Consider the following 72089-nt stretch of genomic DNA (forward strand, 5'->3'; position numbering starts at 1 on the left):
GAGAGTTTTACAGGACCGCACAGAAATGATCTGACAAATAGATTGCGCAGCAATATGAGAGTATTTGCTGATGATGCTGTAGTCTACGGGAAGGTTTCGTCCTTATATGACTGTGGGAAGAACTACACAAAATTTCTAGTTGATGTGATGAATAGCAGCTGTCTATAAATATAAAAAAATTTTAAAAAATGTAAGTTAATGCAGATGAATAGTAAAAACGATCCTGTAACTTTCTAAAACTGTATTAGTGGTGTGATTCTTGCCACAGTAACGTCTATTCAATATCTAGGCGTGACTTTTCAAAGCGATATGAAATGGTACGAGCTCGTAAGCAGAGTAGTAGCTAAGGGGAATGGTCGACTTTGGCCTGCTCATCTACGTCTACATCTACATGGATAATCTGCGAATCACATTTAAGTGCCTGGCACCTTCACAATAATTCTCTATTCCAGTCTCTAACAGAGCGCGGAGACAAACAAACACCCATATTTCCGGGCGAGCTCTGCAGCTTTACAGCATGCAAGAAGACTTGCTGCATCTACCATATACAAATCTGTAGATAACATTAACATTAACGCCAAGCCATATGGTTCACTAAATGTTCTATCTGGTTCATCTGTGTTTTTTGGTGCTGTTTTAAATTTTAGTACAGCAAATACTGATATCAGAACTCAGGTCAATGGTTGGCTTTCTGTTGCGTTAATTGGTGCCGTAGACATTAAGTTAATTGCGGGTCTGTCGGGAGAGATTTAGGAAAATGCAGCTCATCTACGAAGGAGGCCTCGTATAGTACTCTAGTGTGACCCAACGTGCTCGAGTGTTTAGGATCCCTATCATGTCAGATTAAAGGAGGACATCGAAGGAACTCAGAAGCGTGCTGGAATATTTGTTACGGGTAGGTTCGATAAACGCATTAGTGTTACGGAGATGCTTCTTGAACTGAAATAGGAATCTCTGGAGAGAAAATCACGTTGTTTTCGGGAAACTATATTGAAAAAGTTTACAAAACAGGCATTCGCAGCTGACTGCAGAACAATTCTACGCACTTTTTGCAAAATAACGCGAAGAAAAGGTAAGAGAAATTACGGCTTGTATGGAGCCACATAGACAGTCGTTTTCCTCTCGCTTCACTTCCGAGTGGAATAGGAAAGTAGACGCAGGGTCAAGTGCTACTGTGAGCCGTAGAGAAAAAATTGGGACGGGCCACAAAAACCAGTCAACGTGAGATGGAGTACAAAATTTTTTCAAGCTATTGTAACATCCACGAGATAAATGCTAGCTACAGTGTGTCGAAAGGAAATTATGCCTCTAACAGCTATAAACATTATCTATCTGACATATGAAAAAACAATGATATAAAACGATGATGAATATTAATTACTATATAGCATTTTATGATGTAATTGGACATATCGATGTGTATCATTCAAAGAAAATGATAATTGTAAAGTTCTTTTATGATCTGCGTTTGTCTTCCTTTGTTTTTACCCTTTGTTGGTTGGCTTTTGTAGGTTGCGGACGCTAGACGCATATCAGACTGATGTCTGTTAAGAGATTGTGGTTCTTTGTTAATTATTACTTGAGAAAAGAGTTCATTATTATTATAAATTTGAGTGAATAATTATTTGTAACTTTAATGCCTCTCTCAATAAGCATTATCTGTGTTAATTATTTCTTTCCGCTGCAAGGAGTGCAGCCATTGATGATGGCGATTTGAATCGCGTTTTTATGTGTGTTTCTTACGAAAGTATCAAAGGTTTGCTTAATGAAAATTAGTCTAAGTAGTGCACAATATGAAAGCAAAATTTAATAAGCATTTCAAATACTTATCCTGCTAAAAGGAAATTTGCTCTAACAATAGAAAATCTCTATCAATTGTCTGCCACCCTCTTAACATTTATCTCAGCGGCAAATTCAAATTACGCAACTCTGCAGACATAAATGCCGAAGGTAATAAAAATGTGTAAAAATAAATGTGCACCTTCGGTCCAGAACTCATTTTAATGAAAATAATTCGAATCATATTGGTTCTTTATAAACAGTGCTCATAGCACGGTCCACATAGCATACTTTTCTTGCTGGTGTATGGAGCCGAAGTTAATGACGCACGAGTTGCGAAGAATGTTGTTTCAAGTGACATACGTCAGTGTTGTGCGAGGCTGATATTCGGTGGTTTTAATGATCATTTTGCTGAACATAACTGTTTCCATCATAATCAATAGTTGTATAGAATCTGTTGTATGAACTGTGATTTAGTGACACTTACGCAACTTACAGACAACACTTTAACACAACGTTAACTTGGAGTTCTTTAGCAACTCACTGTAGTAAAATAACATTATCATTTTCATTTAAAAATTAGTTACATACCAAACCACTGAATAACACAGCGAACGCCACACTATTCACATCTTAGATTAGTAGTTTAGCCTCTTTTCTCACTGGGTTTCATGATGACATAAAAACTTACAAACAAAGACGTACGTGTAGTCGCTGGGTTTCCCCTTCGTCTCCTGCACTCTGTCGCCTCGCCGATACCAACTCCCACCTCCCTGGCCGCCCTCCCCCCGTCTCCAATAAACAGAAACATATATCGTAGATGATACTCTGGTTCTTGAGCAAAGACATAAAATAAGTAATGAAAGCTAAAATACAGCCAATTTTTTAAAGTATTTATTGAAGTGAAACACAATCTTAACATTCATTTTATTTGCCAATAAAACGAATAGCTATTCATCGTTGCATGATTTTCAGATGCGAAATAGAGTGCATTAGCTAATGATCGCTTAATTAAATGAAAAACCAAACTGTTTCGCAGAATAATCTATATTTAAATAGTTATCGCCTTACATTCGGCATAAAAACATTACAAATAAATTAAACACGTAAAAAAAAATATAGTATTGTAAGACTAAACCGGAAAGAAAAGGTATGCCTTTTACGAAACCATACAGTGAAGTCTGTCGCTGTTACATGCGCAGATGAAGCGTGACGGGAATGACTAACTGGACGTTTCTGTGCGAGATGTTGTTTCCCTGACATCATGTGCGCGATCACTCTGGGATGGATAAGCATGTGGCTAAGAATGTTAGCAGTTCCTGCTCTGAAAGACGGGGCTTGGAATTTTCCGAGCGCGTTATTGCTGGATGTAGGGCGTGTTGTTCCGAGTTCTGCCATTTACTGATATTCAAAAGTTTTCGTACACCCTCGCCAGTCAAACTATACAAACATACTTTCTTCTGTTCACAGTATTTCCAAATCAGATAACCGTTCCTGATTCAGAGTATAATGTACATACACATTAAAAACAGGCTATTCAGAAAAAAAGTGTCGAGTACTTTATGAGTTGGTAGTACTCATCGAAACAAGAAAAATAAGTCCAGTAAACATGGTCTCGGAAATGCATACTTCCTCCGATAAACACACGTTTACAGGAGGTGTTCAATGCGGCGTCCATTCAGGACAATGCACCTCTCTAGCCTCCGGCGTAAGGAATGACGAACCCTTTGAAGTATACGCTGTTGTTGTTGAACCCGCTGGCAAACTTTGAAGAGGGAACCCTGCAGTGTCTGCACATAGTTGATTTACGTGACGTAGACCAATTCCTTCAAGTAACCAAAAGTCTAGTGAATTGATGTGTCATACGTTGATTGAGAATCTGTGTCGATGTCCACTTTCCTGATTTCCTTGTGGATTTACATCTACCCATGCACGCTGGTTATGGAAATTCACAATATCTCTTTTGAACCCTGCCTTATCGGTAAATAAAATCTTGGATGTAAACACTGGATCTGCGGCATACTTCTGCAACAGCCATTGATAGAACCGCCGTCTGCCTTGACAAGGCTGTGGCCTTAGGGACTGAACGTGCAGTAGATGATACGAGTAATGACACGAGTAAAGCAGTTGCTCATGAATTACCCCGCACCACCATATAAGAGATTGAGACATACCTTCTGCTGTTGTTAATCGTCACACACTAGTCCCAGGGTTTCTTCCAACGACGGAAGCACACGCTCTTCCATGTCAGATGTGCGGCCTATGCGCGGACTTCCATTGTCAGTCTTCCGAAGTGCAAGGGCAACTGTGTCCCTCAGACGCTGTAAAAGTCTACCGAACGGCTTATGAGAGGGCACTTTGCGCTTCAGATAGAAGGCATGGGCTTGCAGACTGTGTTCATTTGCTAAACCACACAGAATATCATACCCGCCATTTCACTTGTCGAGTAGTAGGCTTCCATTGCTAATAAGTGGTGAAAGAGAGAAAATGTAAATGTACTACACCATTTGTCCGTACAAAAATCGCCATAACAGCAAGCACATAAGTACATCCGCGTTTGGGAGAAGGTAAAATACCATGGTACGTAGCCACAGTTGACAGTGCTGTACAATGAGACACACGACGAAAACTAACGTCGCCAGCAACACGACTCGAACCACACTAACGACTACAACCTGCCTAATGGCGGGCAGAGTACTGTCATTAAGACACCATAATACTCTGCCCTCACATTTGACGTAGCGCCAGTGCACGACTGTGCTAATATCCGCAACCAAGAGTAGCCCAGCCCTTCCTATAGACATGTTTTTTATTTCGGAAAGTATTCGTTTCCGGACCCATGTTTACTGGATTTAATTTTCTTTTTTCCATCAGTACTACCACCTCTCAAAGTATTCGACACTGTTTCTTAACACCCTGTATTTTTAGCGTAAGAACAGATTGCTCGGCGTTTGCAACAGCCACAATTTCTACAAGATACATAAGCAACGTTGTGCATATTACGGGAAACACGTTATTTGCTCTGATATGACTTGTACAGCAACAGTTTCGATGATGTTGTTACCAACACTACCTCACCATACACGGCTTTAAATTATTTTCTTACTTAATACGAAGTAATAAGTTGCATGTGAGTGTTGTCCATGTTTGGATAGATCAAGTGCAGTTCAATATTTTGTTATGGGCTATGTCAACCTAATGTATTGTTAATATTTGTTTGTGACAAAATTTAATCTTATGGCTTCGTCTTTCACAGGTGTTAAAAGTGTGATCTAACAGTTTATTGACTCTTGCTGACAGCGCTGTTCCTAAAAGGTAAAATGCACGTTTAATGTTCATACAATTGTCAAGGCCTCAGGTACTATGTTAATTTTTTCCACTTCTTTGCAATGAATAACAAATTTGGGGTTCAGTTGTGTTTCTAAGACCTACTGCTACACGTTGTATGAGAAAATGGTTCAAATGGCTGTGAGCACTATGGGACTTAACTTCTGAGGTCATCAGTCCCTTAGAACTTAGAACTACCTAAACCTAACTAACCTAAGGACATGACACACATCCATGCCCAAGGCACGATTCGAACTTGCGAACGTAGCGGTCGCGCGGTTCCAGACTGTAGCGCCTAGAATCGCTCGGCCACTCTGGCCGGCACACGTTGTAAGAATTAAATCAATCAGAATCACGTAATTGTTACATGAGGTCACGTAGGAAGAATGAAACCATACCGCAAATCAATGTGAGAGCTACAAAACTACCGAACTGGTCGCCAAATGAAATGCCACTAGTTGAAACCAATGACTGTATTTGACGTGATTCCGGAGATACCCCGCATCAGATACTCTGGAAACCAAAATACAAATGACAGAAAATATACTAAGATATACATGGAAGCGCCGAAAAAACTGGTATACGCATGCGTATTCAAATCCAGGGACATGTTCTAACATGTGTGAGACTGTCTTCCTTCCATAATTTCGCAAGGACGCTATGTGAGTGTATTAGGAATTTGGTGTTGAACCTACTGCCTGCAGGGTAAGAAGATACCATCTCACGCATGCAAAGTTCAGAAGAGTGCAGACTGGAGCAATTTTTGGTCATGTTATTAATGTTAAGCAGTTATCCAGCTTGAAGCACATATGCCTTCTGGTAATCAAAAATCGGAAGGCGCAGCCCCAATCTTCAATAGTGATCTGGATCTGATTATTATTGAGGGAATAAATTCTCAGACAATGATCTCAGTGTCCGTACCACTACACTCCCTGTAAAGGAAACGTTATTCCTAACAGAAATTAGTGTACGGATTCGTACGTAACAATATGTTACCGAAATTATAAAGCTTAGATTGTCATTATTAAGATTTTATTTTTATTCTGACTTCATGACATAGCAATGTTACCAAAGTTACGTACAGGATGGTGAAATACTGATATTGGGTGTTCACAACAGTGAAGAGCAAGTCCTTACTATTGCAAAGTTCTTTAGCGGTAAGTTGGTTGATGACCATGTCTGCGGGTCGATAAAAATACGAACAAATTAAATATAGTTTGGGCTAGAGACACAAATTACGCTAAAATTGTCAATGACAATGCCCGAAATTGAATGGGGGTTCTAAAGAGCAACCAAAAGAAGTACACCGTTAAAACAATTTAATAACTTCAGGGTGTAAATCACTCTATAGGGCCTGATGAATCCTTTTCATTAGTTGGACATCTCGTCTTTCTTCTTCAGTTAAGACCGACAGTTGCGAATATTTTTAACTATATGTCATGGTTGAATATACAAAAAGATAGCAGAGACGGAGACGACCGCAGTTCTGAGTGTCAATTGAATATCATTTGCTGGTATAGCGTGATCTCGTGTGTTTACCTTATACCAGCGGCGGCAGTGTCTGCTGTTCTACGTCTTCGACGATGCTGAGAATCCTTGTTATTCCCTAGCTAGGTTAATTGGGTGGTACACTCTATTTGGCTGGAATAGTGAGCACGCCTTTGCCCTCAAATACCTGGCAAGCGTTGACTGTCAGTTCTTCCTGCGATTCGCTGTACTAGCAGACTTTGCACTTTAACACCTTAAGAGTTAAGACAAGCCTGTGGACAAGTGTTTATATGTTGCCTCTTACAATCGTTTTATTGAGGCACCAGTCGCCTTGCTCAAACACTCTACGACTTTTTTTGCAACAGAAGTAGCGTATTACTCTGCCTGCAATTTGCCTATATCAAAGCTGGTGGCCACACATTTTCTCTCTGGCCAACCAGAGCAATCATACTTGGTATAACTCCACCCATTTCAGTTTTTATATCGTATCACAGGCACCGTTTAATTTGTAGGGCAGAGTTTAACGTCTGCTACATGATTCTGAGACAAACAGCCTTTTCTTTCATGTGAGTTTTAACTCAGGTGGCTACAGCGAGACCAATTTTTTGAGTTGGGCTTCTCCAGACGTTTATCTTCCATCTCCGGCCACGTTCCTGTAGAAAGGTTTCCTGAAGGGTCATCGTTAAAAGCAGTGGCATGTGATGCTTTTTCCGGTGGCCTGCGCAAAGACTCCAGCGTCTCATTTTGTCCACTAGGTATCCCGCTGTGAGGTTTCAGCAGCGCGGAACGGGCCTAGCGCCATAAAATTCTCCTTCCCTCAGAACTGCGTCTCGTAGCTTGGGTCGAGAAAGTACTTGTGTGCCATTACTAGTATGAGTATTTGTGGTTTATATCCATAAAATGATGGTTTATTTAAGAGATTTGCATATCAATAAAATCTGTGCAATTTCACGTGAATATGTCGTGTAACGTATTTAGCCGAAATTGTTCCAGGAATTCAACCTGTTGTTTGTTGTAGTCTTCAGTCCTGAGACTGGTTTGATGCAGCTCTCCATGCTACTCTATCCTGTGCAAGCTTCTTCATCTCCCAGTACCTACTGGAACCTACATCCTTCTGAATCTGCTTAGTGTATTCATATTTTGGTCTCCCTCTACGATTTTGACCCTCCACGCTGCCCTCCAATACTAAATTGGTGATCCCTTGATGTCTCAGAACATGTCCTACCGACCGATCCCTTCTTCTAGGCAAGTTGAGCCACAAACTCCTCTTCTCCCCAATTCTATGCAATACCTCCTCATTAGTTATGTCATCTACCCATCTAATCTTCAGCATCCTTCTGTAGCACTACATTTCGAAAGCTTCTTTTCTCTTCTTGTCCAAACTATTTATCGTCTATGTTTCACTTCCATGCATGGCTACACTCCATACAAATACTTTCAGAAACGACTTCCTGACACTTAAATCTATACTCGATGTTAACAAATCTCTCTTATTCAGAAACGTTTACCTTGCCATTGCCAGTCTACATTTTATATCCTCTCTACTTCGACCATCATCAGTTATTTTGCTCCATAATAACAAAACTCCTTTACTACTTTAAGTGTCTCATTTCCTAATCTCATTCCCTCATCATCACCCAACTTAATTCGACTACATTCCATTATCCTAGTTTCTCTTTTGTTGATGTTCATCTTATATCCTCATTTCAAGACATTGTGCATTCCGTTCAACTGCTCTTCCAAATCCTTTGCTGTATCTGACATAATTACAATGTCATTGGGGAACCTCAAAGTTTTTATTTCTTCTCCATGGATTTTAATTCCTACTCCGAATTTTTCTTTTGTTTCCTTTACTGACTGCTCAATATACAGATTGAATAACATCGGGCAGGGGCTACAACAGTGTCTCACTCCCTTCAAACCACAGCTTACCTTTCATGTCCCTCGACGCATATAACTGCCATCTGGTTTCTGTACAAATTGTAAATAGCCTTTCGCTCCCTTTATTTTACCCCTGCCACCTTCAGAATTTGAAAGAGGGGATTCCAGTCAACATTGTCAAAAGCTTCCTCTAAGTCTGCAAATGCTAGTAACGTAGGTTTGCCTTTCCTTAATCTATCTTCTAAGGTAAGTCGTAGGGTCAGTATTGCCTCACGTGTTCCAATATTTCTACGGAATCCAAACTGATCTTCCCCGAGGTCGGCTTCTACCAGTTTTTCCGTTCGTCTGTAAAGAATTTGTGTTAGTATTTTGCATCCGTGGCTTATTAAACTGATAGTTCGGTAATTTTCACATCTGTCAACACCTGCTTTCTTTGAGATTGGAATTATTACAGTTCTTCTTGAAGTCTGAGGTTATTTAGCCTGTCTCATACATCCTGCTCACCAGATGGTAGAGTTTTGCTAGGACTGGCTCTCCCGAGGCCATCAGTAGTTTCAATGGATTGTTGTCAACTCCTGGGGCCTTGTTTCGACTCAGGACATTCAATTTTATGTCAAACTCTTTACGCAGTATCATATATCCCATATCATCTTCATCTACATCCTCTCCCATTTCCATATTATTGTCCTCAAGTACATCAGCCTTGTATAAATCCTCTATATACTCCTTCCACCTTTTTGCTTCCCCTTCTTTGCTTAGAACTTGGTTTCCATCTGAGTTCTTCATATTCATACAAGTGATTCTCTTTCATCGAAAGGTCTCTTTAATTTTCCTATAGGCAGTATCTATCTTACCCCTAGTTAGATAAGCCTCTACATCCTTACATTTGCCCTCCAGCCATCCCTGCTTAGCCATTCGGCACTTCCTGTCGATCTCATTTTTGAGGCGTTTGTATTCCTTTTTGCCTGCTTCATTTAGTGCATATATATATATATATATATATATATATATATATATATATATATTCTCCTTTCATAAATTAAATTCAATATTTCTTCTGTTACCCAAGGATCTCTACTAGACCTCGTATTCAATATAAGGTGTGTTATTTGTGTGACACCTTACAATGTAAACAGGCAGAGTATGTCGCTGCAGACGGCAACACCTATATAAGACAAAAAGTGTTGTCGCTGTTGTCACATTGGTTACTGCTGCTACACTGGCAGGCTATCAAGATTTAAGTGAGTTTGAACGAGGTGTTATAGCTTGTGTACAAGCGACGGGACACAGCATCTCCGAGGTAACGATGAAGTGCGGATTTTCCTGTACGACCATTTCACGAGTGTACCATGAATATCAGGAATCTGGCAAAACATCAAACCTCCAACATCATTGCGGCAGGGGAGAAAGATGCTGCAAGAATGCGACCAACGACAACTGAAGAAATCGCTCAACGTGATAGAAGTGCAACCCTTCCGCAAATTGCTGCTGATTTCAGTGCTGGGCGATCAACAAGTGCAAGCGTGCGAAACATTCAACGGAACATCATCGATGTGGTCTTTCGGAGTCGAAGCCCCACTCATGTACCCTTGATGACTACAAGACACAAAAATTTATGCCTGCCTGAGCTCGTCAAAACCGACTTTGGACTGTTGATAACTGGAAACATGTTGCCCGGTCAGATGAGTCTTGTTTCAAATTGTATCGAGCAGATGGACGTGTACGGGCATGGAAACAACCTTGCGAATCCATGGACCCTGCATGTCAGTAGGGGACTGTTCAAGCTGGTGGAGGCTCTGTAATGGTGTGGAGTGTGTGCAGTTGGAGTGGTATTGGACCCCTGATAAGTCTAGATATGCCTCTGACAGATGACACGTATGTAACCATCTTCTGTGATCACCTGCTTCCATTCATGTCCATTGTGCATTCCGACGGACTTGGGCAATTTCAGCAGGACAGTGAGACACACCACATGTGCAGAATCGCTACGGAGTATCTCCTGGAACTCTCTTCTGAGATTAAACACTTCCGCTGGCCACCAAACTCCCTAGACATAAATATGCAATTTGCTGTTCAGTGAGATCTCTACCCCTTCGTACTCTTACGGAATTCATGGTGTCAATTTGATCCAGCATTACTTCAGACGTTAGTTGAGTCCAATCCACGTCGTGTTGCGGCACTTCTGCTTGCTGGCGGCGGCCCTACACGATATTAACCAGGTGTTCCAGTTTCTTTGGCTTTACATTGTGTATCATCAAAGTGATCAGCTAGCGATGGGATGCAGCTTACCAGGTATTCTGGCTGAAATCTTTATTAATGTCTTGGAGAATACCCTCTTCAAAAATAATTCCTCAATTAAAGATAAAATTGTGATTTATTATAGATACTTGGATGATATTGTGATTCTGTACCGTGGTAACAAGCAAGATGTGTTGAACTTCCTACAGACTATGAAGCACTTACATATGAAAATCTGCTTCCCTGTTGAATTAGAGAATAATAACTGTAAGTGGGCTGTTTAGTTTTTTTTACAACAATGCAAACCAGCCACAGACTGCACACTGCACAGCCAGTGATTCTCACACAGAGGTGGCGTTACCAATAAAAAAAACTAAACAGCCTACTTACATAACCATCTCAGCTTTCTTGGTCTTATGTTGACAAGAGAGCGAACGTATGTCACCTTAGGTATTCATCGTAAGACAACAGCCATTTACATTATTATCAGTCGTGATTCTGCCCATCCACTTGCACATTAACGTGCATTCTTTCGATAAATGTACACGAGATTATTCAAGTTTGAGCTCCTCACTGAATGTTTGAATAAAGAGATGGATATTCTTATGCAAATAGGTCGTGAAAGTTGACACTCGGATTCACTCATGTATACTATCGAGAAAAAAGTATTTCATAAAAGTCATCTCATTTGTGATGCAGCCTCTGAAAAACTTTATGTGTGTATATTTTACACAGGGCCACATTGTGAAACTATGGCGCGTGGAAAGCGAAAGTGTTGATCAGCTTTCGCACGCGGAAAAAATTAGGTTTGTTGTTGAGGAATTCTGTTGACGATAAATCTGATAAACTCAACTGCTCAGCCGACTACTAAACTAAACGTGATCCCTATGAACCAATCTACATAGGTCAAACTAGAAGAAGTTTGCTACTAGATTTCGTGAACGTATTTATGAAAATAATTCCGCACTTGGGTGCAATTTAGCACATGAGGAACACCTTATGCTTCCCATAGAGGACTTAACGTGCTCCATGTTGCGCCAAAATGGCGTGAGTTAGATGTTTTGGAAGAGTTTGAAATTCTTGTACACTAATCCCATAACCCATCTTCATTGTTGAATGAATAGCTGTCTTGAAGACGCGAGTGCTTCATGAAAATATTTGAGGAAACACTACACCTGTAATTTGATGTATTTCCCACCTGCCCTACCCTATTCCACAAATGTACTCGTGTAAGCCGTTGATTGTTACAACTTTTACTTTGATCGTATTTTATTGATTAAAATAAGTACAGAAATATTTTTTCTTGTGTTTGCATCACTTTCCCCCATTCTGCCCAAGTTCTGTACTATTCTTTTCGCTCTATGGTATTTTAGACAGATGTATTGTTCCAGCGCACAGTTTTCGATAAATAAAGAAATATTTTCGCGTCTGCTTGCTCCACTTTCCTCCATTCTGCCTAGGTTCTGTACTAATCTTTTTGCTCTATATTATTTTGCTCCAGTGCTCAATTTTCGATATGTATTTTTCTTCAGGGTTTGTAGTCTCTTACAGCTTCGACATTCAAAGGTATTTTGTATTTCATTTGCTAATTAATGAGTTGTTATTTCACTTATCACTTACTTTAACTTTCTTACGTGCACGATCTCTCTCGTCCTGTCCCGTGAGAGCGGGAGTTGCTGCTCGAAGTGTATGCGTGTCACTGTTTATGTTTCGTTATGCGGAAGTAGGCTTTCCGTACATATTCGACGGTTTTCCGGAGGATTTGAGACACAATCTTCCGTTAAACGTAAAACTGTTTTGCTTATTTATTACAATACATTTTTCTGTTAATTATGAAGCTTTTCCAAAGCATTATTACGCACTCCATACTGCTTTGCATTCCTGGGGTTTTGCTACTTTATTTTATGTATTTCACCTTCCTCTTGGTTTATTTTACTACCTTTCAGAGGTACTAGTTCCATTACCTGATCCTGTGAGTGCCTGTATTCGTTTTGTGTGCCAAGACATTTTTATTTGTTTACATTGGAATTTCATACATTTATTTGCATATCACTTTTTGTCAATGCGTCATTTGAGTGTAACTTGTACATAATTCCATAATTTTGATTTCATAGAATAGGTTTGTAAACCTTGTGTCCACTCTATTGATGGCATCTATACCACGATAAAATTTGTTTGCAGTTGGTTGATTAACTTTCTTGTTTTGTATTCCTTTCTCTAAGTTATGTTTTATATTAAACAATTCTAAGTAAATAAATTAAAATGTATCATTCTGTGTTCACCGTTATGCGGAACCACCTACAGTATGTGATCAAAAGTATCTGGACACCTGGCTGAAAATGACTTCGTTCGTGGCGCCCTCCACTGGTAATGCTGGAATTCAGTATGGTGTTGGCACACCATTAGCCTTGATGACAGCTTCCACCCTGGCGGGCATACGTTCAGTCAGGTGCTGGAAGGTTTCTTGGGGGATGGAAGCCCATTCTTCACGGGGTGCTGCACTAAGGAGCGGTATCGGTGTCGGTCGGTGAGGCCCGGCACGAAGTCGGCGTTCCAAAACATCCAAAAAGTGTTCTATAGGATTCAGGTCAAGACTCTGAGCAAGCCATTCCCTGACAGAGATGTATTTGTCGTGTAACCACTCCGCCACAGACCGTACATTATGAACAGGTGCTCGATCGGTCTGAAAAATGCAATCGCCATCCCCGAATTGTTCTACAACAGTGGAAAGCAAGAAGGTGCTTAAAACATCAGTGTAGGCCCGTGCTGTGATAGTGCCACACAAAACAACAAGAGGTGCAAGCTCACTCCATGAAAAACACGCCCACACTGTAACACCACCGCCTCCGAATTTTACTGTTGGCACTACACACGCTGGCAGATGACGTTCATCGGGCATTCGCCATACCCATACTCTGCCATCGGATCGCCACGTTGTGTCCCATGACTCGTCACTCCATACAACGTTTTCCACTATGCAATCTGCCAATGTTTACGCTCCTTACACCAAGCGAGGCGTGATGTGTGCCTTATGAGCAGCCGCTCGACCATGAAATGCAAGTTTTCTCACCTCCCTCCCAACTGTCGTAGCACTTGCAGCAGTGGAACCTGATGCAGTTTGGAAATCCTGTGTGATGGTCTGGATAGATATCTGCCTATTACACATTAGGACCCTCTTTAACTGTCAGCGGTCTCGGTCAGTCAGCCGACCAGTGTGGCCGAGCGGTTCTATGTGCTTCAGTCTGCAACCACGCGACCGCTACGGTTGCAGGTTCGAATCCTGCCTCGGACATGGATGTGTGTGATGTCCTTAGGCTAGTTAGGTTTAAGTAGTTCTAAGTTCTAGGGGACTAATGACCTCACTGTTGAGTTCCATAGTGCTCAGAGCCATTTGAACAATTTTTTCTGTCAGTCAACAGGCGAGGTCGGACTGTATACTTTTGTGCCGAACATGTCCCTCCACGTTTCCACTTCAATATCACATTGGGAACAGTGGACCTAGGGTTGTTTAGCAGTGGGAAAATCTCCCGTGCAGACATATGGCACAAGTGGCACCCAATCGCCTGACCACGTTCAAAGTCCGTGAGGTCTGGAGGGCGCCCCATTCTGCTCTCTCATGGTGTCTAATGACTACTGAGGTCGCTGATATGGAGTACCTGGCAGTGGATGGTAGCACAATGCACCTAATATGAAAAACGTATGTTTTTTTTTGGGGGGGGGGGGTGTCGGGATACTTTTGTATGTATGCTTCTTCCCACTGATGCGGAAATTGTCTACCTGGAAGGCATGATGCAATTTTGAAATTAGTCTGCCTTGACAGTTGTAACTGTTACAATGTGCCTTTACACATCTGAATATCTCGACAATCATGGTGTTATGTCAGCTCTCATAACAGCGGATATTTGTAATGGTGGTACTCTTGTCGTGTTGCTGTCTATATCTTTGTGTATTTTCTGTGATTTATACTTTGATTTCAAGACTGTCTGATGAGGGGTATTCTCGAAACGTGTCAAGCAATGTTATTGGTTTTCTTAACTAGAAACATTTCATTTAGCGATTAATTGAGCAATTTTGCATCACTCACATGAGTCAATATCTCTTTCAGTGGATAGACGGCAACGTACAGGGTGAAAAGTATTTAAACCGACAACTCTGGGAGGTTGTAGGGGACATCAAAACAAATAATTTTCCCTAACGTCATTTTTTCCTATGAGGATTATTTAAACTGGCGGAGGCTGTATTACGCTCTTCAGTTTTTAGAGGCCGTATTACGATCTTCAGTTGTTATAGGGCATATTACGCTCTTCAGTTGCAGGCAATGTAGTAGTGCATTGTCTCTGTTTACTAGTGGAGCGATACACCTGGAGAGAGTACACTGATATGGTTGGTGTGTACTACGTAGCGCACCGCAACGGACGAGCTGCAGAGCAGGTTTATCAACAACAATATCCTAATCACCGTATCCCACATCATACGTCCTTTGCTTCTGTGTACCAACGTCTGCGTGAGACTGGGTCTTTTAGAAGATTATCTGAACAGGGACACCGTCGCACGGTAAGTACGCTGCAATTTGAGGAAGCTGTCATGTAGCATGTGGAGCGGGATCCTTCAATCAACACTCGTGCAATTGCACGTAACATGGGGACTAATCAGACGAATGGAAGAACAGTCCTTCGAAAGCAACTATTACGTCCATTTTACAGCGTGTCCTCAACCTGGAACCAGTTGTTTATCCACCCAGAGCACAGTTTTCGCAGTGGTACCTGGAACAGTGTGAAATGCATCCTACATTTCCATCCTCTGTGTTGTTTGCCGATGAAGCAACGTTCAGGGGTGATGGAGTCTTCAACATGCACAATTCGCATGTTTGGAGTGAGGATAACTCATATTCCACAGTTAGTAGCGCTCATCAAATGAGGATATTCGTTAATGTGTGGGTCGGTGTTGTTGGGGAGTGTTTAATTTGGCCATATCTGCTACCTAGGCCATTGAATGGCAGGCACTCTTACAATTTTCTCGCCAGAGCATTGCCAGAATTTCTGGAAAACGTCCCGCTCCCTACAATACAACGCATGTGGTTCCAACATGACGGGGCGCCGGCACATTTCAGTCGTCGTGTGCGTAGATTCCTGGACCGACGGTTCCCAGATACGTGGATTGGCAGAGGTGGTCCTGTGACCATGGCCTGCTCGATCCCCAGATATGTCCCCTCTGGACTTTTTCGTTGGTTTAATTAATTTGCCGCCAGAGAAAGCTTCCTCTACCCGTTTAAATACTCCTCATAGGAAAAAATGACATTAGGGGAAAATATTTGTTTTGATGTCCCCTACAACCTCCCAGATTTTGTCTGTTTAAATACTTTTCACCCTGTATATGTCAGCCCAACACTTTGAGTTTTGTGTCTAGCGTTATCTTCGAACTAATTGCGGAAAAAGTTTTAAATCTTCAACCGTGGCATTGTGAGATCAAAACATTTGTTAAATTCACCTATTCCGATATAGAGGGCTGTCTCATGAGTAGCCTCTTCAGCACATTTAATTGAGCCATGGTCGGCCCGCGCTAATGCTGTTTTTCCTTTTGGGCTTTTGGTCACCATCCGGTGGCGTCTTATTCCTCCCTCAGTTACTACCTGAACGAGTTGCTCACTTGCCTCGGTCAGCGGCACCAGCAGCGTTTATCAATAGTAGTACTGCCGTAACTTCTCTGGTGTGGCAGTTATATTTCTGTGTCATGGTGTGGCTGTGGCAGTCGGTCGGTTGCGGCGCAGCAGCGAGGAAGACTCTGCGGTGTGTGATGAGACCGGCGCCTCTGGCGGCGTGCACGTGCGGTCGGAGTTGTGTGGCGCTAGCTGCGAGGAGTGCAAAGTTCGTCGCCCACCGCACCTGCATACTAGAGTTGAGTAATCAGTGAACCTATCATGAAAGCACAACCGTTGTGACGCCTCTTCGTTTATTGCTGGTTGTTGCATCCTGGGCTGCCCCCGCAAGCAGCAACGTGATGGTGTGTTGGAGTCAACAAAATTTTGCAGCCGTCTCCCTGTGTGGTGTTTAACCTTTGAAATCACTTTTAAGTGCCTGTCAGAGGGTTCACTGAACCACCTTCAGAATTCTCTATTATTCCAATCTCGAATAGCAAGCAGAAAGAACGAACACCTGTATCTTTCCGTACGAGCTCTTATTTTCCTTATTTTATCATGGTGACAATTTCCCCCTATGTAGGTCGGTGTCAACAAAACATTTCCGCATTCGGAGAAGTTGGTGATTGGTACATCGTGAGAAGATTCTGTCACAACGAAAAACGCCTTTCATTTAATGATGTCCAGCCCAAATCCTGTATCATTTCTGAGACACTCTCTCCCATATTTCCAGATAATAAAGAAAGTGCTACCCTTCTTTGAACTTTTTCGATGTACTCCGTCAGTCAGATCTGGCAAGGATCCCACACCGCGCCACAGTATTCCAAAAGCGGATGGACAAGCGTAGTGTAGGCAGTCCCCTTAGTAGATCTGTTACGTTTTCTAAGAGTCCTGCCAATAAAACGCAGTCTTTGGTTAGCCTTCCCCACAACGTTTTCTTTGTCTTCCTTCCAATTTAAGTTGTTCGTAATGGTAATATCTAGGTATTTAGTAGAATTTACGGCTTTTAGCTTAGACTAATTTATCGTGTGACTGAAGTTTAACGAATTTCTTTTAGCACTTACGGGGGTGACAACCTTTTTGTTAATTAGGGTCAACTGCCAATTTTCGCACCACTTAGACATCTTTTCTAAATAGTTTTGCAATTTGTTATGATCTTCAGATGACTTTATTAGTCGATAAACGACAGCGTCACCTGCTAACAATCTAAGACGGGTGCTCCGATTGACTCCCAAATCGTTTATATACATAAGGAACAGCAAAGGGCCTGTAACACTACCTTGGGGAATACCAAAAATTACTTCTGTTTTACTCGAAGGCTTTCCGTGAATTACTACGAACTGTGAGCGCTCTGACAGGAAATCACAAATCCAGTCACGTAACAGAGACGATATCACATAAGCACGCAATTTCACGACGAGTTGCTTGTGTGGTACAGTGTCAAAAGCATTCTGTAAATCCAAAAATACGGAATCGATCTGAAATACCTTGTCAATAGCACTCAATACTTCATGTGAATAAAGAGATAGTTGCGTTTCACAGGAACGATGTTTTCTAAACCCATGTTGACTGTGTGTCAATAGACAGTTTTCTTCGAAGTAAGTCACAATGTTAGAACACAATATATGTTCCAAAATCTTGCTGCATATCGACATTAATGATATGGGCTTGTAATTTAGTGGATTACTCCTACTACCTTTCTTGAATATTGGTGTGACCTGTGCAACTTTTCAGTCTTTGGGTACAGTTCTTTCGTCGAGCGAGCGGTTGTATATGATTGTTAAGTATGGAGCTAACGCATCAGCGTACTCCGAAACGAACCTAACTGGTATACAGTCTGGACTAGAAGACTTTTATTAAGCGATTTAAGTTGCTTCACTACTCTGAGGATACTTACTTCTACATTACTCATGTTGGTAGCTGTTCTCGATTCGAATTCTGGAATATTTACTTCGTCTTCTTTTGTGAAGGCATTTCGGAATACTGAGATTAGTAACTCTGCTTTTGCAGTGCCGTCTTAGATAGTGTCTCCATAGCTATGTCCGCCATGATAGCTGAGTGGTCAGCGTGACGGATTGTCGTCCTATGGGCCCGGTTTCGACTCCAAGTTGGGTCGGGCATTTTCTCCGCTCACGGACTGGGTGATGTGCCGTCTTCATAATCATTTCTTCCCCATCCGACGCTCATGTCGCCCAGTGTGACGTAGAATGTAATAAGACCTGTACGAAGGCGACCAGACCTGCCCTGCAGCCGGAGGCGGTGGCCGTGCGGTTCTAGGCGCTTCAGTCCGGAACCGCGTGACTGCTACGGTCGCAGGTTCGAATCCTGCCTCGGGCATGAATGTGTGTGGTGTCCCCAGGTAGTTAGGTTTAAGTAGTTCTAAGTTCTAGGAGACTGATGACCTCAGATGCTGAGTCCCATAGTGCTCAGAGCCATTTGAACCATTTTGAACCTGCCCTGCAAGGGGCCTCCCAGCCAATGACGCCAAACGCTCATTTTCATTTCCATTGCTATCGCGCAGAGAAGGCCTTGATTGTATCTTGCCGCTAAAATACATCGCATACAACGAGAATCTATTAGGATTTTCTGCCAGGTATCGAGAGAAAGTTTCGTTGTGGAAAGTGTTGTATGCATCTGGCATTGAAGTCTGCGCTAAATTTCGAGCTTCTGTAAATTATCGCTAATCTGGGGAATTTTGCGTCTGTTTAAATTTGGCATGTTTGTTTCGTTGTTTCTGCGACAATGTTCTAATCGTTTTGTGTACCAAGGAGGATCAGCTCAGTCGTTTGTTAATTTATTTGCTATAAATCTCTCAATTGGTGCCGATACCATTTCTTTTAATTCAAGCCACATCTGGTCTACACTTACTATTTTGGAATGAGTGAACACTGTCGCCGCGCAGGATTAACCGAGCGGTCTAAGGCGCTGCAGTCATGGACTGTGCGGCTGGTCCCGGCGGAGGTTCGAGTCCTCCCTCGGGCATGGGTGTGTGTGTGTTTGTCCTTAGGATAATTTAGGTTAAGTAGTGTGTAAGCTTAGGGACTGATGACCTTAGCAGTTAAGTTCCGTAAGATTTCACACACGTTTGAACATTTTATTTGAACATTGTCTCTCAGGAAGGCACCAGCGGTGTCTTCTACCTTGTGGCCGTTAACGTTCCGCTTACAGGCCCTTGTCGTTAGCTTAGTTTTGCGGCAGTGTGTTTTCCTCACCGTGTTGATACTGTCCGGCATGGTGTGTAGTTCGACAGCTTGATGTTGTTCTCTTTCTCTCTTTGAGTGTTTATTGTGCCTTGACTGTGTTTATACGCCAGTTATTAAGACATAATCCTGCTGCGATCCTCGTCTTCGCTGATACTTTCTTTGTCGTGCTGTTGGTCGGGTAGAAGGGAATTGATTAGGCGGTTGGTTGATTCGTCAGCCTTCCGTAGATCTGGCTGCAACCCTTTGTTTAGTGTTACGCTTGGCTGTCTGTCTCACCTAAACTGTGGTTAGAGTTTCCTACCCAGGACGAACCTTGGAACACATCTGAGCAGCACTGATTGTTGTCTGTGATTGTCATTTTATTGTTCGCAGATAGCGTGCCAGGCCTTCAGCCGTGTATTTATATTGTGTGCCTTCAGCCGAACTTCGTAGCAACCTTAAGATTAGGCCTTCAGCCGAGTTTCATTTAAAATTCTTGTTACTCTGTTTTTAGGCCTTCAGCCGCGTTTGTTTCTGAATCTGTGGCTTTAATATGTAAATCCTTGTCTGTTAGGTTTCTCTTTAATTATCTTTAATTCTTGAAACGGCCTTCAGCCGTGTTCAGCCTGCCGCTGTGGCTGAGCGGTTTTGGCGCTTCAGTCCGGAACTGCGCTGCTGCTACGGTCGCAGGTTAGAATCCTCCAACAGGGATGTATGTATGTGATGTCCTTAGGTTAGTTAGGTTTAAGTAGTTCTATGTCTAGGGTACTGATGACCTCAGAAGTTAAGTCCCATAGTGCTTAGAGCCATTTGAACCATTCATCTGTGTTCTGTAAATGTTTACCTAAAGGTTGTCAATAATTATTTTTGAGTGATTGTTTGGGGCTTCAGCCGACAAACACTGTTTTCTGAGCATGTTTTTGTGTTGTACTGTGTAAAGGCTTATCTTTAAATCCTTTCTTTTATAATGTAAAGAACAATTTTTTTTAATGGGCCTTCAGCCGAAGAATTAACTTGTATTTTCCTTAATATGGGCTTTAGCCGGAATTCGTAAATTCTCGGCTTTTAATGAATTTCCTTAGCTGATCAGAAATATTATTTCGGCCTTTAGCCGAGAAGATATTGTAATTTTGCTTAAATAAGGCCTTCATCCGTTACTTTAAAGCCTGGGGTTTTAGAAGCCATCATTTAAACTTATTCGGGAGACGTAATTTGGGCCCTCTGCCGTGAACTGATCTTTGTTGTTTTAAAGAGAAAACTGTGCATTTGTCTGACGAATAAAGTTGTGAGTGTTCTTGTATAACTAACAGAAATTGACCTTTGTCGCTTTCCACAACCTGATCCGCTCTGTTCTGCGAAACCAGATTTCAGATAATTACATTTAAATTGTCAGCCTCACTCTTTTTTGCACATAACTGTATACGCCACTGAAGATTTATCCACCCCCCCCTTCCCCCACAGCTTTGGCTGCAACATTTGACCACATCTTGACCCTTTCGCGCTGTAGGTTCAGTTAACTGACATAAGAGTTCTACTGCAGATTTATCTTTGATCTGGACGACGATAGAAACCTATGCGCGTATCTTCACCTCTGAGGAAAATCCTGAAAAATCTTTGATTACGTTAACGTGGTGAAATTGTTGACCGGACTGATTTTCCTCTTTTCCTCTCCGTTTTAATGTTTCCTTTCTTCTCGTTGTTCTCTTTTTCCTCGGGATCCCGGGGCTTTGCCTTAGCTTCTCGAGCCGGGTTATACTTCGCTATTATTGCCGCAAATAAAAGGGAACTTCCTGACAAACTACTAATGATTTGGAGAGAATGTTAATCTAAAACTGTAGGCGTCATTTAAGAAGATATCTTTGGAAATTCCACTCCTAATGGGATAAAATATGGAATGAAAAGTTTTTTGAGAGTATGTCGCTTGTAAGGAAATTTATGACCTAGAAATATGTAAACTGGTATTTGCCTTCGTGGTCAGAATGAAATAAATACGAGTTTCAGCATTTTTGGGAGTTCCATTCCTATGGGGGTGGATAGTGGGTGAAAGTCTATTTGTTTTGAAAATGTGTTACTATTAAAGAAATATTGAAGTATTTTTTTAAAGCTCCATGTGTGAGAATAGGTATTTAACTTCTCTGTTAGAAACAAAAAGATGCGCGTTCCAATGTTTTTTGCAGCTCATTCCCTAAGGGAATGAAATGAGGGAGGAAAAGTCTTATGACAATATTTTATAATGGAAGCATTTTTAAAGCTAGCTCTACAAAAATTTGAATTTGGCTTCTCAGTTAGAAATTTAAAAAAAAAACAGATATTTAGTAGTTTTCGGATATTCTAACCTGACAGAGTGAAATACAGGATGAAAATTTTCATGGAAATATTTCATAATCAAAGCATTTTTGAAAATAAACACTGAAAATTTATGTATTGCTTGTCGTTTCGAAATAAAAAAAATCTGGTGTTTCAGTGTTTTATGGAAGTTCAATCCATAAGGCGATTAAATAGGGGATGAAAAGTTTTCTGAAAATTTATTAGAAAACGTATTTAAAGTTAAATCTATGAAAATTGTGCTTGGCTTTTTAAAAAATATGTGTTAGAGGTTGAAAGGTTTTGTGGGACTATCAACAGAAGGACTCAAAAGGCAGAATTAAAATACTTTCGACTCCAGCTATAAGAATCGCTTTGTGGTCAGAGGTATACTCGCAGGAGACCAGGACTCAAAGACGCTACTTAGCGTGAAAACTTTGGGAGATGTTGCAATTTGTGGACAACATAAAAAAATTCGGTTAAATGAAAAGAAAAAAAATTGTGCAGCCCATACAGTTTACGCGTGTGAAGCAGCGGGTGCTAAGCAGGCCGTTGTGTACTTGTCCTAACTGTGATTACCTTCCGTACGTCCTCTAGCAGTAAATAACGAAACGCGACGTCCTCAGTTCCCAACAATACAGGGAACCCTGCAGAGGCGTAAACGTGAATAAAACTATGTCAATATAAAGTAATGCGGCTGAGCTGATCTTTGAGAAATTTATTAAATCTCGGAGATTGTAACTTGTGAGTGACATACTTCAGTACCTTCTCAGGACTGATAAGTGAAAAGACAGGGAAGTCTGCCGAGGTGGCCACATGTGTGTTCATGTGTGTGTGTGTGTGTGTGTGTGTGTGTGTGTGTGTGTGTATGTGGGGGTAGGGCAGGGGGGGGGGGCTTTCGCTTGCCTGCGCGCATGAGTTGGACGTATTTAAAATATGTATTCAGTAAACGGAAAAGACTGCGTTAGCTTCAGCTCATTCTGTGTTATTTCTGTGCAGCATCACGATCGACTGGACCAGAGCTTACCTCGTACATATAACAGGGAACACGAGTACCAGTGCATGTGCTTCCGGTATTTGTGCGGTATTAGTGTCACAAATATGACGGTAGCACAATGGTGACGATGACTAGATAGAAGGTACACATCACCTGCTGATGTGTCCAACGCCGCATATTCTGACACAACTGTTTGTTCACACGTCCACGCACAGCGCCGTGTAGGACAGTAGATAGAGAGACTACATCCCAGTTGAACTACGGGCACCGCACCAGCCATCTAACGGCACTGGGTGGTCAGTGCTGCAGTGAATGCCGATGGCGCTTTTGGGAAAATCAACACATGGATCTGGACATACACCTACAGCGAACTAACGAGGCTGTTATTACTACGACCTTAGTGGAACACTGTGTTACGTCGTGGAATATTCGTTTACTCGTGTAAATATTCAACTCATTTCCCTAAAGTAAAAATGTTAAACAATAACCCCAATTCCGGTACATTACGGGAAAGAAAGCAGGTAACGCCCTTAACAACCAACCATAACTCGACAAGTGAAATCACCGCATTTCCTGGGTGCCAATGAGACGATAGATCTCTGTGTATGGCAATTTAAACACGCCACGGACGGGGCTGTATGTCGAAAGACAACACACACGATGAAGGATGAACAACGTCAGTCGTTTTTGCTGGTGAGATATTTGTGAACAAGAGGAGGGCTAAGGAGAGAATATCGTTACAAACACGGTTTGAACAGAATCCTGCATTTTTATGTACAAACTCACTCCCTAGTTGCTCAACACTATCCTCTACAACATGCTGCCGGTAAATGGCAGGGCACGCCAGAATCTTTGTTTTGTTATATTTCGTCGTATGATCGTTACCTTGAGAACACAGGCGTTTTTCAGAGAACATTAGCGGTTTTCGAGGAGGCTGTCTGACTATATTCCCGTAAGCTCTGTTACGATCCACCGGGAAAACTCATGTTCCACGAGAACAAAGCAATAGCGTTTTATATCAGAGCGTCGAAAGCAGTGCTCCAACGTCTTGTGCTAAACTATGTTTTATCTGTCAGCAAATTTTTATACGAAAGTATTTTGTTTCTGCAACCTCTGTTCAATAGTATAATGCAAGTTTTTACTTCAAATATGACATTGTAAAATGTTGACTGTGTTACGCCTGTATTTAAAATGTTGTATTACACAGTGTTCGTATGTTATAAGTTGTATTTTCAAGAGATTCTATATTACTTCTTGTTTTATTATCTTAGCATATAAATTTGTCTTTCTGCTAACACAAGCTGAAAAGTTGATACTAGTGAGAGAAAAGTGACAATTATTTATGCTTGTTATTCAAACATTAGATTCCAAATATAAGGAAACTGTATAGATAAAGTTAGTATTTACCAATCAATAGTGATGGTTCTCATGTTGTCAGCCATTACATAAACATTTTTCAAACTGTTACCGTATTTTCTCACATACCTCTCTGATGAAGTGAATCAAGATCTATACTTTGCAACTTACAAATTTTCCAATGAAAATGTATTTTTAATAATTCTGCCCCAGTTGCCTCGCTATTTACACCTCAGCTCTCTAAAGAAAACCAGGGATCGATTTAAAACGCCCTAACAGAAAGAACACTGAACAATGATTAAACGTTACTACGCCAAATGAGATCAAGGATGGTACGGTAACCTTGGAAGAGTTGTAAAATTTACAGCAACACCACGTTTCAAATCCTTCGATTCTCTTCTTCTCCGGTTTTCCCACGGTTCAGGACGCCCTTCCACAGGATGTCGTGTTCCAGACGAACACTCTCAGAAACTTCTTCCCAACGTTAAGGCATAATTTTGCTACAAGTGAACGAGGGACACCCTCTATACCGGTGACAGTCTTCTTATGCCACCCTTGTTTCGACCGTCATGTGTTTTATGGGTCCAAGGCAGCACAATATCTTCAGTTCGTCTACTACGTGGTGCCAAAATTGTCATGTTTCTTAACTCATTTCGCTGCTCCTCTCTAATCTGATTTCCTACGTGGTTAATCCTAATCAGTAAGCTACACTTATTACACTATCCATCCAATTCAACAGGTCCTCTAGTTCTGCCTCACTTTCGAACAGAGCAGTGATTTAATCAACTAATACTTTCACCATAAATTTTGACCCAGCAATTAAACCTGTCTTTTTTTCCGCCATTGCTTCTTAGATGCACAGACTGAAGAGTAAGACTGCACGCCGGCCATATTCCCTTTTCACCATTTCTCATGGGTCACTATTCCTGTTGTTCACTCAAGTGTTTCGTGAATATGTATTACCAATTTCTCACTATAGGCATCACCTTTTTCTGATTGATGATAACTTTTTCCAAGCTGGCGAATCCTATGAAAGTACCGTTATTCTTCTTAAGTCGAGGATCTTAGCTTACGCAACGTAATAACTTCATCTCTTTGTTTGCATTAGCGGTAAAACAGATTGTGCGATAGTTCTCTGTCTCCGCTACGTTAGAGTTTTCTGAAGGTATCTCCAGATTGCAGATCTGGACCATACACTGGAGACAGCGCAGTTATGCAGGGCATCGCCGTAACGATCACGTCGCATCAGCCATTGTTCCGGTTGGCAAGAAGCCAAGATGGCTAAGATCCTAGCTCAGTTCATTGCATAAATCCGTCCGGGAGGAGTTAGTTAACGTTGACTTGGCGCTCTACGACCTTACATCCCGTTATTCCTAGTTGAGGAGCCATTCCTCACAAGAAAAACAAAATAAGCTCTGCGAAAATTTGAGAACATGTTGCGAAAGAATACCCAACAGAAAAGAAGAACGCGCCCGACATGACAAGCACAAAGCAAGACTCCATACTCAGATTCGTTAGCTGTGTTATACATTATAGCCAACGAAGATATGCTGTTTTTAACTAACATCTTGTTGGATGTCTCGAGAACGAATCGTAATTCATACGATTGGTTGTAATAAAATAACTGGAAACGCCAAATTGGTGGTTAAATATTTTTCATATTTAGTTATCTTCGTGTTATAACTCACGAGTTGTAAGAGTAAGCTGTTTTAAGTGAAGAACTCATTGAAGAATCACATTAACGTGTCATTATTGTCAAGATGTATTACACTTAAATGTCGATGTCATTTCGGAGAGGCTGTAACACAAAACACGAAGTCGCTAAAATCAGAGTAAGAGCGTAATGTAGCTGGGTGAGGCCCCACATTATGTAGCAGCAGGTCGATCGGTAGAGGATTCGATAGTGATATACTGACTATTGCCAACTGGAATAACTCCGAAAGTATGATAGTAGCTGAGAAGTTTGTACGACGGTCAGAGATATGAGGCAATTTTTTTAAAAATGGGATGATGTAGTTCGCTTCTTAATTTCTTATAGCGGCTATCGAGACGAATCCAATGATGTGTAACAGTACGGTCTTTGAAGGTCAACGAAGGTCGAAAAAGTGGCACGAACGTCCATTTACAGAAGGATGACCATGGTATAAATGCAGTGCTGCAATCTTCTTATCATGGTTTGAATGGTGTTCCTTATCACTTCGCCAATTATCGAAGCACATGCTCTGACAATTCTCTCTCGTATATCGTGCAAATATAAATATTCGAAGAATACGGCGTATCCATATAACGTGTCATTGACATGTAAACACCATATGACGGTTTCGCAATACAATGCTGATAGGAACGGTAAGACTAGTATCGTCGAATCAAGCGAATGTGAACGATGTATTCCTTCGAAGAACAAGTCGATACGCTACTAATTTACGGAGAATGCCTATGAAATTCAGTGAGAGCTAGAGACTTATACACTGAAAGATATCCTATTTGCGCTCACCCTACACGTGTAACACTTAAATATGTGTGTGATAAATTGAGAACAAGTGGATTTTTAACGCATCGGAAACATATCCGGCAAAGGCAAGTTACTGACGAGGAAGCGGAAATTGGTACACTTGCCACTGTGGTTCGAGATCCTTGTTTCAATTGGCGTCAAATCACAAAGGAATCTGGTATGAGCCAGAATAGTGTTGTTCGTCTTCTGCATCGCCATAAATATCATCCTTACCATATCAGTCTCTATCAAAAATTAACTGGTACGGATTGTATGCGTCGCACTGAATTCTGCCGATGGGCTCAACTTCAGATTCAGAGGGATGACACATTTATTAATTAGATTTTATTTACTGACGAGGTTATATTCACGAAACACGGAAACGTTAATTTGCATAACATGCATTATTGGGCAACTGAAAATCCGTGTTGGTTGCATCAAGTTGCACACTAAAAACAGTTAACATTGTACGGACATAAATTACGTGGCGTGAGGTGTCTTTATTAGTGTCCGCACTTGTTTTTGTTGGTTTTTGGTTAGTTCCACTCCTGACATGCTCTATAATTTTACGCTGGCGCTGCCTCTATATCTCCACCAATCGCGCAGACATCTCCCAATACTAAATACCAACTTATTATACTACTCTATGCCTTTGCTACTACCGAAGCCAATTTTCATGCATTTTATTTCTTGTATACGCCTCTTTTATTTTTCTATGTCTGCGGTGTTGTCTGCTGATGCTGAAGTGGTCAGAAAGTGCGTCTACCCACTCAGGTGCAGATAATTTACCTGAAATCTTTGTAATGGCATTTTTGATTGTGTACACGACATTTTACATAGCACAAGGATGACTCCAGTCTCCCCTGCCAGGAATGCAGCTTCTGAAATGAAACACGAGCGTTATGCTTTATCATTTCGCTGGAAAAATTCTACCGCAAGACAGGTTACATAGCACGACAGGCGATAACACAACGAGTCTTAGTGTCTACATGCGCCCAAAGCGTGAACCGCTAACACCATACGAAACGCATCCGAAAATCGAGATGCACATATTCTATGGCACGATTTACCGTCTTGACACCACGAACAAACAAAAAGTGACGTACATCCGTCTCTTGGGCAGTGTACAAGAAACAACAGAAAGTAAACAGAGACAACTTCATTCACGAAGGAGATAATTGTGAAGGCTCTTTACGAGAATGCTATGACCGAGTACGATGCTTAATTCCGAAAATCGGATAACAATTGTGAGGCCCAAAAACATAACAGCAGTACTCATTTCTTCGGAGTACTGAGTATTGCAACGTGCCTGGTTTGGTGTGCCACAAAAAGTGCATATTGGTGATGGAATATAACTGCCAGTGAACGTTGCCGTGAAGATGTCACAAATACGAAACTCGTTTCACCACGTTCAACAAGGACTCATACTGAAAACTAATGAAAATGACAAAAAAATTACAATAAAATATAAAAAATGGAAAATTATGCTAAGCAAAAGAACATCAACATTAAATTACGTTAAACATTTCCTCCATGGAGACTGTTTACATACTGTACCTTCTCTTCTAGTGGCAATTCTTTTGTATCACCGTACTCTAAGAGGTTTATATCGCTCATTCCGGTAGTTTCTTCGGCATTGTTTTGAGATGAGTCCGCAGTGGCTGTGTATTAATTCCTGTATGAATTTTCTCTGCGTGACCCCTGCGATGAGTTACGTGGACTCAGTTCCCCATATTCGCTATTTTGGTAGTTCCATTGACCTTGACCGTTGAATGACCTGCTATTGCTTTGCTGTTGGTCCCGAGAATCCTGTTGATCCTGGTTCGAATTCTATTGCTCTCTTCAGTTTCTGTTTCGTCGGTAGTTGTTGTTATGATTATAATTTCCTCGTCTTCTTCTATTTTCCCATGGTGGCTTGTTATTCCCATTGAAGTTTGAATTTTGGTTTCGATTCGATCGATGTTTCCCCCAATTTCGTTCATCATCATTCCTGTCTGCCGCATCTGGCCATTTACGTTTATTATTTCTACTACTTATCCGCGAGTTGTGAATTTCATCCACGTATTCGAGTTCACACAGTGCACTCTTGAAAGCTTCCAATGAATCGCTGCATCTACCGATGAGCAGTTGCTGGTGACGCAAAGATCATTGAATGTAGTAGTGCGTTATAATTTCCTTGGGACTGTACGGCTGATCAAAGAATCGGTTCTTTTCGACCTTTCCTAACATGATCTCCTGTTTTACCCTCTACAGTGTGTCTTGCGACCAACATGTGCTAATGAATGCGCCGTTTAATTCTTGGTAGGAGCGACAACTCTCCGCAACTCCGTGCATATGTTCTGCAATCGACCCTTCTAAGAAACCACAGATGAAGTGGAGCTTGTACTTCAGTGGCCTAGTCTCTGGTAGCATGTGATCGTTCTGTACCATCCAGGTCTTTGGATGTAATGCGTTGTTTGCCTCCTTGTACGCTTGTAAATTCTGGATCGTCAAGAAAAGTTTCTGGTCCAAAGGTTCGACGTATCGGTCGGACGAATTTTCCCTATGATCTGCAGTGCGTGATGCCATGTATCCGTGCTCAAACGATTCTCGTGCATTGTCATGGTATCCCCTCGTGCTGTCAGATTCACGTAATAATGTTTCTGACCTCTGTAGTCATGTACAACTGTTTTCAGGCTCGGTCTCTGACATGTTGCGTGTTACCGTCGGAACATTTTCCACTAAGCGTTCCGCCGAGGCAGGAGCACATTCCTGCTGCATTCGCCCATGTGCGGGGGTGGGGGGGGGGTGGGGGGGGGTGTCCTCATATAACGGTTCGGAGAGTAGGAAAAAATTTTCTTCACTTCTGTGATGCTCTCGATGGCGCTCTACCGGACGAGATTCTGTTTGCAATTGCGCGACCCGCTCATGTGCCTGCCGAACGTCCTTAGCGCGGCAACTTTAACTTCAGAGATTTCGACCTGTTTGATTTATATCTGTTCAATTTGCTTCTCAACCTCACTCATTTATATTGCGTTTCTTGAACTATTTTTTGCCTCACTTTTGGAGAGTTCCAAATGCCTGTCTTGTGTTACACACCTCAGTTCTTGCCAGTTTAACTTGTTCTTTGGCCACTGATGCGTCTTTGGTGCTACTTGCGCTACCAATCGCTCTGTTTTGGCATCGCCCTTCGCCTGGTCCGTAACCTCAGGAGTTTCTACTTTAATTTTCTTGACATTCCCTATCTCTTCTTGGATTCCTGCGATCTATTTCTTGGTCGGCCAGGGTGGCCGAGCGGTTCTAGGCGCTACAGTCTGGAACCTCACGACCGCTAAGGTCGCAGTTTCGAATCCTGCTTCTGGCATGGATGTGTGTGATGTCCTTAGGTGAGTTAGGTTTAAGTAGTTCTACGTTCTGGGGGACTGATGACCTCAGATGTTAAGTCCCATAGTGCTCAGAGCCATTTGAACCATTTGATCTCTTTCTTGACTCCATCTATACGGTCTGTGACAGTTGTTAGGACTAAGTTGTGTCTTTCCTTGTCTTCCTCCCGTCTCTTGTTTTCTGCCTCTTGCCTCTTCCCTTCTGCCTCTGGCTAGAATTGCATGAGGGCCTTAAACTGAGATCCACTGCTAACACCTTCCGGACTAGATGAACGAGATTCCAACATTCTGTGATGCTTCGTTCGTGTTTCTCGTCTGCCAATTTCACTGATGGTGCGTCTCGTACCTGCAGCGCGTACATATCGTTCTACCGCGGTCTCCCGTTCACATTAGTCACCTGACTGAGACATATCGTACTCAGGAGGTTCTACGTTCGACATTTGTGCCCAGTCTGCAACTACATTTACCTGAGAATCCCGTGTAATATGTGCCTGGTCACCGCTAATAATCTGACGTGGATCCATGGTCAACCATACACAATAACTTCCGCTGCTCTGTAGCAAACGTACTTTACTTCTTGTAACCATGCAAACTAATTCTAACCCAAACGAATTTAAAAAATACACATTCCTTTGACACAGAGATTCTACTCTAAATTACGCTTTCGTGAACTACTGATTTCTAATTCCTGACAACGAATTCAAATAACAGCACGCTTGTGTATGCTCAGAAACGAAAATCTCAATCCTAACAAATCAGCATAACGCCGTTCGCCATCAGAAATAAACAATCAAGTGAGACAGAAGTCACAACTGAACAACCGCAACATGAAAATACACACATACTATAATAAAATATTAGTAGTATGTCTAAGCGCCAGCAACGCGAATCTACTCACCCAATACACTGTATTAAACATGGGGAACTTGAACTTTATTAGGCAATACCATCTACTATATAAAGGTCACAGAAGGTGCCATCAATCCGACATTCTGCGCAAGGGACATCAAATTGAATGACTGCACTAATCAACTCGATCACACGATTACAGAATGTGCCATCAATCCGAGATCCTAGCAAAGGACGCCACAATGAAAGGTTACCCTGTCGGGACTCTGTAAATGATTGACAATGAAGCAAAATTTACTAGAATTCTAACTACATTTATTTTTCAAAGGAAAAAAAAGACATAAATTATGACAAACAAGTTATTGATTGAATACCGTAAACAACAAACAGGTGGTTTAAGACCACAATGGACAACAATCCTGGGTGGCAGAAGTGAGTCGAATACTCTGGCCCTAAAAATGTGGATACCACAATCTGAATTGATCTGACGCTGAGCAGACTTTGGTTGTCCAAATATACAGAAGTTTCTGCACATAGTTACAGCTGAGACCAAGTGGCGGTTGAGATCTGTACGCCCTGACAATGCCGGAGTGGCAGTACTATACCCTGTTTGCTTCGTGCGGCGATGTAACATGCAATTGGCGAAATATGTGCGGCGGAGGCGAGACGTCAGGCGGAACATGTGAATCGAATTCGGCCACGAAAGGATTGCCACAATCTCACTCTAGCGATCGGGCAGACGGATCGCAGTTCTCTCTCTACCAGAGCCCTGAAATCATGATAGATTTCAGTGCGTGACACACCCATTCGCTGATTGTACCATTGACCAATTTGAGCCACTTATACGGCAGAGTGCACAAGGATACCAAATGTCAAGACAGGTAAACCAAGAACGAGTGAGTGTGCCCTCAGCAAACGAGTAGTCTGAGACGTTTGAACTCACACTGTGAGTACACTAAGAACTTCTCGACAGGCTCCCCAGTCTAAACTACTCGCAAGTAAGGTCAGTCTCAGGACATGTCCTAAGCACCAATCACACATGCCAGAGCGTCGACCAGAAGTCCCCTTACTGGACCCAAGTCAAGCACCTGAGTGCCTCTCACCTCTCCCGAGAAAAAAAAAAAAAAAAAAAACGTTTACCCGAAAAGTGCTCGAGCTACACCGCCTTCATGCCGCCTTGAGCCAATCACACAAAAGCACAAACTCCAGGCGAACCAGGGAAAAAAGAAACCGCCAATCAATAGATTTTTTTTTGGTTGTTGTGGAGCCGAAGGATGATTTTATCCAAAGTCACATCGCTTCCCACGGCAACAAGCGAACAGATACAATCTTAAAGATATTTATCTAAATCGCCTGTCCCTTGGAGCTTGTTAGTCCTAGCCATGAGGTGTAACAAAGGTTCTATCTCCAAACGTTTCTCAGACGCCGGAGTTTCTTATACAATGTTACTTAAAATCCGTCTTGATTGCAAATTTTTTTATTATTCATATGACCGGTTTCGGTTCATTCAGAACCATCTTCAGATCTGTAAAAATAATTATACTAATTTACTATTTCACGAAAGCAAATCTTTTTCATCCTATCTTATCAACATCAAATGTACCAGAACGTACCTGATATTTAAGTTACAGGAGTAACCCGTCCAATTCAGCAACTTTCACATGCTACGTCACATAAAATTGGTTGGCAGAGTGCACGTCATTTATATTAATTACAACACTATTACCGACAGGTGGCGTCTGGTACATTTGTTACATTCCATTTGCACATACTGTATTCAGTAGATCTTTATTATATTAAAAATATTTAATTAAAATATGTAGATGTCAAAGCTAAAATCTGTACTTGTCAGGATTAAAAAACAGTAAAATTATCAATTTCACTGTTACCAGTCACCGTTTTTTATTTCCACGACGCGTTTCGAAGGTTTAAACCTCCATCATCGGGTGGGTTTACATTAGTAAGTATTACATTTGTGTGTGTGTTGTGTTACGATTTTTGGGGGAACTTGTGGCACTGCCTAGTGGAGAAACGAGACACTATTTCAGAATATGGTTTAGGATAACTTTTATGAAAAATTAAACTGATATCTAATGGTAAACATTAAATAAGTAAACTACAGTACCTTCAGTGATCACAGGTTCCTTTTGCTGTCGTAACACATCACATGTATACTGCCACATTTGTAAACAAATATGGCGTCTGGAATCAGCTGGGTGCAAAGTTCGTATAGCAGAAGTGAAGACATAATCGCAAAGCGCAAAGAATATATATCATAACAATATAATAACAGAATGATTGCTTTAAGCATTTGGCGGTGTTTGTTTTCAGGTGTCAAATATATGTGTGTGTACTTCAGGTGGTATATAAATCCAATTCTCACAAGTTAAAACAGCAAACATTCGTACTTGTTTATACAAACAGGTGAAATGTTAAAATGGCTTAAACATCATACTTATTGATAACAATTAGGTGAAATGTTACAGACTATAATTTCAATGACCATATTGGCTACAACAGTAAAATCATACATACATTACACTCTTTGATTGGGGTTAATAAACAGGTGTGAAGTGAGGGGCTGGAGGCAGAAGGAGAGGTAGAGAGAGAAAAAGTGTGTGTGTGTGTGTGTGTGTGTGTGTGTGTGTGTGTGTGAGTGTGTGTGTGTGAGTGTGTGTGTGTGAGTGTGTGTGTGTGTGTGAAAGGGTGAGGGAGAGGGGGGGGGGGAGAGAGGGAGAGAGAGAGAGAGAGAGAGAGAGAGAGAGAGAGAGAGAGAGAGAGAGAGAGAGAGGAAAGAGTGATTATTGAGAGGAAACATTTACATGGCAAGGAGTCTTATGATTGCATGTTGCATATAGTAGTTGCCTAAAGGTTGGGGAATACATTGGTTAATGCTATGAAATATGCAGATAGATATACATTTGTGCCATTAGTTGATGTACATACAGTTTTAAGCTGACAAGGGGTACAAGCTGTTGGTGTGATGAATTATCTTTGAATGAGGTCAATCTCTTGTACTCTTGGCAGCTGTCAATATTTATGGTAAATATTAGGTGTGTGTGTGTGTGTGTGTAAGTGTGTGTGTGCATTTTTATGAGTGTAGGCAGTTGCTGAAAACGGAGATGATACTATTGTAAATATTGTCATTTTTGTCATTTAAGATAGATTCTGGTTGTTTCATTTGATGTTTGTATATTTGGAGTGTTTCAAGGATGTCTAGTTTTCTGCCTTTTGGTTGGGTGTGTAGGATGCTAATGCTTGTGTTGTTAACATGGTGTTTTGTTTCATGCAAGTGTGTAGCTATTGCTGATGTGTGATATTTTTTGTTTTTTAGTGCTGCCATGTGTTCCTTGAACCTAATCTCAAATGATCTGCCTGTCTGGCCTATGTAGAAGCAGTCACAGTCCAAACATTCAATTTTGTACACACCTGTGTGATGAAGTGGGTTTCGTGTGCCGATGTTGTGGGGTAACTTCTGTCCAATCTTGTTGTCTGTTGTAAAGGATATGCTTATGCCTTTCCGTTTGAAGACATTGGCAATCTGGTATGAAATGTTACCCAGAAAGGGGATTGTATGGAAGACGTTATTTTCTTTTTGTTTTTTGTGTTGTGATTCCTTTGCCATTATTGAGTGTTTTAGGGTGTCTACTATGGAGCTGTTATAACCATTTTCAATAGCTGTTTGTTTTATTATTTCAATTTCTTGATCACATTTATCTTCTGAGAGTGGTAGTTGGATAGCTCTATTAATCATGTACTGGAATGCTGCCATTTTGTGTGCTGCGGGGTGGCAAGAGGAGTTGTGGATTGTGGTATGTGTTGTGGTAGGCTTCCGATAAATTTCAAATTGATGTCTGTTATTCTTTATTCTAATGGTAAGGTCTAGGAAATTTATACTGTCGTCTTTTTGGTGTTCAACTGTGAATTTTATGTTTTCATGGGAGTTGTTGAAAAACTGATTCAACTCACTGATGTCATCTTTAGTGCCTTTGATTAAAATGATGGTATCATCTACATATCTGTAGTAGTAGATGATATTTTTGAGGAGATGGTGATTGGAATTCAGGATTTTGTCTTCTAGGTTACTTATAAATATTTCTGCTAGCAACCCGGAAAGATTTGAGCCCATTGCCAGACCATCTGTTTGTTGGTAGATTTTATTGTTAAATTTAAAATAGTTGTGTGAAAGTGTGAATTCAAGTAGGTCCATTAGTTCATTAATGTGAGTTGAAGGGATATTTTTGTGTTTATGTAGGTTGGCATTAATTATCTGTAGTGTGGGATCTATTGGCACAGAGGAATATAGGTTTTGTATGTCAAATGAGGCAAGTGTGGCTCCCTCAGGTACTTGTATGTTTTTGACATATTGTGTAAATTCTGTTGTGTTTCTAAGTGTTCTCTCATTATTGAATGTGTATGCTTGTTTGAGAATTCTGAAGAGTATTTTATTGAGCTTGAATGTTGGGCTGTTCCTACAGTTCACTATGGGCCTGATGGGGATCCCGTTTTTGTGGATCTTTGGTTGTGATCTAAGGCAAGGTGGTTGTGGGCTCATTGTTACAATGTTTCTTGCTTCTTGGATGGTGAGTAGAAAGTTAATGTTGTTTGAAATGTGTTTAATCTCCTTTTGTATTCTGGCTGTTGGATCTTTACGTATTTCAGTTATGTTGCTGGTTTGGAAGAAGTCTAAAGTTTTTTCTATGTATGTTGTTCTGTCCATTACAACAGTTGTGTTGCCCTTGTCAGCTTTTACAATTATAGCATTATTCACATTTAATTTAGTCTTAATGGTACGTGTAAGGGCTTCTTCTCTTTTCTTGTATGCTGGGAAAGGTTTTGCAATCTCCTTTTCAATGATTTCGTTAATTTTGTGGCAGGCTGATATTCTGTCAGTTTGCTTCTTAAGGGCGATGGTCGAGATCTGTGTTGCACACTTTCTACTCACCATCCAAGAAGCAAGAAACATTGTAACAATGAGCCCACAACCACCTTGCCTTAGATCACAACCAAAGATCCACAAAAACGGGATCCCCATCAGGCCCATAGTGAACTGTAGGAACAGCCCAACATTCAAGCTCAATAAAATACTCTTCAGAATTCTCAAACAAGCATACACATTCAATAATGAGAGAACACTTAGAAACACAACAGAATTTACACAATATGTCAAAAACATACAAGTACCTGAGGGAGCCACACTTGCCTCATTTGACATACAAAACCTATATTCCTCTGTGCCAATAGATCCCACACTACAGATAATTAATGCCAACCTACATAAACACAAAAATATCCCTTCAACTCACATTAATGAACTAATGGACCTACTTGAATTCACACTTTCACACAACTATTTTAAATTTAACAATAAAATCTACCAACAAACAGATGGTCTGGCAATGGGCTCAAATCTTTCCGGGTTGCTAGCAGAAATATTTATAAGTAACCTAGAAGACAAAATCCTGAATTCCAATCACCATCTCCTCAAAAATATCATCTACTACTACAGATATGTAGATGATACCATCATTTTAATCAAAGGCACTAAAGATGACATCAGTGAGTTGAATCAGTTTTTCAACAACTCCCATGAAAACATAAAATTCACAGTTGAACACCAAAAAGACGACAGTATAAATTTCCTAGACCTTACCATTAGAATAAAGAATAACAGACATCAATTTGAAATTTATCGGAAGCCTACCACAACACATACCACAATCCACAACTCCTCTTGCCACCCCGCAGCACACAAAATGGCAGCATTCCAGTACATGATTAATAGAGCTATCCAACTACCACTCTCAGAAGATAAATGTGATCAAGAAATTGAAATAATAAAACAAACAGCTATTGAAAATGGTTATAACAGCTCCATAGTAGACACCCTAAAACACTCAATAATGGCAAAGGAATCACAACACAAAAAACAAAAAGAAAATAACGTCTTCCATACAATCCCCTTTCTGGGTAACATTTCATACCAGATTGCCAATGTCTTCAAACGGAAAGGCATAAGCATATCCTTTACAACAGACAACAAGATTGGACAGAAGTTACCCCACAACATCGGCACACGAAACCCACTTCATCACACAGGTGTGTACAAAATTGAATGTTTGGACTGTGACTGCTTCTACATAGGCCAGACAGGCAGATCATTTGAGATTAGGTTCAAGGAACACATGGCAGCACTAAAAAACAAAAAATATCACACATCAGCAATAGCTACACACTTGCATGAAACAAAACACCATGTTAACAACACAAGCATTAGCATCCTACACACCCAACCAAAAGGCAGAAAACTAGACATCCTTGAAACACTCCAAATATACAAACATCAAATGAAACAACCAGAATCTATCTTAAATGACAAAAATGACAATATTTACAATAGTATCATCTCCGTTTTCAGCAACTGCCTACACTCATAAAAATGCACACACACACTTACACACACACACACACACACCTAATATTTACCATAAATATTGACAGCTGCCAAGAGTACAAGAGATTGACCTCATTCAAAGATAATTCATCACACCAACAGCTTGTACCCCTTGTCAGCTTAAAACTGTATGTACATCAACTAATGGCACAAATGTATATCTATCTGCATATTTCATAGCATTAACCAATGTATTCCCCAACCTTTAGGCAACTACTATATGCAACATGCAATCATAAGACTCCTTGCCATGTAAATGTTTCCTCTCAATAATCACTCTTTCCTCTCTCTCTCTCTCTCTCTCTCTCTCTCTCTCTCTCTCTCTCTCTCTCTCTCTCTCCCTCTCTCCCCCCCCCCCTCTCCCTCACCCTTTCACACACACACACACACTCACACACACACACTCACACACACACACTCACACACACACACACACACACACACACACACACACACACACACACTTTTTCTCTCTCTACCTCTCCTTCTGCCTCCAGCCCCTCACTTCACACCTGTTTATTAACCCCAATCAAAGAGTGTAATGTATGTATGATTTTACTGTTGTAGCCAATATGGTCATTGAAATTATAGTCTGTAACATTTCACCTAATTGTTATCAATAAGTAAGATGTTTAAGCCATTTTAACATTTCACCTGTTTGTATAAACAAGTACGAATGTTTGCTGTTTTAACTTGTCAGAATTGGATTTATATACCACCTGAAGTACACACACATATATTTGACACCTGAAAACAAACACCGCCAAATGCTTAAAGCAATCATTCTGTTATTATATTGTTATGATATATATTCTTTGCGCTTTGCGATTATGTCTTCACTTCTGCTATACGAACTTTGCACCCAGCTGATTCCAGACGCCATATTTGTTTACAAATGTGGCAGTATACATGTGATGTGTTACGACAGCAAAAGGAACCTGTGATCACTGAAGGTACTGTAGTTTACTTATTTAATGTTTACCATTAGATATCAGTTTAATTTTTCATAAAAGTTATCCTAAACCATATTCTGAAATAGTGTCTCGTTTCTCCACTAGGCAGTGCCACAAGTTCCCCCAAAAATCGTAACACAACACACACACAAATGTAATACTTACTAATGTAAACCCACCCGATGATGGAGGTTTAAACCTTCGAAACGCGTCGTGGAAATAAAAAACGGTGACTGGTAACAGTGAAATTGTTGTTTCATTTAATGTCAGTAACAGTCACGGTAAAGCCTAACCTAAAAATGTTCGCATTTAAAGTAAAATTATCATTTTTATACGATCTAACAGGCATAGGGCGATTTATATATCTATGGTGCTGGTGTGAACTTGTTTTCTTCTACGGTCTGCTTCCGTGGTTCCCGCCACTTTGGTGTTGTGCCGCTGTCCGCTCAGTCGTCTGCTGTCCATCGCCGCGGGCAAGAGGGCCGCACAGGAGGGCCCCGTCAACGACGCCAGGCGTTGCACGCGTCTTCCGGCTTCTCCACCGCGCACCATCTCTCATCCCTCGGCCTGGATCTCCATACGCAACAGTTGTCAACTTAGTAGGTCGTCATAAATGCTAAAATAGGCGTTATGATTGAATTCGCTTTGTTCGTTGAGGATTAAATCCGGATCTTTATTTTTGTGGGTGTATATTTCGATCTCTTCTAAAATGTTAAGGAACCGTCCCTTGTGAGCTCTATGCAGGATGTCTAAGTTGTTTTCAATATTCGTGACTGAGTGCTTTGTCGCAGCCATATGCGCCCCAAAAGCTGTTTTGTTTTGAGAGTAGGTGTGCTCCCTGAATCTGGTTTCAAAGTTCCTACCAGTCTGCCCTATATATTGCTTACAGCAGTCATTACATTTGATTTTATATACACCTGAATCCTGAAATTTATTCCTACTATTACACATTCTATGCCGGAGCTTCAATTTTAACGTGTTATTTGTTCGGAACCCTATTTTAACGTCGGATTTACGAAAGCATCTTTCAATTTTGTCTGCAATTCTTCCATTGTAAGTGAGAGCTACATATTTTTTCTTGTTGTTCCTCTTAACTGCTACTTGCCTTCCTTCATTTTGTTCCATTTGCCTCTTCTTTATCTTCCTGTAAATATTCATCACCTGCTTACACGTATATCCGTTCGCTACGGCCACTTGTTTTAAAATACTTAACTCCTTTTCTGCTTCGTGTTGGCTTAGTGGCAATCTTAGTAGCCTGTATACCATCGAAGAAAAAATATGTAGCTCTCACTTACAATGGAAGAATTGCAGACAAAATTGAATGATGCTTTCGTAAATCCGACGTTAAAATAGGGTTCCGAACAAATAACACGTTAAAATTGAAGCTCCGGCATAGAATGTGTAATAGTAGGAATAAATTTCAGGATTCAGGTGTATATAAAATGAAATGTAATGACTGCTGTAAGCAATATATAGGGCAGACTGGTAGGAACTTTGAAACCAGATTCAGGGAGCACACTTACTCTCAAAACAAAACAGCTTTTGGGGCGCATATGGCTGCGACAAAGCACTCAGTCACAAATATTGAAAACAACTTAGACATCCTGCATAGAGCTCACAAGGGACGGTTCCTTAACATTTTAGAAGAGATCGAAATATACACCCACAAAAATAAAGATCCGGATTTAATCCTCAACGAACAAAGCGAATTCAATCATAACGCCTATTTTAGCATTTATGACGACCTACTAAGATGACAACTGCTGCGTACGGAGATCCAGGCCGAGGGATGAGAGATGGTGCGCGGTGGAGAAGCCGGAAGACGCGTGCAACGCCTGGCGTCGTTGACGGGGCCCTCCTGTGCGGCCCTCTTGCCCGCGGCGATGGACAGCAGACGACTGAGCGGACCGCGGCACAACACCAAAGTGGCGGGAACCACGGAAGCAGACCGTAGAAGAAAACAAGTTCACACCAGCACCATAGATATATAAATCGCCCTATGCCTGTTAGATCGTATAAAAATGATAATTTTACTGTTTTTTAATCCTGACAAGTACAGATTTTAGCTTTGACATCTACATATTTTAATTAAATATTTTTAATATAAAAAAAGATCTACTGAATACAGTATGTGCAAATGGAATGTAACAAATGTACCAGACGCCACCTGTCGGTAATAGTGTTATAATTAATATAAATGACGTGCACTCTGCCAACCAATTTTATGTGACGTAGCATGTGAAAGTTGCTGAATTGGACGGGTTACTCCTGTAACTTAAATATCAGGTACGTTCTGGTACATTTGATGTTGATAAGATAGGATGAAAAAGATTTGCTTTCGTGAATTAGTAAATTAGTATAATTATTTTTACAGATCTGAAGATGGTTCTGAATGAACCGAAACCGGTCATATGAATAATAAAAAAATTTGCAATCAAGACGGATTTTAAGTAACATTATAAAATCGCTGATTGCGGTTGTCCCATAAGACATTATGTCTGTTTTTGCAAAATTTCTTATACAACCTAGGTGGCCGATGGAAGTGGTTTGCTGGCCTATTTGCGGTTTAGGCGAACATGTAAACTTGTGAATTTTCATTAGACGTGGCTCTGCACACAATGCCCGGTTTACGACTCCACTGTGTAGACTCGTTCTTTCAGCTCGTCGTCCTCAGCCCAGGCTTCGAGTGGCGCCAATGTATCACGGCATTGTTGTCCTGGAGACCCGTATCGACATGGGACTGCTCTGTCTGCCCTGTACTGCTGTGCACCTGTCCTGCAAGATTTGCTGAGGGATGGGCTCACCGCCAATTGCTTCCAACTCCCAACATGCTGTTTCTACGAGCTAAGAACCATAAATTTCCTCATGCTCTTAGCGCCATACCGGGCTCTATCTACATCAGCTCGGCAGTTAACTTTCTAGAGTTTCGCTCAAGGTGCGTAAGGTTGTAACAAAATCCTTAATAATTTTCCGTATACGACAAAATAGGTGTGAGAGTAACTTGTCTTCTCTCAACCTTATCTGCTGATTTGTTGTCATGGAATGATTCTTCAGAAAAGTGTAAATGTGCATGTCCTACTTCTCATCAACTTATGACGTCTTCATTTTCCCTAACACAGCTCGTTTTGAGTCAATTGTATTGGCAGCTTGCTTACTCTGCGCTGCTCAAGATAAGAAACCTATCTCCATTATGTCCTTCATATTCATTACACAGCTTTATACCGTCGTACATATTACTCATCTGTATACACCAATTATCAGTTCCATATCAACTCTCTTCCATCTCAGTTCCAGCACACTGCCTGTCCGTAGACAGATCTTGGTTATAGCAGGCGATTGCCCCGTCTACTGGCTAACTCACATCCTCAGCTGGCTGCCCTGTGACGGCACTCTCCATCTGCACTGCTACAGCGGTCCACTGCAGCGGCTTGTTAGCGCATGAAGTACGTCCGTTGCTAGCCAACTGCAATTCACCTGCAGTACCACCTTTCGTGGCAGGCCTAGTACCTGGCCTCTCATCTGCACCGTACTGTAGCATATCCAATTTCTCTATGTCGAGAATCCTATCTGTTACTGTTCTGACGGAAGTTGTTTTCTAGCCAGTGATCTTCGTGAATCAGTTTTTGTAAAAAGGCAGAAAAAGTGTGGGGGTTACTGCCCACATTTCTTTTGGAGTCTTCTTGTAATTTCTTCAAGAGTTTCCACATGATTTGTGAATCAATCCTTCGATTCCTTAAGTATGCTAATCTTCTATACCCACAAAATTCACTCAAGGATTTTGCTTCAGTGCTTAAGTTAATTCCCCATCGTTTAGAATCTCCTGCTAAACCGCTAATTACGATACTTACTTTTTCCTGATCTGTGATATTTTCATGAAGTAGCCTTTCGCAGTTCTTAATAAAATCCACAGGATATACTACACTGTGTTTTCGGTAAGGCTCGAATTTTTCTTCGCCCTCTAGTACCCTGTAAATTGGTGTTATGTCTACCACATAAGGACCGTTACATGTAATCTTTATTTCTAGGTCACTAACTTTTTCTTGTACACTGGAAGTGTTATTGCGAGACTTCTCTTCGCAATACTCTACTTTCCTCTCTAGGTTTTTCTCAGTCTCTTGGATAGTCATTCTCAGTTGAGAAATCTGTTCGTTGTCCGCTTTTCTTATTGTTTTCTTAACATGGGAAATCTTTTCCTCAACCCTTGACTCTAACATAGGTTCGACCTGTTCCTGTACTTTCTCTACTTCGGTTTCAAACCGGTCATTAAAGTTCACAATTTCTGTCTGTATATTACTAATAGTTACACCTAAATCTTTCACATCTTCCTTCGTGTTAATAAGTTCATCAGTCACAAAACCAATTTCTTATTAACTCTTTCTATCTTTGGTTATTCCTTTCCGTTTGTTCACTCTGTTTAAGTTTTACGTTTATACTGGCAATGTTTTCAGAAAGACTTTTACTAAACTTAGCCTGTTCCTTACTAATTTTATTCTGACTTCCAATTTTTTCTTTTGAGCCTGCATTTATTCGCTTAAAATTGAAGTGTTCTTGCTTTGCGCTAGCAATTGTTCGCTTAGTATTGAAGTGTTTTGTTTCGTGCTGTCAACTGAGTATGCGTGCTGTGTAGTAATGGATACAAATCAATCGGTTGTTGTTCATTTTGCTGATTATTGTCTACCCCCTTGTCTTCATCCTCTGAATGTACTTCTTTCTTAATCGAAGAAGTCTCATTCCACAAATCAATATTCTCTACCTGCTTTTCCATTAGTCAAATCGATTCCTCTCTGTCCTGCTCCTGATCAGTGTTTACAGAAATGACATCACTCTTATCCTCCTGCTTTACTTCTCTATGCGGCAGATATTTATCTTTATACAATTTTAATAATTGTTTAAACCACATACATTATCATTTAAACCGCTGTGCATTTCTTTTAACTGATTTAACAAATTCGTGTTCCAGAGACCTTTACGCTTCTTGCAAAAGAATCCTGCCTAGCTATGAAATGAATAACTGTACTTAACTACTTATGCACTCTTAACAGCTGTAAAACGTCCTGTCACCAGGCACCACGTAGAGCCCTACAACTACTATTGTAATGTAGTAGTCTTTTACCTAAATAACAGAAACCCTGTCTTAATTTTGCCACGTACAACCATCATCTTAAATTTAGTTTAGTTTCCAAATAAAGTACACTATGGGAGGATAGTCCTGTTAATAGGGAAAACTAATCAACGCAGTTACCCCTTGTACAGGATTTGAGCGTCTGTTGTGTCACATGATTAAGTAAATCAGACTATTCAACTATTTTCATAAGATCTTACCCAGTGGTTAGAAAGAAACACAATATGAATACTGTTATATATTTAAGCTAGGAAAACTCAGCTCCTAGTTCATTTAGTGGTTTAAAATATGTACAAACGGTCGCCAGCCTGTCCAGTCAATGGGACAGTGAAGTATTGGAAAAGCAGCAGTATGAATTTAGCCTACTTTCTTGCTACTGTTTAATTTGGTTCTTCAAATAAATATTATTCCACTCAGACAATGTTCGACTACATCCCTATACATTACGTTTTTAAAAGAGAGAGAGGCCAATACATAACTTCAAGGAAGCTGAAAAAATTTGGCCAGGGGGGACCTTAAGAAAAGCACATTCCATAACGAACAAACGTAAAATACTAAAATACTTAGATAAAATACACACTTTTTATGCCGAAAATTTCACATCAAGAATACCTCATATTTCACTGGAATACACTTTCAAAAGCTATTACTCTTTGAACTAATCTGTATATTTATTTAATAGATTTTAGTAACTTTACTTTATTCTGACTGAATTTTTGTCAGCAAACTTTTACTATAACTTTTGCAATAGTTGAAATGCCTGAGCTACCAAGACAGAGAGGATTAGGTTGTGGAAAGGGGCCAAAATAAGTTCCTGTGAGTTGCACTGAACGTACAAACTTTATTTATCAACCCACAATATTACAACAATGATGCAAACATTCAAAACTCCAATCCACCTTCTTTGATTAACTTTAGATCGGCTGAAAGCCACATTCAGAATCCAAGACACAAGGCTTAAGCAAAATTGAAATACAAGTTTCTCCTGGAGGTTTCACCCAAGAATATTTTCTAAATCTTCAGTCTAATACCCTGAAAGCGTTAGCAATTTAATTTAAATAGAACTATGCTGGAGGTCGCATATTAAGCGAAAAGTGGATTTTTAGTGAAAAGGTGGGAGGCCTTATTTTAAAACATTTCATGCAAATTGGGCTGAAGGCCACATTCAAAAGCATAACAATCTTATATTTAAGGGCAAGGGAAGAAGATTAATTTAAGAGTTATTAAAACTCGGTTGAAGGCCACTCACCAACAAATAATTTAACGGCTTAAGCCCTAAAAGAAGACTTCCAATTTTAAAGGGCTGAAGGCCGAATCTTAAAACCTCTCCAGTAAAATTCGGCTGAAGGTCCCATACAAAAATTTAATAATCTCATGCCTCAAGGGCAAGACAAGAGCATTGATTTAAGAGATATTGATACTCGGCTGAACGTCACACATCAAACAAACAACTAAAATCCAAACAGGGAAACTTCTACATAACATACAAGGAACATCGCTCAGAAGTTTCCAAGGGTCAGCCTGGGATTGTAACGCTAACGCCCGTTTAGGTGAGACAGGCAGCCTCTCCCACGACTTCTTAATCTGGAAGCAACCCAACTGACAGACAGCAGACCAACCAATCATCCAATTCAGTTCCACTCCACGCAATCAGCAAAACGACCACAAGATTTCAGTACACGACACACAGAACATTGGCGCCCACAACGGCCAACAACACCTCAGCTGTCGAACTACACGGCGCGATGGACAGCAACAACACGACGAGGAAAATACATTACCTAAAATCACGTCAACGACCATGGCAGGTAACCGGAATGTCAACGGTCACAAGGCAGAAGGTACCGCTGGTGAACTTCCATAACATGGAATAAATTACGTAAGTTAAATTTCACAGGAAGAGGGCTGGAATCTTAGCTGACTTAAACACACACACGTTGCTGCTCGCGGGAATGTCCCCAAAGCCACAGCCGGGATCAGACGAAGAATTGCAAACAGTTGAGGCTCGATAGTAAGTTAAGTGAGGACTCAACTTTCATGTCCAAGGTCGGTGGGTGACGAGCTTCGTAGCACTTCCAAGCAGCAACTTACACCGCAACCGCGCGTGCACGCTGCAAGCGGCTCCAGCCCAACTCCGCGCGACGTGGGCGTGCCTTGACCCGGAAATACTCTAGGTCGCTCCTGAGATTGTACGACAGTGCGCTTATCGATACGTGTTGCTGCTGCCACTCACGGGCAAGTAAGGCAGGGAGTTCGTGACACCAGTAAATGGAATAAGAAAACGTGGCGGCACTACCGTAATGGAAGGTGACAAAACAGTTAATAGGATGAACACAAGCCGTGCACGGCTCAGTATTTAAGAAAACCTTCTCATTATTTGTTCCAAAACCATTTAAATGGTGCCTCTTTATATTAAGTTGGCACATCACAGGTCTGCAAAATAGGATATTCAGATTAATCAAACACCAGGAAAGGACCGTACAAAGGTGTATGATTGGAATGGCATAATAAGGTGAACCAGTTTCTTTAAAGTTCATGAATGACTATTAAAACACAGATTAAAACAATGGTTCACGCTGTAAAAAAGTAAAGTACAAAAAATATCTTATCCAATGGCTGTAGGCTTGGGTGTGGCGAACAATTATTACGGCTACACTACACACAGTAAGGCCTGCAAGTATCTTGCTGTATGGGCTCAATTTCTCTTCTTGGCGTTGTTCAATTTTACATACAATAACCCAATAACTCGCACCTATGCCATAAGTCGTTTGCAGTCTTCATCTGAGGCTTTTTTGTGCAAATCTGCGGGCAAAGCTTCTCCTGCTCCACAAGGGTGTTGCCTCAACCACTTCTGTCTACAGACTGTATGACTTACTTTCTGCGCGCCACTCGGTCTTGTTACCTTTTCCAGTACCCAGAGCAACTTTCATTCGAAACAAAAGCACACTGGCTTTTATATAACACATATTTCTTTCGTTGTTCCTAAGCGTGACCATTTCTTAAAATTGTCAAATTTACATCAACATGAACAGTTTACACACACAAATATTTTTCGATACAAAATGTCATCAGAAAGTTATTGAACATAATAAACAATTGACATTGTATTTTACATACATTACTCGCATACAGTGCAAAGAACTTCAGTCTCCAGTACAGCACACTTTACATATACAGAAACACAGTATCAATATGTGAAAATTTTAAAGCAAAATTTTGTGTTAGCAGAAGAGCCAACACCGTGCTACGAGTGGAGGCCGATATGCACGCGTTTTAGCTCACGCAGGCTGGCGTGAGGAGAGATGAACTATACTGACGTGAGGTCTGGAACATGACAAGGAAAGAGAATTCAGGAAGTGGACGTAATTAGTTTGATACTTAACTTTAATCCATTAATGATGAACGTCGCTCTTGACGGTACATGATTCACAATATTATCTGTTCAGGATAAATAGTAACTGAAAACGGCGCCTTGCTAAGTCGTCGCAAGTGACGTAGCTGAAGGCTATGCTAAACAGTCGTCTCTGCAAATGAGAGCGTATGTAGACAGTGAACCATCGCTAGCAAAGTCAGCTGTCCAACTGGGGTGAGTGCTAGGGAGTCTCTCTAGACTAGACCTGCCGTGTGGCGGCGATCGGTCAGCAATCACTGATAGTCGCGACACGCGAGTCCGACGTATACTAACGGACCACGGCCGATTCAGAGGCTACCACCTAGCAAGTGTGGTGTCTGGCGGTGACACCACACAAAATATTACAAAAATTTAAATGAACCATAAAGAAATAGTGTTATAATTTATTGGAGACAGGTCTGGCTATCGAGCAGTTCAAGACATGTCGATGGTCTCTAGGGCTTATTGGTATGTTGGCGGGAGTTATCCTGCTGGGAAAAACTTTCTGGCATGCTATTCATGAATGGCAGCACAACAGGTCGAACCAGCAGACTGACGTCCCAATTTGCAGGCAGAGTGTGTGGGATAACTATGCGAGTGCTCCCATTGTCATACAAAATTACATCCTGGGCCATAACTCAAGGTGTCTACCACACAGACAAGTTGGTTGCAGCCCTTCACCTGCCCTCCTCCTAATCAACACACGCCGTCATTGGCTCAGAGGCAGAACCAGATTTTATCTAAATCACAGCAGACGTCCATTCTGCCCTCCAATGGGCGCTCGCGTGACGCCACTGAAGTCGCATATCGGGGTGCTTTTTGTCGTGAGTAGAATGCAAACTACAAGGCGTCTGTCTCAGAGCTGTCGTTGAAGTAACCGATCTGAAACAGTTCGTAGTGTCACTGTGGTGCCAAATACTGCTCAAATTTCAGCTGCAGATGCAGAGTGATACGCCAAAACTATACCCCGAAGTGGATTGTCTTCCCTCTCGGTAGTGGCACGTGGCAGTCCGGAGTCCGGTCTCCCTGCGACCGTACATTTCCGTGACAACCGCTGCCAGCAGTCATGTACAGCGGCGACATTCCTGACTAGTCTTTCCGCATTATCACAGACGGCACATACAGCTTCTCGTAGCTCTATTGCACAATCTCCTTAAAACTCAGTGAGTTGTTGACAATGGCGTCTTTGTCGCCTTAAAGGCATTGTTGACTGACATCAACTCACCACGTCTAGTCTCAAATGAAACTAACGGTCACGACCGTCACAGCGTGTATTTAAAGCAAACCTGATTTGCATCCTCATAGTGGCGCTAGTAGCGCCACTTTCATGCAAGTTGGGCGTAATTTGAACAGACATCATTCTTCAGATGCGTAAACAGTCTAGCAACTTTCTTTTATGTTGCACCACTCTTTCTTGGTTTGCGATTTTTTTCCCGTCAGTGCATATTTGACATTTATACACAGTAAAAATTTAACAGTTATACAGGCTTGTCCATTGATAGTGACCGCACCAAGTATCTCACGAAATAAGCATCAAACGAAAAAAAACTACAAAGAACGAAACTTGTCTACCTTGAAGGGGGAAACCAGATGGCGCTATGGTTGGCCCGCTAGATGGCGCTGCCATAGGTCAAACGGATATCAACTGCGATTTTCTAAATAGGAACCCCCATTTTTATTACATATTCGTGGAGTACGTAAAGAAATATGAATGTTTTAGTTGGACCACTTTTTTCGCTTTGTGATAGATGGCGCTATAATAGTCACAAACGTATAAGTACGTGGTATCACGCAACATTCCTCCAGTGCGGACGGTTTCGCGATATAATACCCGTGTTAAAATGGACCGTTTACCAATTGCGGAAAAGGTCGATATCGTATTGATGGATGGCTATTGTGATCAAAATGCCCAATGGGCGTCGGCTATGTATGCTGCTCGGTATCCTTGGCAACATCATCCAAGTGTCCGGACCGTTCGCCGAATAGTTACGTTATTTAAGGAAACAGGAAGTGTTCAGCCACAAGTGATACGTAAACCACGACCTGCAACAAATGATGATGCCCAAGTAGGTGTTTTAGCTGATGTCACAGCTAATCCGCACGTCAGTAGCAGACAAATTGTGCCAGAAACGGGACTTTCAAAAATGTCGGTGTTGAGAATGCTACATCAACATCTATTGCACCCATACCATATTTCTATGCACCAGGAATTGCATGCCGACTACTTTGAACGTCGTGTACAGTTCTGCCACTGGGCACAAGAGGAATTACGGGGCGATGGCCGATTTTTTGCACGCGTTCTATTTAGCGACTAAGCGTCATTTACCAACAGCGGTAACGGAAACCGGCATAATATGCACTATTGGGCAACGGAAATTCCACGATGGCGGGTTAATGTATGGCGCGGCATTATTGGAGGAAGGATAATTGGCCCTCATTTTATCGATGACTGTCTAAATGGTGCAATGTATGCTGATTTCTTACGTAATGTTCTAACGATGTTACTACAAGATGTTTCACTGCGTGACAGAATGGCGATGTACTCCCAACTTGATGGACGTCCGGCACGTACAGGGTTATTACAAATGATTGAAGCGATTTCACAGTTCTACAATAGCTTTATTATTTGAGATATTTTCACAATGCTTTGCACACACATACAAAAACTCAAAAAGTTTTTTTAGGCACTCACAAATTTTTGATATGTGCCCCTTTAGAGATTCGGCAGACATCAAGCCGATAATCAAGTTCCTCCCACACTCGGCGCAGCGTGCCCCATCAATGAGTTCGAAAGCATTGTTGATGCGAGCTCGCAGTTCTGGCACGTTTCTTGGTAGAGGAGGTTTAAACACTGAATCTTTCACATCACTATGCGTGAAACTTGTCAGCACGCTTTCAACCGTTTCTTCGCTCACTGCAGGCCGACCCGTTGATTTCCCCTTACAGAGGCATCCAGAAGCTTTAAACTGCGCATACCATCGCCGAATGGAGTTAGCAGTTGGTGGATCTTTGTTGAACTTCGTCCTGAAGTGTCGTTGCACTGTTATGACTGACTGACGTGAGTGCATTTCAAGCACGACATACGCTTTCTCGGCTCCTGTCGCCATTTTGTCTCACTGCGCTCTCGAGCGCTCTGGCGGCAGAAACCTGAAGTGCGGCTTCAGCCGAACAAAACTATATAAGTCTTTCTGCGTATCTGCAGTGTGTCGTGACCATATGTCAATGAATGGAGCTACAGTGAATTTATGAAATCGCTTCAATCAGTTGTAATAGCCCTGTAGCTCGCGTGCGGCTGAAGCGGTATTGAACAGCATATTTCATGGCAGGTGGATTGGTCGTCGAAGCACCATACCATGGCCCGCACGTTCACCGGATCTGACGTCCCCGGATTTCGTTCTGCGGGGAAAGTTGAAGGATATTTGCTATCGTGATCCACCGACAACGCCTGACAACATGCGTCAGCGCAATGTCAATGCATGTGCGCACATTACGGAAGGCGAACTACTCGCTGTTGAGAGGAATGTCGTTACACTTATTGCCAAATGCATTGAGGTTGACAGACATCATTTTGAGCATTTATTGCATTAATGTACTATTTGCAGGTAATCACATTGTAACAGCATGCGTTCTCATAAATGATAAGTTCACAAAGGTAAATGTATCACATTGGAACAACCGAAATAAAATGTTCAAACGTACATACGTTCTGTATTTTAATTTAAAAAACCTACCTGTTACCAACTGTTCGTCTAAAATTGTGAGCCATATGTTTGTGACTATTACAGCGCCATCTGTCACAAAGCGAAAAAAGTGGTCCAGCTAAAACATTCATATTTCTTTACGTACTACACGAATATGTAATAAAAAATGTGAGCTCCTATTTAAATAAATGCAGTTGATATCCGTTTGACCTAAGGCAGCGCCATCTAGCGGGCCAACGATAGCACCATCAGGTCTCCCCCTTCGAGCTAGACAAGTTTCGTTCTTTGCAGTTTCTTCGCATGACGCTTATTTCGTGAGATACTTGGCCCGGTCACAATCAATAGACCACCCTGTATATTTGGTGGAAGGAGAGAGAGAGAGAGAGAGAGAGAGAGAGAGAGAGAGATGTGACGAATTGTTGTTTGAAGAAGTGTGTGAGCGGCTCTCTGCTGATCATCCAGGCATTGAATGTGATAGTGGGGGTGTTGCCTGGCAATCTGTGGCCTTACTCCTGTGCTGGGTTCCTTTCCAGGCTGCTGGATTCAGAGCTGCAACAGAGAGACAGAGAATTTGATGAGACAGATGTGGAAATATTTTGTGTACATAGAAGTGAGATGAAATTTAATGATGAGAAAGTTCATTGTTTTCAGAGTTCGAACGACATACATTGTACCCATCTCCCTCTCCCTCCCTCCCTCTGTCTCTCTCTCTCTTTCTCTCTCTCTCTCTCTCTCTATCTCTCCGTGTGTGTGTGTGTGTGTGTGTGTGTGTGTGTATGTGTGTGTCTGAGCGCCCACGTCTGATGTCGCTAACATATGCAAATGACTTTGACAGTTCAAGTGAAGATTATGTATCTGTTTCGGAATTATATGTCTTCCAAATATCTTTTTACCCTATTCAAGTTCTTGACTAACTACCTCGTTTTAATACTACTCTGTGGTCGACAGTTGAGTGGGAGGGGAAGTGGAGGGGAAAGATGGGAACATGGAAGTGGAGGGAGCATAGTTTTGTCATGTGATGGGGTTGACATGATTTATAATGAGGGCGGGTGTTACCACCATCTTTTATTGTGGCGTAATTGACACTGCTTGTAGAGAAACCGCACTAGCATTTTCATTTGAAATTGGTGGTATCACTAGGGTTAGTAACATATTTAAGCCATAAGTGAGCTGGAGTCGGCATTCTATTGTGATTTATTCTTTCCATGTGAGAGGTATGACACACAACATAAAACTGTTTGCCAGATACTGATCAAACTACAATAAAAATTTCTATCTAGCATTGCCACTGCTTTCTCATTAGGTAATGCAACAATTTCCAGAACCATTATAAACTTTATAGTAGATAGTATACTACACACATAACATCGCAGCCTTGTATTTTTTTTAAAAAAAAGGTCGAGCCCCTCCACGCCCACACTGGCATGATGGCCAGCTCAATAGGTCTACTGCCATCTCTGCCACCTCGCAGCCTTGTAGTACACGTCATTTGTATTGTTCTTTGCCGTTTTCTTATTGATAGTTTCTAAATCTAAAACCTGAATGGGTTTTTCGTGACCATTGTAGGTTGTCGTAGTGAGTTACCAATTGGTATGTTCGTTTAATTCCCAGACATGTTGGAAATAATGTATATAGTACTAATATTCTGTTGTGCTGGTGGCCTGTTATGAATATCAAAACACCAATATAACAATATAAATGTGTCACGACCCATATCTGTGACTGAAGTATACGGCAGTACACATTCATTACACTACCCGTTTCTTTCGGTGTTAGCCTATATTACATTGTCATCAGGCCCCTGTATGAGCAACAATAAAATCAGTACAACGATCAATAATAATGAAGAGAAGTACCTGGTCAATGAACAATGGTTTGGACAAGTAGATACTGTCAGTAGGTCATATAATAGGTATATAAGAATCGATTAATATATAGGGAGGTAAACAGAAAATCATGGCCCAAAGTTAATTTAAGAAAGGTGTCTCACCATTGTGGATGTAATAGTTAGTAATATTCAAGAAAAATTCATATAAAATAATTAAAATAACAGACGACAAGTAAACATTGTACCCAAGTCACATAACAAATTTAACGAGAATCATCACTTATCAGCTGGAAGTTAAGAGACGCTATATGATAATCTCAAACAAAGTACGGTTTTCATCTCTGTAATTATGAAATAAATTTCAATGGTTCATCAGAAGCAAATATAACGAATTTTCACTGCATTAGAATACCTCAGAACAATGCAAAAGATAAAGAGATAAATCTTAAAATCATAACTAGGTAAATACTTAGTCTATTAATTAAGTGACTAAAGAATGTGTAGACAGATATGTAACAAATCAAGTTAAAACTTCGTGTCCATTTGTAGCGAATGACATCATTCCATAACACAGAAAAGGAACTAAGAAGGAAAATATAATGTGTAAGTAGAATAAAAGAGTACATTAGGAAGAAGAAAGCAAATTGATCATGTTAGTTAAAGAGGAAGTAGGATAGGAATATAAGATGGATAATGTCCTATGTAAAAAGTAATATAACGTCTTCTGACCGAGCGAGGTGGCGCATTGGTTAGCACACTGGACTCACATTCTGGAGGACGACGGTTCAAACCCGCGTCCGGCCAGCTTGATTTAGATTTTCTGTGAATTGTCTAAGTCGCTTCAGGCAAATGGCCGTCTGGTTCGTTAGAAAGAGCTCGCCAGACTTCCTTCTCATCCTTCCTTAAACCGATGGGACCGATGACCTCACTGTTTGGTTCACCAACAAACCTACGCCTTCTGTATAGATTCGTGAGGAAATAATTACACATGTTGATAGTAAAATGAAAAGTAATGTGTAAGAATACAAACCGGCGATGATCATATTCTGAGAAATTCAACTCAAGAAAATGTGTACTGTCCACTGTTCTCACTGCAGTTTTGATAATATATGCAGTTAATGATAAATATTTGCAGGAGAAGTTATCATACAACATATTATCAGGAAAGGAATTCGAATAAACCTCCAGAAAGTGTCCTACAGCACGCAACGTCGATGCAGATGTATCTAGTAATACAGAGCGACATTTTAGCACTGTGCAAGTACAACACGCAGAAATATCTCTCCAATTTTTTTTTACTGCGTGTTTAGATCTTTCACACGCTATTGTTCTGCCAGTTGTTCAAGAGCACCGAACGAAACGCACGAAGTCTCCATATTCCGTCAAACTCGTTCGTTCGTGAGCTTCAGCAAATAAGACGCCATGGCGACCTTTGTCATTTGCGCGTCGGCAGGGGAGCTGATGAAACTGGCTGAAGCGTAAGAGAGAAATGAGCATCCTGGTAATACGCTGGCGCCACATTGGCTTTATTCACGGAACACAGTACGTCGACTACTGCAACACGCTCCAGCAACATGAACAGGACGCACCCTCTCAGCTAGCAACCCATAGCACGTAACTGACTGTAGTCGCTATTTCGGAGTCTGTACAAGGATTTACATGGGTAAATAATCCAGAAGTAGAAAATACTTGTTCTGAGATTATAATAGATTTCTCTATTTTACTCTTGCGTTGAATTCTAATTATATCTACGATACAACAAGATAAAACGTCGTTTTACTGTCGAGTTTACATTTGGTATCAGAACTTCTCCCTTTGTTCAACTTCTCTTTCTTATACTTATGCTGATGGAGTACTGTATTGCTAATTTTTCCTGCAGTCAAAAATACGACGCTAGAGTGTATATCAGGAGAAACAGCTAGATATACAAGAGCTGTAGTTGGACGAAACGCTACGGTTGGTATTCCAAAAATTTTGGACCAGTTGTATACCTGAAGTGCGTGGTAGTATAAAGTTTGTAACTATTGGTCGTAAGGGGCTTACTTGTGCAGATTCCACGATCTGTGGAATCTAGCGGACTGTAACCTGATTTGCCCTGCCTAAACGCAATTCACCGACACCTGTAGCTTCATCTGTGCTTCGTAGCACTACTGACGCACCAACTGCACGGCAACAACGGGAGCATCACCAAAACAAGTAACACACCAAGGTCGCCTTCGGATTCTCAGTCTGGAATAAACAAAGCTATCTCAAGAGAAAACTGTTTTATTAACGATTTCTCCAAGACCCTACAGTGCATTTCCTTACTTTCCTCTGACGAAGCGCTTTTGTCATGTTGATCTATTATCCACCTTAAAACGTCTATGTCACGAATTCTTCTTTAATAAGGTAAACCAAGCCAAAGTATCAAGGAAATCGATACATAGCAAATTATCTGTGTTGTGGATTATGACTCTAAGATATTCTATATCCTCGTCAGAGTGTGTTTGTGAACAAGTTCTCTGCGTCCACGGCCGTGACTGCCAGATAAGATTTTTCATGAGTGGTCTGCCCCCGATCAGCGCCTACAACAAAAGTTTGTACCAGTCAGTGAGGTACCGGTACCTCCTTCTACATTGCATTTGTTTTCAATGGAATCTACTGTTTAGAAACAAAAATGTAAATGTGTATCTCTACAAAATCACGAATCTCGTAAATTTCTCACCCATGGCTTTGAAATTTTGACACAACGGTGCTTTCGAAAAAGCACGTACTTTTACATACTTCCTAGAGGGCCATATGATATATGAATATGCATATAATTATATAAAGGGGATATGTTCTTTTGAAGAAAATCATAAATCTCAGAAAAGTCGTCACCGATTATTTTGAAAATTCAACACATACTTGCATTCGAGTATGCGGGTGTAATCATATATCTGTTAGAGCGACATATATAGCATATGTATTGCACACGTAATAAATAAAAATGTTGTTGTTTGCTCGTTCAAAATTTTAAATGTCCGGAAGTTCTCCGATAGCTTTCAAATTCCGACAAAACGTTGCCTTGGAATAAGTGCGTAGTTTTCTATAGCTATTGGACTGCCGTATGGTATATAAATGTGTACCTAGTATTACAGTGGATAAGTTGTTAACCAACATTTTATTTTATTTTATTTTTTCAAAATCTGCATCTGCCTCATCAACATCTCTATCCCTTTCCACCCCTGCATCGTCACCAAATGTGATCAAAAAATATTAGAATATTTCCACATCTGCCTCATTATCATCACCTATATATTTTACACACTACAGTAAATTCCATACCCCTCTCTCCTTCCAATTCGGCCTCATTACCAAATTTTATTGCACATGTTTCGTCAAACAACACCTACAACATATTTTCGTATCTGCCTTACCATCGTATCCATCACAATATATTACAGGCTGAATGAAAAGAAAAGAAAACCGAACAGGAAATATTAATGATATATATTTAACTATAAAATTCACATCGAACTTTGACTTGATGTCACAAATAGTGAAAACATCTAGTGGTACTCTGAGGTACTCCTGCAAATGTTGTCCAGTGTTGCAGTCATTCAAAGCGTTAAAATCAATAGTCGGCGTCTGACATTGTACTACATGACTGTAAGAGATTGTGACATATGTTACTTTTATTTTTTAGTTATGTTCATGAGATCACTGAAAATGAAATTAGGTATACGAGTATCTAAAGTCAGTGTAGTGTAAATTTGAGGTTCTACTGTACATTTTAAGATTGGTCTCGATGTGAAACACTGGGACTATATGTAGTTTTGATATAAATCTATTTAATTGTAGGCCCGTTTCACTTGTTATATAGGACTTTAATTTGTTTTAAGCATTATAAGTTCATAGAAGTTTCGAGATGTGGGACAATATCTAGGAAAAAAGCAAACTTAGTTTCAGATACATTACGCCTCCTTAAAACAAATGATTGTGCACCTTTTACAAGTTTCTTCTTGTACTTATTACTTTGTGATAATAAAGATTAGTTAGGCGAAAAATTTAATATTGTCTTTTGTTCATATTATGGAGACTCAGGGGGTTAAGCGAGGGCATTGCCTCTCATTCAATCTTAAGAGACGCTTACATCACAATCAAAACCAATGATTTACATGTGAGAACTAAACATTCTTTCGAATTAAACAAAGACCCACAAGAGCTTCCTTTTAGAGCTCTATATTACTATCTGTTACAGTTCCACTGCGTGACTTTGTGAAGAGGAACTGACATCTTCAAACACACAGCTTCTTTCTGCTAACCAAATAAAAAAAGTAACACTGGATCAAAATCAAATGGGTCCATGTTGTTCAGGTTTCCACAATAAATCACGGACATGGATCACTATTGAGAAGATGCTCAAGTTTCTTCATAGCAGATATTACTTGTGGTCTCTCCGATGAACCAATACAGCTGCTATAAATTTGGCGCTGAGGAATCCCATGGTCAGTATCGCATGACGCCGCTACCTCTCAAAGACCTGTAGTCTTTCAATGCATACTGCACTTTTGCTGATACGCAGCTACTTCAATTTGTGAAACAAGCAAGCAAAAGAATATTGGCTTTCTTGTATTACAATGAGTAACTAATCAAAATAATAAGATCATATTAGTAACATTATTTAGTGCCACTTGTACGACTATAGTCCACCCTCCTCCCTCATGAACCATGCACTTTGCGTTGGTGGGGAGGCTTGCGTGCCTCAGCGATAAAGATAGCCGTACCGTAGGTGGAACCACAACGGAGGGGTATCTGCTGAGAGGCCACTCGAAAGTGGGGTTCCTGAAGAGGGACAGCAGCCTTTTCAATAGTTGCAGGGGCAACATTCTGGATGATTGACTGATCTGGTCTTGTAACACTAACCAAAATGGCCTTGCTGTTCTGGTACTGCAAACGGCTGAAAGCAAGGGGAAACTACAGCCGTAAGTTTTCCTGAGGGCATGCAGCTTTACTGTATGGTTACGTGAAGGTGGCTTACTCTTGCGTAAAATATTCTGGAGGTAAGATAATCTCCCATTCGGATCTTTGGGCAGGAGGAACAAAACTTCTGGTCGTGTGAATACTGAGTTATAAATACAAAATCCAATAGGGATAGTGCAGGAGTAGGTTTAATAATGAATTTAAGAAAAAAATAGATCAAATAGTGAAGGCAGCAGAGGATCAAGTAGGTGAAAAGGAGAGGGCTAGTAGAAAACCTTAGGTAACAGAATAATTATTGAATTTAATTGATGAAAGGAGAAAATATAAAAATGCCGTAAATGAAACAGGCAAAAAGGAATAGAAACGTTTCAAAAATGAATACGACAAAAAGTGCAAACTGGCTGAGCAGGGATGGCTATGGTACAAATGTAAGGATCTAGAGGCACATATCACTAGGGGATAGATAGATACTGCCGATAGGCAAATAAAGAGACCTTTGGAGAAAAGAGAACCACTTGTATGAATATCAAGAGCTCAGATGGAAAACCAGTTCTAAGCAAAGAAGGGAAAGCGAGAAGGTAGAAGGACTATATAGAGGGTCTGTACAAGTGTGATGTTCTTGAGGACAATATTATGGAAATGGAAGAGGACGTAAATGAAGACGAAATGGAAGATAAGATACTACGTGAAGAGTTTGACAGAGAACTGAAAGACCTAAGTCAAGACAAGGCCCCGGGAGTAGACAGCATTCCATTAGAACTACTGACAGCCTTGAGAGAGCCAGCCCTGTCAGAACCCTACCATCTGGTGAGCAAGATATATTAGACAGGTGAAATACCCTCGGACTTCAAGAAGAATATAAAATTCAAATCCCAAAGAAATCAGGTGTTGACAGGAGTCAAAATGACAGATCTATTAGTTTGATAAGTCACGCCTGCAAAATACTAACACGAAATCCTTACAGACGAATAGAGCAGCTAGTAGAAGCCGACTTCGTGGAAGATCAGTTTGGATTGCGTAGAAGTGTTGGATAACATGAGACAATACTGACACTACGAATAACTTACAAAATAGATTAAGGATAGGCAAAACTGCGTTTATAGCACTTGTAGACTTAGAGAAAGCTTTTGACACTGTTGACTGGAATACTCTCTTTCAAATTATGAAGGTGTCAGGGGTCAAATACATGGAGCGAGAGGCTATTTACAACTTGTTCAGGAACCAGACGGCATTTATAAGTGTCGAGGGGCATGAAAGGGAAACAATGGTTGGGAAGTGAGTGAGACAGGTTTGTACCCTATTCCCGATGTTATTCAACCTGTATACTGAGCAAGCAGTAAAGGAAACAAAAGAGAAATTCGGAGTATGATTTAAAGCCAATGGAGAAAAAATAAAAACTTTGAGTTTAGACAAGAACAAGAAGACAATAGAAGCTTTCGAAATGTGGTGCTACAGAAGAATGCTGAAGATTAGGTTGGTAGATCACGTAACTAATGAGAAGGTACTGAACAGAATTGGGGAGAAGAGGAATTTGTGGCACAACTTGACTAGAAGAGGGGATCTGTTGGTAGGTCACGTTCTGAGGCATCAAGATACCACGAATTTAGTATTGGAGGGCAGCGTGGAGGGTAAAAATCGTAGAGGGAGACCAAGAGATGAATACAGTAAGCAGATTAAGAAGGATGTACGTTGCAGTAGGTACTTGGAGATGAAGAAGCTTGCACAGGATAGAATAGCACGGAGAGGTGCATCAAACCTGTCTCTCGACTGAAGACGACAAGAACAACAACGACGATAATGAGTCTCTGTTGGAGCTACAACGGCCTACTGCAATCAGTGTTCCCGTCTTTATTGCCCACCACCACGCAACATTAGCAAGTTCTGATACGGAAAAAGCGTGATTAGTAAGAACTGCGCAGCAAGTTCTGTCTTCTTGACTCTGCATCATATTTCAGGTTTACCATATTCGCAAGGAATATGTTCTTGGAGGAATTCCAGCTTTGCATAATCAAGGAAACTAAATGTCGTATGTGCATATTGATCTCGGCAACAGGTAGGCTTGTTGAAGAAACTCTCTGTCTCTCTGCATCTCTGTGCTATGTCTGACCAAAATTTTGCAGCAACAAATTTATTTCACTATTTCTGAGCACGGCGATAGAGATAATCCAGCCTGGGTGCATCTCACACGCGTCAGTGTTCGTCAACCTCCTTTGTGATGAGTGGTGAAATAGACGTCCAGGTTAGATGATACTTGCACACTGTACTCTGCTATGCTTCCAGGTTTTGAAACTACGACACACATATACTTGCACACTGTACTCTGCTATGCTTCCAGGTTTTGAAACTACGACACACATATTTTCCAAGTGTCTGTTTCAACTGACTGAATATTCTCTCATGCAATTGCTACTTAGACTTTTGACAACACCTAAAACTTCAAGCAACAATCCAAACTCCTTTGCAATTAACCTTATTTCATTGTCATGTAAATTGATAGCTAGATCTTTTTAGTCACAAATTTTGAATGTATCGCGTACTGCTTCATACACAACAGTAAGAAGAGAGGGGCAACAGAGTGGTATGGTAACTGTAGGAGAGATGGAGACGAGCTGAAATGATTAGCGAACTAATAATACAGTAGCTTTACTTATATTTCTCCACAAGACGAAGACTCAGTACAAATAATGTAACAGGAAATAGAGTCCAGCTCATACAACAGCAACAACGGAGCTGAGACTAGGCGGTATCTGTGTAGCTCCACGTAGCGATGGGGCTAAGAGCGCTTCTGGCTCTGAGCCGCTGCTACCGGCTCCACTACAGTATATTGCGGTGCGAGAGGGCCCCACGAGATACGGAGCAGCTGGAGGCGGGGCTCGGCGGCTGTACTTCATTGGGGCCGCCGGAAACCGCAAGACCCCCATCGGCATCTCATGGAAACTTGCATTTCCATTGCTGTGACGCCCTTGCTGTGGTGTCGAAACGTGATACCATAGATTTCTGTTCTCTCTCTCATGATTGCAGATTAGCATTGCCTTATATACTGAAGCGCCAATGAAGCTGGTATTTGCAAGTGTATTAAAGTAGAAAGAGATGTCAACGGGCATAATACGGCGCTGCGGTCGGCAACGCATATATAGACAACAAAAGTCTACCTGGCAGGCTATCAAGATTTAAGTGAGATTGAACGTGGTGTTAGAGTCGGTGCATGAGCGATGGAACACAGCACATCCGAGATGGTGGTGAAGTGTGGATTTTCTCGTACGACCATTTCACGAGTGTACTATAAATATCAGCAGTTACATAGAACATCAAATCTCCGTGATCGCTGGGGGGGGGGGGGGGGAAATCCTGCAAGAACTCGACCAACGACGACTGAAGAGAATCGTTCAACGTGAAAAGATTGTGAACCATTCAACGAAGCGTCATCGATATGGACTTTCGGAGCAGAAGGTCCACTCGTGTGCCCTTGATTACTGCACGACACAAAAATTTACGACTCGCTTGGTCCCGTAGACATCTACATTGGGCTTTTGATGGCTGGAAAAATGTTGCCTCGTCGGATGAGTCACGTTTCATATTGCATCGGGCGGGTGGACGTGTACGGGTAAGGAGACAACCTCGTGAGTACATGGACCCTGCACGTCAGCAGAGAACTGTTCATGCTAGTGGAAGCTTTGTAATGGTATCGGTCGTGTGCAGTTGCAGGGATGCAAGACCCGTGATACGTCTAGATACGACTCTGACAGGTGACACGTACGTAAGCGTCCTGTCTGATCACCTGCATCCACTCATGTCCAATGTGCATTCCGACGGACTTACGAAATTCCAGTAGGACAATGCAACACCCCGCATGGCCAGATTTGCTACAGAGGGCTCAAGGAACACTCTTCTGAGTTTAAACACTTCCGCTGGACACCAAACTCCCCAGACATGAAATTTGTTGAGTGTATATGGGACTCATTGCTAAGCGCTGTTCAGAGGAGATTTCCACCAGCCCGTTCTCTTGCGGATTAATGGACAGCCCTGCTGGAATCATGGTGTCAGTCCCCTCCGGCACTACTTCAGACATCAGTCGAATTTATGTCACGTGGTGTTGCGGCGGTTCTACGTGCTCGCGGACGCCCTACACGATATTAGACAACTGTACCAGTTTGTTTTTCTCTTCAGTGTACATCCCTATTATTGCCATTTGAAATCAAAAACTGCAACAAATTTCCCTATTACACATTTGCATATTGTCTAATTAATGTGAGATTTTATCCCGCTCCCCATCATATGCCTTTATGATGACTTGTACTCCACTGCGAAGTCTTTCAGTGAGACATCAGAATATCTGTTGAGTTGTTTCGTTTCACACATTTAATTTACAAGGCACTCCTATTTTTATAAATGTACTTAAATAGCGGTGGACTATAAATACTTTATTCCCCACACTTGATCAGCAAATGTAGCTCTGATTACTTTTCTTAAACTTCCTCGTATATCATTTGTGTTTTACCTTTCATGTAAAAACCTGAAGTTAGTGGCCAAAATTCAACGAAGACTATAGGAGTGTTTCGTGATGTGTGACTACATCATCAAATTAATATTCACACATAATAAAATGTCTTGAGAAAAGATTATTGAATTTCGTATTAAAATTCCAAGTTCAGCTTTCAGTGATATAATGGATAACAACGGAACGCTGATGGTGCTCAGTAATTGCGTCACGAAACGAACAGCTTCGAGTTTAGTTAAAATCACCTAACGTTATTTTGATAACTGATTCAACTTCAAGGTAATAATAGGTTCGTTAGTATGCTGAAATAGTACGGTTTTGAAATGAACTCAGAATTATGATTCATGGAAATCATACAGTGCAGTGAACTTACATCTGTAACTTTCCTCTTCCAGAAAGGGAGGAGGAATAACTAACTTCGAAGACGAATGTATACAGAGGTGATAGATAATAATGTTCGGTTTAAAGAGCTTAGAGATTTCTTGACTGCCTGTTTAAAAATTTCCGAGAACAGAGTTCATCTTATTAACCAAAGTCTTAAAAACAGTTTTCCACCAGTTTTCAAGTTCCTCTTGCCAAAGTCATGTGAAGAAAAACAAATATATTTCAGTGCAAAAAACCCAAGTTTAATGCAGTTAGCAATGACTGTTACTCATTTGATGCCATTGTTAATTTGAGTCTTTTGAAGAAACAGATGTACAAATAACAGATAGTGATTCGATTGCATGTTAGTGTCAATGAAAACAATCTCTTTTACGCAGTACTTCACACGGCATTAACCAAGGAAACTGTAGTAATAAACGTTGACTCAAAGGATAATGCATACTTCAAGTTTTCAACTGTAGTGGATTTTGTCCTGTAAATAACGATGTACATTGTGTATCCCAATATGTTCATGCGTAAACAAGTTAAACTCTGAAACTTCCTGGCAGATTAAAACTGTGTGCCCGACCGAGACTCGAACTCGGGACCTTTGCCTTTCGCGGGCAAGTGCTCTACCATCTGAGCCACCGAAGCACGACTCACGCCCGGTCCTCACAGCTTTACTTCTCCAGTATCTCGTCTCCTACCTTCCAAACTTTACAGCAGCTCTCCTGCGAAACTTGCAGAACTAGTGTGAAGACCGGGCGTGAGTCGTGCTTCGGTGGCTCAGATGGTAGAGCAGTTGCCCGCGAAAGGCAAAGGTCCCGAGTTCGAGTCTCGGTCGGGCACACAGTTTTAATCTGCCAGGAAGTTTCATATCAGCGCACACTCCGCTGCAGAGTGAAAATCTCATGCTGGCAAGTTAAACTCTACTGCCGTCCATTCCATATTGAGATGAAACATGTTAACAGAACGAAAAACAGAACGAAAAAAAAGAGGGAAAACGCTTCTGGAAGAATCTGTGGGATTCAATATTTTCACTCTGAATATTGTAAATGAAACTGCAGTACTAAACTTTGACTCAAAGGATAATGCATGCTTCAAGTGTTCAACACTAGATGGATTTTATCCTGCAAATGCGGATGTACAATGTGTAACATCTTAACAGAACGAAAAACAGAAAAGAGACCGAAAAACAGCGAAAACGTATCTGTAAGCATCTGTGGGATTCAATATTCTGACTATGAATGGATGGTCATAGATGATAAGAGAGATGGAAAGTTTTTGAGCTGCACCAAAAGCACTGTCACAATAAAAATATTAATCCTTTTATGTTACAGGTTCCTGATAAAGATGTACATCATTTGCTCTACATAAAAAACCTTTTGAACCTAACAAGTAGTTATATTACCAATCATCAGCAATTAGTAGTAGTATGCAAATTCTTCCTGTGCTATTTACGCTCCAAAAGAAAGCTAAATGCATGTTTAATTGACTGTGCACATTTTAAACCATTCAACACTGTCATGCCTAGTGGCAAGGACGAGTTCATAGAATTTAGCAAACCATACTTGCTATTTTTAACTGATGCTAATATGGAATTTGTGATGGAGCTAGTGACTCTTGTTCGTATTCCTATCAGCCACTCAGTATAGCCTACTACATACATTACAGATGAAAAAAATGAAATGATCGTATGGCATAGGTGGGCGGGTGGCCCCAACCAGTGAAGTTTGGCTATCTGTTTGCAACTATTGTTGTGGGTGACACCACATGGGCGACTTGCGTTTCGGTAATGATGAGATGATGATGAAGACAACACAACACTCAGTCCAAAGGCTGAGAAACTCACCAGTCCATCCGGGAATTGAACCAGGGCCTGCTACCTGGTAGGCAAATACGTTACCACTCAGCTGCACAGCTGAACATACCATATCTATTATCATACCTTACAGAGGAAGCAATTGCGTGGGATCGTTCACTGAAAAGTTATATGCATCCGCTGGGAGTGCAAATTACTACTTCTTGCAAAATCAAAAAATAGCAATAGGCTCTGAAGAAGATTTAGCATTTCAGTCAGAACAGGTGTGTTATATTTTCAGGAACCGTTTCAAGAAGACAATATAAACACAGAGACCATTGTCATTTCACCAGCATGTACCGAGGCACAGCAAATCCCATTTGTAATAGTAACTACAGACCTCGCTATACAGTTTACTTCATTTGCCAAAACCTTGGCAATTACGGCTGTTATTTGTTGATTCTAAAAATTTGTCATTACAAGAGCTCAGAGGGCGACAACGAAGTTAAATTAAATCTAGGATATGTTTATCTCTCGCCATCTAACAGGGAAAACCATAAATATTTTACGAAAGATGTTGCAGTTTGTTCCAAGAGAGTTACTGCAATATAAATTTCCGAATTATCGATTCATTTAATTTCTTATCGCTTAAAATTACGGATCATACCTGAAATCAGATGAACGTAATGAGTGCTTATTAGACTGATGATCGAGAGTTTAATCTGGTTAATAAGAATCGAATTTTCTCTACAAGTATTTGAGCAATGAATCGTTCCCGCTGAAATATCAGTTATCCTCAACTGAAAAGTTTAAAAGTTTATTAATAAGCAAAACGATAACGGAAGACAAGTACCTAAAAGCTTGCAATGTAAGGAATGTATTCGACTGTAAAACATTTATACACTACTCAATTTACATTTAAAAATTGAAGTGCTTCACCTTCCTGATGAGTTCAAAAACTTTGGCGGTCTGAGTCTTTAAATATGTGAATAGGATCCTGCAGGTTACATTACTTCACATGGCTAGACTTAAGATGCCATGCTGAAAACTAGTAAAACAGAATAGCACATTATTAACGACATTTATCGCAGACATGCTGCTGCCAGCAACACTTCATGTTCAATTATGACAGCAAAACTGCCAAATATTAGATCAAATCTCGTATTGAAAATTGCCCATAAAGCTGTATGTTGTTTCAGTATCTTCATTGCACAACTCGGAATGGGTTTCACCAGAGAGTGTTGAAATTTTGTGTTAGAAAACGTACCAGACGCTTTCGACAGAGGGTACATTATGGAAGGGGATCTCGATGATCCCAAAAATATTCACATTTTTCATTAAAATTAGTCCTTACATGAAGAAAAAAGTGTCTTCACCACCTGACAGCAAGGAAAGAAAGAATTTTTGAAAAGAGAAACGACGTTACAACTACAAAAATCCACAACCTAAATCGGTTTCCAAGAGATCATCGAATTTTATCATATAGGGAATTTCTCTGAATGAAACCATACATTGAAATTAATGCACAAAAATGCATAAATGCAAGCACTGACTTCGAAAACAACTTTTTTAAACTGACGAATAGTAGTGTGTTTGGAAAAGCCATCAAAACGTGACTGAATTGTGGGACGTGAGACTAACAACACCGTGAGGAGGTATATAGAGAGAATCTACATTGACTTCCAAATCACATTTTCAATGGATCGTTGTTTTTAATGAAGCTTTAGTCTCCATCGAACTGAACGGGCTTCATATGGTTTTTGATAAACCCATCACAGTGGAAGCGGCAATTTTCGATACTTATCGATACACATTATGGATATGTATGAAACACGTTTTTGGGAAATGATAGAAAACTGAGCAATACGGAGAAAGATACCTTAATCTGTGACATTATAGCTAGAATATATCTGTAAGATTATCAGGAATGAAGTCCATACAAGGTTTGATGTTTCAGGTATCCCTACAAGTAAAAGATACGATATTCTATTGGCGAATGAATAGAAGGGTGGATTAATGAAAGACGAACTGAATGGCGAGCTTCTTACAGAATTTGTCCGCAACGAGGTAAAGTGAAATCTTTCGTACAAAATCTGTTGGCATAATGGGCACAGCAAAGAGTATAAAACAATCTTCTGTTAATATGTTAACAGTCGGTGTTTTGCAGGAAATGTATTTTAGATTTGGAAGTAAAAGTGACTGCGCAATATATGATTAAGCCAAAGTATGATTCAGTCAAAGCAACGTGTAGTTTCTATTAGGCGACAAAGATTGGGTTTATATGCACTGGAAGATAAACGTTATGTACATCCAAACAAGACAAATACATTCGTTCGGGGCCATTAGTGCATGAAAAAAGATGTTGACTGATTTTATTGGAAATACCTGACAAATACGAATAATATAAAATGTATGAGTGTGTGAAAAATGTAAATTGTTAATTGCAATTGTGACTGCAGATCGTAACGTGAGATCACAACCACCTCTACAACTGATCTGACAGACTAAACGCCAGAAGAAATATATTCGCATTGCCTTGAATCTGTCTGATTTCCAAAAAGATGTTTAACTTTCGATGGAAATCTACAAAATTCGCAATTGCTAAGATACTGTGGATGTAAAAACGTTGCTCAAATTTGAACGCTGAATATCTCAGTTGTAGCTAAAGCACTTGAAATAGGCAATAATTAAATGTAAAAATAGTGAATATAAAAGTAGTGTGTAAAAAAGTAAAATGCTTGAATATAAAGACATTCTATGAAATATATTTAGAGTATTTGTCTGTTTCAGTACTTTTCTTCCCATTCCCTTTGTAAGATTTTGTGTGTGCTTCTTGCAATAGAGGTACACGAACATTAGCGAGCTGAACTCCTAGGATCTGTTAGGAGGCCCCATGGGCCACGTTATAGCAGATCTGTGCCCACTGGGATGTGAACTGCTGTCTCTTTCAACTATACTGGTCTCCACAAAATCTCTCTCTGCCATCAAGTGGCCATACTGACGTCCATAACCTGTTTCTTATGTGTGTGTGTGTGTGTGTGTGTGTGTGTGTGTGTGTGTGTGTGTGTGTGTGTGTGTGTGTGTACGTGCGTGCGTGTCTGTGCAGATGTATGTTCAACTAACGACAAAGCTCAAGTATTTATACTTCTTTCGAATATGTCGCAGGAGGCTGAATCTTGTTCCCACAGCCCAGTAGTTGGTGTCAGCTGGCAGAAGGATGTCACCTGCTTGGGAAACGAATACCTTACATCTATATCTGTAATATGTAAGAGATGGATGAAAGGAATACGTTCCCCTAGTAGCTGACATCTCCATACCAGCCTTATTACAGTAAGCATTAGACAGAAAGAGAGGGAGAGAAAGAGACAGAGAGAAAGAGAGAGATGATAATGATGATGATGATGATGATGATGATTATGAACCATATAATATATTTTGCGCTCTCCTATATGAGATGAAATTTGACGACGAGATACGACAGTATTTACGGCGGTTGAATTCTAAACAGTGCATATGTGTGTGTATGTGTGTATGTATGTGTGTGCGCGTCTGTGTGTGTATGTGTGTGTGTGTGTGTGTGTGTGTGTGACGTCACCAAATTATGAAAGTATCCTAAAGCATGAGACTAATTCAAAGGAAGCTCACTTATTTCTTTTTATAGATACTACTTATCTTCGAATTTGGCGCCATTTTTACGCAACTGACTGCTTCATTTTAATACAACGCAGAAACTAACTGGAGACTGGTGATGGGGAGTGGGGAGGGCGGAGAGGGAAGGGGCGTGGCATTTCACTTGATGATAATGATGCCGTTAATAAGGAGCGCAGCACTTGAAGTCAGTGGCATCGCAAGTTTCACTACCATATGTAAAGTTAAACTGCGCTGGAGACCTCATATTGAAAGCGCTAACCACCTTGTGATTTTGGATGCAGGAATAAGTCAGGGAATTTTCCTTAACGGAAACGAGTAGTTATCAATGATGTTAATATCTTCTGCCAAATATCTAGTCTTTAGATGGTGATCATTAGGGGAAGAAGATTTCGTAATATAATACTGTTGGCTAGCCTGCAACCGTATTTCTTCCCATTCTTCTTTCCGTATCTTATATTACTCTCTTTCATTTCAGATACTTTGTCAGATGCGTGGTAATTAGGGATAAATAACCGCTCGCTGTGCTTTGTGCGGAAGGTACACGTACCTGTTTTGTTGGAGGCCTTGGGGCATTGTACGAGATACGCAGGCTACACGAAAAAATTTACATCTCCTCCAGGGGAAGCACCGTTGTTTTACAATTCATTCATTATGTTTCCTGTGGAAGCATATTTTGAATTCACATTCTTAACGGACAAAATAAATCTGAAACAGCTGCAGAACGGATCTGACGTTGTGATTTCCATCTTTGGTTGTTTTATAATTTCGGTACTGGTCTATGCTAAATGCTCCTTCTTCAAGAATGTTTTAAAGCACAATACAATACATACCAGGTGTTGAAATAAGTTTAAAAACATTGAGTTCGTTTTATCCTTCAAAACCACTCACCTTTTGTCAGCTGATCATACACTACTGGCCAATAAAATAGCTACACCAAGAAGAAACGCAGATGATAAACGGGTAATCGTTGGACAAATATATTATTCTCGAACTGAGATGTGATTACACTTTCACGCAACTTGGTTGCATAGATCCTGAGAAATCAGTACCCATACCAACCACCTCTCGCCGTAATAACGGCTTTGATACGCCTGGGCATTGAGTCAAACAGAGCTTGGATGGCGTGTACAGGCACAGCTGCCCATGTAGCTTCAACACGATACCACAGTTCATCAAGAGTAGTGACTGGCGTATTGTGACGAGCCAGTTACTCGGCCACCATTGACCAGACGTTTTCAATTGGTGAGAGATCTGGAGAATGTGCTGGCCAGGGCAACAGTCGAACATTTTCTGTATCCAGAGAGGACCGTACAGGACCTGCAACATGCGGTCGTGAATTATCATGCTGAAATGTAGCGATTCGCAGGGGATGGCGTAACATATCTGAAATGTAACGTCCACTGCTCAAAGTGCCGGCAATGCCAACAAGAGGTGACCGAGACGTGTAACCAATGGCACCCCATACCATCACGCCGGGTGATACGCCAGTGTGGCGATGACAAATACACGCTTCCAATGGGCGTTCACCGCGATGTCGCCAAACATGGATGCGACCATCATGATGCTGTAAACAGAACCTGGATTCATCCGAAAAAGTGACTTTTCGCCATTCGTGCACCCAGGTTCTTTGTGGAGTACACCATCGCAGACGCTCCTCTCTGTGATGCAGCGTCAAGAGTAACCGTAGCCATGGTCTCCGAGCTGATAGTCCATGCTGCTGCAAATGTCGTCGAACTGTTCGTGCAGATGGTTGTTGTCTTGCAAACGTCCCCATCTGTTGACTCAGGGATCAAGACGTGGCTGCACGATCCGTTACTGCCATGCGGATAAGATGCCTGCCATCTCGACTGCTAGTGATACGAGGCTGTTCCGTATTACCCTCCTGAACCCACCGATTGCATATTCTACTAACAGTCATTGGATCTCGAGCAACGCGAGCAACAATGCCTCAATTCGATAAACCGCAATCGCGGTTGGCTACAATCCGACCTTGATCAAAGTCGGAAACGTGATAGTACGCATTGCTCCTCCTTACACGAGGCATCACAACAATGTTTCACCAGGAAATGCCGGTCAATTGCTGTTTGTGTATGAGAAATCTGTTGGAAACTTTCCTCATGTCAGCACGTTGTAGGTGTCACCACCGGCGCCAACTTTGTGTGAATGCTTTGAAAAGCTAATCATTTGCATATCACAGCATCTTCTTCCTGTCGGTTAAATTTCTTGTCTGTAGCACGTCATCTTCGTGGTGTAGCAATTTTAAAGGCCAGTAGTGTATTTACCATGGCTTGTATGCTAGTGCTCTCCATTCACAAAATATCACCGTCCCCCTAATTAGTCTTCACCTGTAGAAATGACAAAGATTCTTTGTCGAGATAACGTGGAACCGTACGAAGACTTCTTATCACTGAATGTAAGGGGTGTGTGTGTGTGTGTGTGTGTGTGTGTGTGTGTGTGAGAGAGAGAGTGAGTGTGTGTGTGTGTGTGTGTGAGAGAGAGAGTGAGTGTGTGTGTGTGTGTGTGTGAGTGAGTGTGTGTGTGTGTGTGAATTCCTAATTGAGCAAACTGCTGAGGTCATCGGTTCTCATCGGTTCTTAGATGTACACGCTACTTTAACTAACTTGAACTAAATTATGCTAAGAACTACACATACACCCATGCCCGAGGAATAACTCGAACCTCCGGCGGGAGAGGCAGCAGAATCCGTGCCATAGCGCCTCTAACCGCGCGACCACTCCAGGCGGCTTTTTCGTAAAAGGACCAATTGAGTTATACGATTTTTAAGCCAGATTGTAAGTATTTCTGCAACCTCACACAGGCAGTGTTTGACATTCGTATTAGCTGTGACATTTTCCTTAAGTCGAGTACGCTTTACGACTTGGAGAAGAAAAAGACCACCGTTCATTTCTGAAAATCAAATCGGTACAGACTTTCAGACTTAACATTTTTACGTATGTATTTCTTATTTTGTTGCATTGTTCAATTGTCGCACTACTGTATTATTTTTCCCCAGTAGTTGTGATAGCGAGAAAGATAGACAACGTTTCGTACTTATCAGCATTTCATTGGAGTAAAAGTTACAATACTGTTCGTTTTACAACGTGTGAAGAAGATATCTTCCACAGTTCTCTGAACCATCTTAAAGCATTTGATCATTCTCACGTTAACTCTCTCTTTAAGTACTGGAGATGATTTACCGAAAAATTCATTAACTGTCAGGCCTTTGCGTTCTCTGTTCAGCAAAACGTAGATAATCTTTTCATGAAGTGACGCCAACATCTGCAGCGGAAGCCACAATGGAAGTATGTGTGGGTGTGAAATGTTCTTTCATTGGTGGTGGTAGGAAATCATGGAAGGGTCAAGCCCCAGGTTCGACTTCACTTGTGACTGACGACATCTAGATATATTTTGTGAAAACATTTAAAATTTTCCTTTACAATGGAAGAAACGAAAAGACAGTTAACAGCATCGTATAATCGCAGACCGAGAAGGGCTTCAAAATTAGCTTCGAAATTTATGATCTGTATTAAAAAAGTGCAACGAGTTCAAAATCAATAAACACAGTGTACCTGAAGTCTTAGAATTTACTTCAAAATTCTCTTAATAAGTTACTACAAGATAAAAATCAATAATAAAGGCTTGGAAATTTTAACTGAAAAAATTAAGATATTTTACAATTCTTCCAAAACAGTTTAAGAAACTAAATGACCCTCTTCAAAACAACTACGTCATGGTGGTGGCTACCAGGAGCACAACGAATATACAAGCAGTGGCAGCAAGCAGGCTTGTAGCCTATGTAAATTGGCATCAATGGAGTTTGGTGAAATTTAGCAACTGTCTAATGGCTTGAAATCTCCCTATTTGCGCAATTTTGAGGCTTGATTCAGGGACGGAAAGGCAGGCAACTGCAAATTAACGAGGAACGGAAAATCAAGAAGGTTCCCGGGACAGGGCGTAGCAATAAGCATAAGAACTTACGTGGTTTTAAAAGAAGGGTTTAACAGCTCGGAGGAACAGATGCCCTGTTTATCCCAGTAGGAATCCAGTTAGTCGGATCCTTTCACAGATCCACCAAAACACAATACCAAAAACAACTCAAACAATACTAAAACCAATGACTCTGCAGCAACAGAAATGAATTATAAATAATCAGGAACTCACAGAACACAGAAGCCCCAATACACGTCGTCCGCTGAGGCGATCGACCGAGTAACCAACAATCGTTGCTGATGAAATCACAGGCAAGCGAAGAGGTTACAAGTGAATAGCCAACTGACAGCTTGTTACCAAGAGGTCATTTCGATGGATTGCAACGCAATGGGCGGCGCCAGCAACACATTTTCGATGAAAAACCAATTGCCATCAGCCTCTCCCGGAACGGAGTCTTTGGTCACTTACCTACAATCGGCCAACTGTCGTCCCTATCATTTCACTCGGAGCGTCAATTTCCTCCCGGTGCTGTCCAAACGAGACTCGCACGCTGCGAAAATTCGA

The sequence above is a fragment of the Schistocerca serialis genome, chromosome 2 (genome assembly GCF_023864345.2).
Source record: "Schistocerca serialis cubense isolate TAMUIC-IGC-003099 chromosome 2, iqSchSeri2.2, whole genome shotgun sequence".
In the NCBI taxonomy this organism is placed as follows: Eukaryota; Metazoa; Arthropoda; class Insecta; order Orthoptera; family Acrididae; genus Schistocerca; species Schistocerca serialis.